The sequence below is a fragment of the Orcinus orca genome, chromosome 15 (genome assembly GCF_937001465.1).
Source record: "Orcinus orca chromosome 15, mOrcOrc1.1, whole genome shotgun sequence".
Lineage (NCBI taxonomy): Eukaryota > Metazoa > Chordata > Mammalia > Artiodactyla > Delphinidae > Orcinus > Orcinus orca.
Genome location: NC_064573.1, coordinates 4628169 through 4700257, shown reverse-complemented (window position 1 = coordinate 4700257; position 72089 = coordinate 4628169).

Sequence of the window (72089 nt, the reverse complement as noted above, 5' to 3'; positions counted from 1 at the left end):
TGATGGAATTGCTACCGTATGCCTAACTTTAGTAGGGAAGGCGCACAAATACTATTTTCTTAAGGGTTATTAATTTTTCTGGAGGGTAGCTGATGCTTTTCAACACCCAAAAAATGAATGATAAAGTACCTTTGACGCCCTTCCTGAGATCTGTCCCTTTGTCCTGTGATACATGGATTCGCAAGACAGAAGCCCCAGGAAATTCACAAGCACTGACTGGGGAGTAGATGTTGTTGCCATCAGCAAGGAGAGAATAAAAGATACAAATAGGAATGTCAAAACCCTAAGAAACAGGGCTTTACCAGGTTCATTATGCTGCCTGACCAAGGGCTTCTGTCTAAAAATTAATTTGATATTGATAACAGGGTTCAAACAGGAAAGCATTTTCAGAAGTGACAGGTTATTTTTTTAACCACAGCCAGGTTCATGCATATAGAATACCAGAGGTCTCTGTGGTCTAATGCCCACAATTATCTTCCCAGAAAGACTTGAATACTCTTTTTTTTATTTTTCAAAATGAAAAAACTTTCTTGCTGGACATATAAATTGAACACCATCATGAGAAAATTTTCAAGCGATACATAAAAGTTGAAATACGTACAAGTCACCTAAAAGACCACCATTCTAAAAGGACCACTGTTAACATATGGCGAACGTATTTCATACATCTCCCTATAAACTCACATCTGCACACATACACACATGCACAAATAGAATTATATCCTATACGATGATTTTATTTGTATGGCTTCCCTCCATAACTCAGTTGTTTGTATTTTCTAAAAACGATAAAATATGCTTTGCAAATTTTTTCTGTCATCATTCGCCTATTTTCATTTTATACGTGGTACCTTTCCTTTACAGCTTCCGGATTTCTGTCTTTCTTAGAAATGTGTCCTCAATTCCTAGTCATCTAAATTATCTCTTAAGATTTAAGTGTTTTTATTTTTAAGTTTTGAAATCATCTGAAATTTTGGGTTTGTATATGAGGTAAGAGTTTAATTTTATTTCCATTGGTGCTAGCAACATTTATTAAGGAAATATATAACAATTGTTTTGAAATGCTAACTTTGTCACATATTAAATTCCCATATATCTGCAATCTATTTATGGTTCTCTGTAACTTACATTCTATTTGGATCCGTGTAGCATATTTTAAAATCTGGCATTATTTTCTTGTTTATTTTCAGATATTTATCTTCCATTGGGAGCTTTTATCTAATTAAAAATGTGGCTCTCATTAGGGTTTAATTACCTGTACATATTAGTTTTAGAGGAATTGATTAATAATGTTCAGTAATTAAAAATTTCCATCCATGGTCAAGGTATATGTTTGTGCTTGTTCAAAACGCTTTGTTCACCCCTCAAAAAAATTTTTATAATTATTTTTCATGTTGATTCCTTATTAAAGCAATTCTTAGATATTTCATAGCTTTTGTTATTATCATGAATTAAAATTTTCACGTTACCATGTTTAGCTGGTAATCGCTAATAGTTAAGAAACTACTGATTTTTGTGTTAATCTTAACATTTGTTTCTTTAACTCAAGCTTTCTGAGTTATAAAATTAAAATTAAATTTTATAAAATTAAATCTTTTATAAAATTTCCTTTTATAAAATTAAATCTCTGGCCAAATGAAATATTTTGCTTTTTCTTTCCATTATTCAAGAAGCAGGAGTGTCCAAAATGGACCCTGCTCCTCATTCTGGGGTCTCTCCCTTCTCTCAGCAAGAGTGGCTTCACTAGAACTCAGTTTGGAAACTTTCTGGGGCTGAGATCACTGTAAGGCCCATGGGCACCAAGGTCCACACCTTCACCAGAATCCTCAGGGGCAAGCCAACTGGCTTTCTCAGAAACTGCTGGGAATACTTATCAGTTCCCACCCAGACTGCTTGGTTTCAAATGGCCTTTGTATTCTTCCACTAACAAAGCTACTTTCTCAGGTTCACCCTCTGGGAAAACAGTTCCACAGAGGAGGAGATTCCCTCTACTGGAATGGAACTCATGCCATGTCCGGGAGATGCCTCAGGCCCATCACAGCTCTCCATGATGAGAAACTGGGGGACTGCATGCATCTCTCTCTTACAAACTCTGGACTTTGAATTTTCCCTTTTATTAGTAAAACCTATTCCTTAACTAATGCCATGAGACCTGTGGAATTCATCCTCACCTCCTCCAGGACAGCAGGCAGTCCAGAAGGGGTCCTACTGTGAGGATGTTTTATTTTCCAACCTGTATAGCATTCTTTCATTGTTTTTCTCCTGTGAAATTCAGTAGAATCTTTCAAACAATTATGTTTGCATTTATTTACTCATTTTCAATTATTCATTGAAAAATAAATAATTTTGTCTCTGATTAGAAATCACCCTGTGATTTTACATTTTAGTTATTGACAATTATTATTGATTGGAAAGAGGTCTCAATATATGTAAGTAGTTTCTATTTATTTGTATCTTACTCAGTATTTTTATTGTATCAATACAATAAAATTAAAGATTTTCTTTATTGTATTATATCAAATACTTTTGATGCCTCCTGATGTGACATATTGGTTTTTCTCCTCCAGTTTTTGATGTACTTTTTAAAAGTTTTTTAAAAATTTATTTATTATTTATTTGGTTGCACCAGGTCTTAGATGTGGCAGGCGGGTTCCTTAGTTGTGGCTCACTGGCTCTTTAGTTGTGGCATATGAACTCTTAGTTGCGGCATATGAACTCTTAATTGCAGCATATGAACTCTTAGTTGCGGCATGCGTGTGGGATCTACTTCCCTGACCAAGGATTGAACCCAGGCTCCCTGCATTGGGAGTGGGAAGTCTTAATCACTGTACCACCAGATGTACTATGTTGATATATTTCCCGATATCGAACTTTCCTTGCGTTCCTTGAATAAGCCCAACTTGGTCAATATATTATTCTATGTATTCATATTTTACTTAAAATTTTCATATCTTTATTCATAAATAAAATTGATCTAGATTGTTTTTTTGTAATATCTCTACATGTTTTGGTATTTAATTTTTACAGCCTTCAAAAACAAATCTGAAATCTTTCCATCTTTATATTAATCTGGGTTAGTGTCAGGGACTTTGGAATTATCTTTTCTTCAAGTGTCATATAGAACTTGGATATGAAACTATCAATTCTTGGGACTTTCATAATAGTAGATTTTAATCCCATTTCTAATATCTTCTAAAATCTATTTGAATTCCTTATCTCTTCAAGTTGATATTTATTGTTTGCTATAAAATCATCAATTGTTTACTATAAAATCATCAATTTCCTCCAGGTTTCCAAATTGTTGCCAAGGAATGCACATAGCTTTCTCCTATAATTATTTTTATTTCTTCTGTTTCTCCTTCTTTCTTTTTTTTTGTCTTCTCGCTCCTTCTTTCTTAATCTTGTATAATTTTTATCTTTTTCCTTAGAGGGCTTATGTATTTTATTTGGCTTTTCAAAAAATAAGATACTTTTCATTTATCTTTAGTACAATTTTTCTCATATATTTCAACTTTTGTTTTTGCTCATTCTGCTTTCTACTTTCTTTTGTTAACTTTGTTCTATTATAATTTCTCAGATGAGCGTAAATTCCTATGTTCTTAGCCTATACTCTTTATTAATCAAGATATGTAGGGTTAATACTTTCACTGTAACTCATATATTTTTGTGTGACATGTTCTTTCCATTTTTTTCTAGATTTCCCCATTGATCTCATGTTATCTGAGTGTATTTTATAGTTTTATTATTGATTTATAGTTTTATTTGATTATTATCAGGGATCGTGTCCTGTAAAGTATCTTGGTTGCTTTGTAAGGCTTTCCTTATGGTCAGTGCATGACCAGTTTTTTAATGCTTCCCCAGATATAAGGAAGAAAAAAAAATGTATATTCTTAATCCAAAGATTTAAATTATACATTCAAATTTGTTTCTTATTTTATTCAGTTCCTCTGTCCTTATTTATTTTTTACTTACTAAACCTGATTCTGAAAGAAGCACATTAAAATCTTCCACTATTTAAACAAGTTTTTGTGGCGTTTCAAAAAAGTTTTGTTTATTATTTAATTATTATACTGATGAGTGTGTATAAGTTCAGGAATTTCTTTTTAATTAATGAGTATTTTATCATTGTAAAATGTCCCTCTTTGCTATGTTTAGTCCTTTTATCTTTAAATTGCACCTTGTCTCATATTAATATAGTCACTCTTACTTTCTTTCTGTTTCCAATTTTTTCCTAGAATTATTTTCCCGTTCTTTTATTTCTAATTTTGGCTTTATTCCTTCCGTCTTACATTTCTTTTACTTTCCGGTTTTCTCTTTTTCTTTTTCTTCTGTCACTGGTTTGATCATGCAAATACTCGTGTCCTAATTACCTATCATTAATTTTAAAAGTTTTCCTGTCTTTTGCCACTTTCCGACTAGTAACCTCTCATACAACTCATCATCAAACACACACTTGTTTTGTATCACACAAAAACCAGCCATCAGACATTTCTCTGCACCTAACATTCCGCTCTCCCATCTTCTTCTGTTCTTTCCCCTACCGTTGTATTGGATAAAATCTTTGGAATGCTTTTACTTCATCTTCTCCTAAATGAGAACTTTCAAATACTCCTTCTCATTCCTACCCCATCACTCCCAACAGTAACTCCTAGACTTTAACGATACAATTTAATATTTTTCATGCTTTTCTTTCTCAACTGTCATTAGATTTTAAAAATCAGATTGTTTCTTCTATTTCAGAATCCTTATTTAACACATCAGGACCCAGTTACCCTCTGTAATCCGTTTAGTTTAACTAACTGGATATGACCACTGCAGGATTTGTTGCTCACTTCTGCTATTCCTTCTCCTTTTAATCCTCTCCCACATGCAAGTCTCTGTAGTGATTCATTTATTGTACAGTTACAGTCTATTTCGGAGTATTGTCTGCATATGGGGTTTGTGGATGATACAATCTCTGGATCCTGAATATTTGTACATTTCTTCCGCCCTGGCAGGTGATACCTTTGCTGCGTATAGGCTTCTTGGAATGGGAGCTTTTTCTTGGAAATTTTTACATTTTATCTGATAAGCTTCCAGAGCTGCAGATGAGCAGTTTCTCAACTTTCTTTTTTCCCTTGTAAGTAACCCGTTCATTCTGCCTTAAAATGTGACTATTTTGTCTTTATCCTTGGGAATCAAAATTTAACCAGAATACGTCCAGGCGTGTCCTCTTCATCAGTCTCGGCTGAACCAGTAACACATTTCACTCTGCAGACTAAGGTCCTACTTCAGCTCAGGGGAATATTCTGCTTTATTTGTTTAATTATTGCATTTCCTCCAGAAGGTCCTTTCACAACTGATGTTACTTGCGTGTTACATTTCCAGGATCTGTCCTCTTCATCTCTCTCTGTAATTTTTGTTCTGAGTTTTGAGATCTCTCTTTCTCTTAATCTTCCCGCACTAATTCTATTCTCAACAGTTTTTCTTTAATAATCGTGTTTTAGCTCTGAAAGTCTTTGTGCTGTCATAAATCTCCTTGTATGTTCTAATTATTTTTGTAATTTCATTTGTCATCTATCCCTTTTTTCCCTGTTTGTTTGTCATTTTGTTTGTTTTTGCCCACTTGCTGGGGTTCAGATAAAGCTGTTGAGAAGTTCAGACCAGAGCAATCACTCCTGTAATTGTGTGTGTGTGTGTGTGTGCCCATGTGCACGCGCACAGAAATCCCTGTCTTCTCCTGTCAGCTGGAAGTATTCCAGCAGGCAAGCTGTAGTCCTTGTCTGAAGTACCAAGAGGAAGACTCTCTCTTCCCTGGCGTCCTTAGCAGGCGCCATCCTAGAGAAGGATCAATAAAGAGATTTAGTCCACACGCTCAGCAATCTCTCTAGAGCTTCTAGCACATGGGAAAGCTCTAGCCATCTTCCGGGAAGTTCACAGGGCTTCAAAAGCCAAAGTTTTCCGTGACCCATCAAATCCCCATTCCAGTGATCTCCTTTTGTTTTAATCTCCAGACCCAGTAAAACTGAGTCCCACTAAAACCAAGTTTCCCTGCTGAGTTTATGATTAATCTCTCTAAAACTTTAATTTCCTTTCTTGTCCCACCCCTGTTACCCTTAATATTGAGGAGTATCAAAGAAAAGGGCAATAGAAACCTAACAGGACCCCATGGAGCCCTCTGGGTAGAAAAATGCCTCTGTGCCCCCCATTTCCTTTTTGTAAAAAAAAAAAAAAAAAAAAAGGCTTTATTCTGCTAGGCCTTCCCTGAGTTCTCAAGAGGAGACTCGAGCTAATTAGGGAAGTGAAGTGAGGGAATTCAGGAACAAAGGGAAAGCAGTCAAGCAGTAAAAGTAATGACACCTTAGACAATAGTTCAGCAATAAAACAGAGTCCTAGTTCCTCTTCAGGAAATACACATAACCGCCTGACACAGATCTTTGAGTTGTTCTGTGGAAACTAAGACCCCCACCCTGGTGGGCGATGGTGACTATATGCTGAACACAAGCACACAGACTGGCTGGGACCAGAAGGTTGATGATTAAGATTCTCGAAACATCACACTGTTACCTCACCACCAACCAATGAGAAGAAAGTTCATGAGCTGCAAACCTTACCCCAAATGTTGCCTTTAAAAACCATTCCCTGGGCTTCCCTGGTGGCGCAGTGGTTGAGAGTCCGCCTGCCGATGCAGGGGACGCGGGTTCGTGCCCCGGTCCGGGAAGATCCCACATGCCGCGGAGCGGCTGGACCCATGAGCCATGGCCGCTAAGCCTGCACTTCCGGAGCCTGTGCTCCGCAACGGGAGAGGCCATAACAGTGAGAGGCCCGCGTACCGCAAAACAAACAAACAAAACATTCCCTGAAAGCTATCTGGGAGTTTGGGTCTTTTGAGCGCAAGCTGCCCATTCTTCCTGCTTCGCATCGTGCAATAAACACTGTACTTTCCCTCATCACCACCCCAGTGTCAGTAGATTGGCTTTGCTGTGAGGCAGGCAAGACGACCCAAGTTTGGCTTGATGACGCCCAAATGGGGATGCCTGGTCCTTGGCAGCGCCTGAGCCTCCCTCACATCTGCTGGGCCACCACTTCTGAGAGCTCCAGCTCCTATTTGACTTGGAAAAGGTCGTCAGTAGTGAGTAGTTGAGAAAGAAGGACATTAGAGATATATTGAAACTTCCATCTTCCCAGAATCCACAAGGTACATACTTCTACAAATACTGTGTACTCCACAGTCAGAGACAGATAGGGAACTTAGAGCAAAAACACAAGAAGTCCCAGAAATGTAGTATGTAAATGTTGAACTAAAAGGAGAATATTTCAAAAGAGAGGGTAAAGGTAAAGATGAACACTTTATGATTTGCCCAAAGCAATCAGGAGGAAATGTTTGAAGAACAAAAACAAAATTCTGTACACTTTGCATTATTTCACATTTGTTTAGGTTCCAAGAAACCATTTTTTTTTCAAAACATTTTAAATCTCTGAATGTGGCAGAGCTATTTTCTCTCATGCCTCAATTTGGTAGCCTATTTTATTCAGTAATTTTTATACTGCAGGTGGTTTCTAATTTAGACCTACAAAGTCACTTAATTTCCTGAAAGGTTAAAACTTGGCTAATAATTGCTAGCACAACACTTCTAAGTTATCTATTTGTAAGAAGGCAGAAAAATCAGGAATATTGTCAAAGTGCTTGTTTTTGCTTAAAGACCTCATTTCACCTTTTAATTCCATCCATAATGTCTACGTGTTTTTTATGAGACAGAAGAGACCACATTTACCTGGAACTGGCTAACATCGTTTGAATTTCATCTGGAATCGAAAGAGAAGTCATTTGTCATGAAGAATAAGTGAAAATTTAATCAATTTGAGATTCCTCACGTTTTTTAAGGTTTGAGCTGATACCTTTCCTGTACATCTATGGAATAAAATGCTAGACATACTGGCTGAAAATTGTATTTTATGACTTTGAATCAAACATTCAGGTCCAGAAGACAACAGTTTGCAAATGTGACCTGTCTCAGCTTCCATTATTATGATGATGAGGACAGCTGCCTTTCAGCCCCAAGCAATCAAATGGCCAGGAAGCTTTTCTCATATGTTCACTTAAATGTGAAAAAAACCTGAGAACATGTTCATTGTTCTCAACTGAACAGGGTTCTCTTTTGACTAGAAAAGAAATCCAAGGGCATTCAGTGGAAGCTCCAGCAGAACATTGTGGCTTCCTGAACTTATAATGCAGCAATAGAGTCCAAGTAGGAGGAAATGCGCCCAGTCAAGTAAAGAGTTGAGGAGGTCAAGATTATAATTTAACGAGAAACATCAGTGGCTTGACCAGTGTGATGGGGGTCCTGACCAACAGTGAAGGCGAGCGGGCAGCTGGTTGAGAACCAAAGCCCAAGAAGAAAGAGCTGACCAGGCAGTCAACAGGGTGAGCACCATGGACAGCTCCACCCAGCCTTCCCTTCAAGCCTACTGTCTTGGCCAGCCCACATCTTTACCAGCAAAGCCACGGAGAACTCTTTCTGACGCCTCTCAGGAACAAGTAAGTGTTGGTCCACAATAAAGGACCTACTCCTGGTCCACAAGGAGTTCTCAGTTAACAAGCTGGGGGGGCTAATTTTCAAGCCCAGGGGTCGATGCTAGAAATTCTTCCTTGTTCCCTTGGTCAGTGCCCAGCTTTCTCAGGTCTCTGTCCACGTTTGGAGCCCGGTCGTGGGTCTTTGTGGGAGGCTCCTGCCCTTTATTTAAACAACAAAGGTGATTATCCAAATAAGGAATGCACAGAAAATTCTGATAAATTACGGAAAGTATAGGAAAGTACAGGAATCACAATTGTGAACAATAGATGAAAGAAAGTCAGGAAGAAAAAAACAAATCAAAGCCCTTTTCCTCCATCAAAATAAGGTCTCTAAGGCAAAGGGGTGCTCTCTTCTTATTCATCAGGATACAGGGCCTTCTTAATGTCAGGTGTTTGTATAAAGAAGCAATAGACTGAGGCTTCCCTGGTGGCGCAGTGGTTAAGAATCCGCCTGCCAAGGCAGGGGACACTGGTTCAAGCCCTGGTCCGGGAAGATCCCACATGCCATGAAGCAACTAAGTCCGTGCGCCACAACTACTGAGCCTATGCTCTACAGCCCGTGAGCCACAGCTACTGAGCCCACGAGCCACAACTACTGGCGCTCGCATGCCTAGAGCCCATGCTCCGCAACAAGAGAAGCCACTGCAATGAGAAGCCCGTGCACCACAAAGAAGAGTAGCCCCCGCTCGCCGCAACTAGAGAAAGCCCGCACGCAGCAACGAAGCCCCAGTACAGCCAAAAATATATAAATAATTAAAAAACAATACAAAAAAGCAACAGACTTCAATCTCTAGGAGAGACAACAGCATTAGGAAACCCAGGTGGCTGCTCTGGGGGGTGCCAGACCCTTTCAACACGCCCACCCCCACCCTCATCTGCTGCAATCCCAGGGCGAAATCATGCAGCACAATAGCCAGCATGCAGGAGCTAGTGCCACTGGCGTTCTCGTCCTAAGCCCCTTATTCTGTGTGCCGTGGTAAGCGTTCATCACTTCCCGGATAGAACCATACTATAGGTGTCTGTGTACGGGACTGCCTCTGTTTGAATAACCCTTTCTCCAGCTCCTTGCCACATGTTCTTGGCTGACTTATCAGCTCAGAAGTCACTTCTCCCAGGAAGTCTGTCCCTCTTATATGTTCCATGCTTAAACACAGGGTAGCATTTATTATACACAGGGTGTAATTGCTCCTTTAATGGTCAATCTCACCCACTAGACTATCCAACTCCTTGAAAGTAAAAACTATACCTTGTTCACTGCTCTCTTCAGAGCCCCTTCCATTGTACCTGGCCAGTAGGTGTTTATATTTATTGAAGGAATGGACCTTTCTGTCCACCAAGTATAGGTTTCCTTTCTAATATAATCAAAATTTCATTGCTTTTCAGACTCTGTCAGTGGTCTACAGGCAGAAAACTCCAATGAATTTGGCTTAAAGTTAAAGTAGGAATTTGGGGTGTGACTATGATATTTGGATGCCATCATAAGGAGGATTTCTCCAACTATAGCACATTCTATTACTGTAAAAATCCCTATCCCGAATCCATTTCTTCCTACCACATTGCCTCTTTTAAGTGTTCTCACATGGTCTTTGGAAATATCATGTACCTTAAGCAAAGCCAAGAAAGCTCTGAAAAATCTTTAAATATAACGGATCTTTCAAGAAGCACTGAGTTTGGAAAGGTGATGTTTTGTGTACCTAAGTTTTTTTAATTAAAAAAAAACTTCTTTCATTTCAGATTTATTATAACACAAATTATTGTCCTCAATTGCAGGGTATTTGGTAGCTGAAGCACACTATTAGATTAAACGGCTCGGCAAGACCTTCCATGATGTACCGCATGACCTCACGTATGCCAGGATTTATTTCAATCTTTAACCCGCTTTTAGGGGTAGATAGCATTTTTGAGAAACTCTATGACACACGCATCACAAATCCCTGGATCATCTGTTATTTGCCTCTTCAGCCTCAACACCATACTCAGAGCCTAATAAACTGTCTGGGATTTGTCGACACACAGGTATTAAAAAGAGAAAACCAAATGACATGGTGCAGGTGATGAATTCTGCTGGGGAGTTTCTGTGCATTACAAGTGGGGACACCTAGGAAAGCCAACAGTTGAGAGGAGAAAGAAGAGGAGACACAGCAAGTGATTTTATTTTTATTAAATGGCCTAAGTGTAGATAGTTGCAGTCATTATAGGCTTAATTTAGAATTATCCTTACCATAAACACAAGTCCAAAATGAGGCAGAATGGCATGAATAATAAGCTTAAAATTATACTCATAAAATCTTGATACTGAAGTTTATACAAGTATAAATCAAAGGACCTTTTTTTCTCAAATTCGCTGAGAAAAAGAGCCTCGGTATTAAAATACATTTGCTGGCTGAAAATAAACTCTTTCACTTGTAAAAACAATAATTGGCCTTTGTGAGGGTTCTGTAATCCTTAGAATCTCATTAAGTAATAACAGCTAGTCTTGTCTGACCTCCCTTTATTTTGGTACTTTGCAGACAAAGACAATGCATTAATAATGAGAGAATTTAAACCCAAATGCACCCCTACTTGACATATACTTTTGGAGATATCTCAAAGGAACATCCAAGAAGGGAAGAGAAAGGAAGAGAAGAAAAGAAAAGGAAACAGAAAAAGAAATCAAAGGATTTTCATCCTTAAGTAACTAAAAAGAAATGTCTAATCCAGAATTTTAAAATGTCTAAACTAGACTTTTAAAATACATTAAATGGCCAAAAGGCACATGAAAAAGCTGCTCAACACTGCTGATCATTAGAGAAATGTAAATCAAAACTACAACGAGGTATCACCTCACGCTGGTCGGAAGGGCCATCATCAAAAAGTCTACAAACAGTAAACGCTGGAGAGGGTGTGGAGGAAAGGGAGCCTCCGGCACTGCTGGTGGGAATGCGAATTGGTGCAGCCACTACGGAGAACAGTATGGAGGGTCCTTAAAAAACTACAAATAGAGCTACCATATGACCCAGCAATCCCACTCCTGGGCATATACCCTGAGAAAACCATAATTCAAAAAGATACATGCACCCCAATGTTCACTGCAGCACTATTTACAATAGCCAAGACATGGAAACAACCTAAATGTCCACTGACAGATGAATGGATAAAGAAGATGTAGTGTTTATGTGTATATAGAGATATATATATATATATACATACACACATACACACACACACACACACACAATGGAATATTACTCAGCCATAAAAGAAGAAAATAATGCCATTTGCAGCAACATGGATGGACCTAGAGATTATCATACTAAGTGAAGTAAGCCAGACAGAGAAAGAGAAATATCATATGACATCGCTTATATGTGGAACCTAAAACAAACAAACAAAACAAATGAACTTATTTCCAAAACAGAAAGAGGCTCACAGACATAGAAAACAAACTTGTGGTTACCAAATAGAAAAGGGGGGTGAGGGGAGGGATAAATTAGGAGGTTAGGATTAACATATACCCACTACTATATATAAAGCAGATAATTAACAAGGACCTACTGGATAGCACAAAGAACTATACTCAATATTTTGTAATAACCTATAAGGGAAGAGAATCTGAAGAATATATATATAACTGAATCACTATGCTGTATACCTGAAACTAAGACAATATTGTAAATCAGCTATACTTCAATAAAAAATAAAAAACAAAAATAAAATATTTTTTAAAAAAAGATACATTCAAAATAGCTCTGCCACCGTCATTACCAAGTCTCCATAATCACCATATTTAAATTATGGATTTAAATAGGTTCAGGCAAGTCAAGAAAGGGGCTACTTTATTCCTAAATAATATTCCACCACCAATATAAATGAGGTAATATATATATAAGCTGAATATATGGTGCTTGGAGTAAATACTCAACAAACGCTCAGTATTAACTGGTGCTTGGAAAATACTACGTGAATAAGTAAATAAAATGAAGAACCAAGTATTGCGTGACGTTCAAGTATTACAGCTTGCATACACTCATTTTGTGTAAAATAGAAACTATTTTAAAAAGGGAGAAATGTTCCTTAAAAATGTGTGTGTACTTTACATCAGAAAATATATATTCATCTACATAAGATTCATCCTATTTCACAAGGATCTGAAACAACTTACATTTTAAAGACAGTACAAACTGTTTAGGAAAAAAGAAAACACAGAGCAAAGGCCAGTGAAAAGATACTCATAATTACTTGCACTGTGTAAAGCCAAAGCCTAATTATAGTCAGAGTGTAAATCAAGGTAGCTACTACCTATATTGATAGGAACCATACTTTATAGAGAACATTCTATAGCTAGTTAGTGATAGGTCGCTATGATGGGTCACTCTTTTATATCCACAAAATATTTTACATACACACACACACACACACATGCACACACATACACAAATGGGGAGCATATGAGATTTACTGGGGAAGCAGTCTTATAACAGTGAAGAGTAGCCCAAAAAACGAGACAAAAAAATGCATCCGTAGCATCACAGATAACAGAAAACCTAGGCAATGAATGGTGGGGTGGGTGCCCAGTGCAAATAAAGTTGCATGCCCAAATCTTTAAAAGTCAGATCAGGATGACAAAATCAATCTTTTTATTAAAAATGTTTTTCAGAGCCATTTATTCTTACACATGTAATTTTTTATTGCAGTATAGTTGAAATACAATATTATATTAGCTTCAGGTGTACAACACAGTGATTTGACATTTATGTACATTATTAGATATCATCCCATAAAATCCAGTAATCATGTCACCATAGAAAGTTATTGCAATATTATTAACTGTATTACCTATACTGCACATTACATCTGCATAATTTACTCATTTTATAACTGGAAGTTTGTACTTCTTAATTCCCTTTGCCTATTTTTCCCAATTCCCCCATCCCCCTCCCCTCTGGCAACCACCAGTTTGTCCTCTGTACCTATGAGTCTGTATCTGCTTCGTTTTGTTTGTTCGCTTTGCTTTTTAGACTCCACATATAAGTGAGATCATACAATATTTGTTGTTCTCTGGCTTATTTCACTCAGCATAATAGCCCCTAGGTCCATCCCTGTTATCACAAATGGCAAGATTTTATTCTATTTTATGGCTGAGTAATATTCCATTATATGTATACCACTTTTTCATTATCCATTCATCTGTTGATGGGCACTCAGGTTGCTTACATATCTTGGCAATTGTAAATAATGCTGCAATGAACATAGGGATGCACATGTTTTAACAAATTAGTGTTTTAATTTTCTTCAGATAAATACCCTAAAGTGGAATTAAAGGATCATACAGTAGTTCTATTTTTAACTTTTTGAGGAACCTCCATACACAGTGGCTGCACCAATTTACACTTCTACCAACAGTGCACGAGGGTTTCCTTTTTCCCACATCCTCACCACACCTGTTATTTGTTGTCTTTTTGGTGACAGACATTCTGACAGGTATGAGGTGATATCTCATTGTGGTTTTGATTTGCATTTCCCTGATGATTAATGGTGTTGAGCATCTTTTCACATGTCTTTTGGCCATCTGCATGTCTTCTTTGGATAAATGGCTATTCAGGTTTTCTGCCCATTTTTTAATGCAATTATTTGCTTTTATTGAGTTGTGTGAGTTCTTTATATATTTTGGCTATTAACCCCTTAGGGAATATATCATTTATACATGTCTTCTTCTATCAGTAGGTTGCCGTTTCATTTTGTTGATGGTTTCCTTCACTTTGCTAAAGCTTTTTAGACTGATATAGTCCCATTTGTTTATTTTTGCTTCTGTTGGCCTAGCCTGAGGAGACAGATCCAGAAAAACATTGCAAAGACTGATGTCAAAGAGCATACTGCTTATGTTTTCTTCTAGGATTTTTATCGTTTCAGGCCTTACACTTAAGTCTTTAATCCATTTTGAAATTATTTTTGTGTATGGTATAAGAAAGTGGTCCAGTTTCATTCTTTTACATGTAGCTGTTCTGTTTTCCCAACACCATTTATTGAAGAGACTATCTTTTCCTCACTGTATATTCTTGGCTCCTTTGTCATAAATTAATTGACATGGTTTATCTCTGAGAATGGGTTTATTTCTGAGTGTTCCACTGATCTATTTTTGTTCCTGTACCATAGAGTTTTGATTACTGTACCTTTGTAGTATAGTTTGAAATCAGGGAGCATGACACCTCCAACTTTGTTCTTCTTCCTTAAAATTGCTTCGGCTATTCAGGGTCTTTTGTGGTTCCATACAAATTTTAGAATCATTTACACCAGTTCTGTGAAAAATGCCATTGGTATTTTGATAAAGATTGCATTAAATCTGTATGTTGCTTTGGGTAGTACGGACATTTTAACACTATTAATTCTTCCAATCCATGAGCACGGCATATCTTTCTATTTGTTTGTGTTGTCTTCAATTTTGGTCATCAATGTCTTAGAGTTTTCCGAGTACAAGTCTTTTACCTCCTTGGTTAAATCTATCCCTAGGTATTTTATTCTTTTTGATGCAGTGTAAGTGGGATTGTTTTCTTAATTTCTCATTCTGATAGCTTGTTATTAGTATACAGAAGCACCACAGATTTCTGTATATCAACTTTATATACTGCAGCAGGGCTGACTATAAATTTATATTCGACTTTATATATTTTTGACTGTGTGGATGGTTGGTGCCCCTGACCCCCACATCGTTCAAGAGTTTACCGTATCTACATAATCAATCATCAGATGTTCTCTATCATGAGGAAATCTGTGAGTAATTCCATGTTTATTTGTTTGTTTATTTAATGTTAACCAAGTTGATAAGTCAATCATCACAATGGACAAATAAGTAAATTTAAATAACTTACCTAACACCTTTTTCTAGTGTTTAGAAACTTCCAACTAAAGAGGAATTACTGGTCTAAAATATAATCATAATCCTTGGCAGTTACCTGAAGTCACATTTGTGTCATTCGTTTTTTTCCCTAGCTTTTCAGATCGTTTCAGATGACATCAGATACACCTTGGCCAATGAAATAGTCCATTAAATTCTCAGAATTCCTGGGAGGCAAGATTTAGTTCACTAAGTTCCTTTCTGAGGTATAAATAGATGTGTAACTAAAATATAGTCTGTGAGAACAAGAGAGACAAACTCCTGTTTACATATCTGGTTATTCAGGTAAACAATCAGTAAGAACCTCTAAATAATTTAATTTAATGCCTACTAAAGAGCTGTGTTATTATATAAGCTGCAGAGGCCCAAGACTATTTGTTTTAGTTTCTTTGTACACATGGTACCATGTAATGAGAAAAGTAAATATAAGTGGCTTAACAATGACTGTTGTATAAGAATGGTACATCCTGGGTCTGGGAGTAACACTTCGTTTAGTGCTCCAATTCCCCATTTATCATAGACATGTTGTGGGTTGTTTTGTTTTTTAATGCTCTACAAGAACACACAGGGAGGAAATTTCTGGAATAGCAGCATAAGAAGGACCACATACCTTTCCCCAACAGAACAATTATAACTGGTGAAATTTATTTTTGAAAAAAACAACCATTTAAAATCTCTGCACATTTTCCTCAGGGCATACAGAAAATAGAAAAGACATCCATTCAAGAAAATCTACTAAATCTCAGTAAAACAGCCAGAGTCTGCATTTGAGCTAAAACCCAACTCAGCAAGATGGAAACAACTGCTGGCCGGTGCTGCCGGCACCACAGGGCTCCCTCCCCACAACTCATCCAGGGCTGTGAAATCCGGCAGAGACCCCCCGAAATACATGGAGCAAAGACTGACAGAATCGAAGGGAGAAATAAACAATTCAATCATAGTCACTGGAGACTTCAACACCCCAGTATTACATGGAACAGTGGATAGAATAGCTAGGTAGAAGCTCATCAAGGAAACTGAAGACTGAAGCACTGTAAACCAAGTAGACGTAACACATCTGTAAAACACTGTACCCAACAATTCCCGAACACACTCCTGTCTCCAGAGCACATGGAGCTTTACCTAGGATGGACCCAATCCTAGGCCACAAAACAATCTCCCCCAAACTCAAAGGGCTGAAATCATGCAAACTATGTTCTCTGACCACACTGGAATGAAATTAGAAATGAATAAGAGAAATTTTGGAAATTCACAAATACGTGACAATTAAAACACTCTTTGGGGTGATGAAAATGTTCAAAAATTGATTGTGGTGATTGTACAACTCTGTGAATATAGTGGAAACCATTGAATTGTATATTTTAGATGGATAAATTGTACAGTATGTGAATTAGACTTCAAAAAAGCTGCTTATAAAAAAAGAACATATGTTTCAGTACACACAAACACACCCAGTGCCTACAGCAATTTAAATAAATATGTGAAAGGGAAATCTTACGAAATAAAAAACTGGAAAAAATTATTTGCTTGAAAATATTCTTTTAGTTCGTAAGCTCCTTTGTGCATTCAAAATAATTCTATTCACATAATATTTCAAAATATTTCTCTGACCCATGCACGTGTCCTGAATGTGTTCCAAGGCATTTTGTTCAGATTAAATAAACCTTACATAAGACTTGTTCTCATCCAAGTTCATTTCATTTATACATTTCAATGACCTTTTCCCATAGCAAGATAACAAAAAAGCCTCTAGAAACATCTGCAATTCAGAGGGCCCCAGTACCTTGAAAAGAATGAAGAAATTATTCTGAAGTTGCATAGTCAAGACTTTCTCTACATCTGAGAAACTTAATCGCAGATTAAGCCCGTTACTATTTAGTTATGGTGGTAATGACACAGCAAATTAAAGCATCATTCTTCCTTTTTCTCCTATCAGTGTTTTTAAGATTATCATAAAATTTAAGCAGAAATCTATGCACAAATAAAATCTCAACAGCAACATCTAATCTCTTCCAGAGAAGGGCTGGAAGCTGTTTTATACCAAGCTGTTTCCATTTAAAATCTTTTAAAAGATCAGTCACAACAGGCAGAGAGCGAAGAACCATATCACAGCCGCCCTTTACTGAACACTTTCTGCCAGGCCAGGCACTAGGCTCAGCATTTTTTCATGCATTATCTCATTTAACCCGCAGGGCAACTTCACAAAGTATGTATTATCAACACCCTTATTTCCCAGATGAAGGAACTGAAAGTCAGAGGTTAGCCAGAGTGCTCAAGGCCACTACTTTGACCATCTTTCTGCAGGGCAGGCAGCCCATCTTTGTACAGATGCACCAGGTGTTGAAATGCTGGAATAGTTTTGTACTCTTTAGTAAGTGGCCACTTCCCAAGCCCTCTCTTATCCTGTGCTCCCGGCCCCCGTTCCCATTGTCCCAGCCAGCCTGGCACGTTTCCAGGGCCCTGCTAACTTCCCACAACTGAGAACAAATGACTTGGCCCCGCCTCCATCTCTACCTTCTGATGCGTTGTCCCCATGCCCCTGCCTTACTAGTGGCTAAATATTTTAATACGACCCCTGCCTGTCAGCCTCCAGAGATCCTGGGAGAACACAGCTGATGACTGAGCCAAAACTGACTTCAGTCCAAGTCTGTTTCCTCTGCATGTGGTCTTCCTCACAGGTCAGTGATGCTCACTGCTATTGGAGCAGGATCCCAGCTCTCATCACTGCCCGACACAAACCCAGTGAGCCGTTGAGCGCGAGAGCATCCTCCCCTTCCGCAGCATTTAGACCTGCACGAGCCCAGCCAAGTAAGGAGAGGAAATCAGAACAAAAGCATCAGGAAAACCACTGCCCACTAAGGGGTCTCCTATACGATTGTTCTCAGCATTGCCATATTACCAGGCTCTCAGAAAGCTCTTCACTTTCAACTAAGCAAGGGAGACCTTACTTATCATCTTACAAAAATCATGTAAAATAGGTTAACTTTGCCCTCTTGGAAAGGTGAAAGGCCGAATACTGTGAGGGATAGCAGCATTCCCAGGTCTGGCAAACTGTGAGAAACGAATCCTGAGCGTTCAGTGTGGAAATCATGCTGCCTTATTTATTTATTTATTCATTCATTCATTCATTCATTCATTTATGGCTGCCTTGGGTCTTCGTTGCTGCACGTGGGCTTTCTCTAGTTGCGGCGAGCGGGGGCTACTCTTCGTTGCAGTGCACAGGCTTCTCATTGCGGTGGCTTCTCTTGTTGCAGAGTACAGGCTCTAGGCACACAGGCTTCAGTAGTTGTGGCACATGGGCTCAGTAGTTGTGGTTCGCGGGCTCTAGAGCGCAGGCTCAGTAGTTGTGGTGCACGGCCTTAGTTGCTCCGTGGCTTGTGGTATCTTCCCGGACCAGGGATCGAACCCGTGTCCCCTGCTTTGGCAGGCGGATTCCCAACAACTGTGCCACCAGGGAAGTCCCCATGCCGCCTTTCTGATTTGAACTGCAAGAGGAAAGTGAAGTCATAGTTGCCTCAAATATTTCAGTTCAGGAAATGTTTTGCTTGAAGTAAGTAACAGAGGAAAAAAAAGAGGAATTTTCTTTGGTTAATTTAGTTATAATTATTCTATTGTCTACTCACTTTCCCTCTAGTTAATACATGAGTGTCAGAAGAAAGAGGGTGCACATAAAAAATCTGTTAGAACTAATAAACAAATTCAGTGAAGTTTCAGGATATGAAATTAACATACAATAATCAGTTGCATTTCTTTACACCATCAGTGATCTATCTGTAAAGGAAATCAAGAAAACAATACTATTTACAAGAGTATGAAAAAGAATAAAATACTTAGGAATAAATTTAACCAAGGAAGTGAAAAATCTGTATAAATTTTATCTGTAAATTGTACAACCATCATGGAAGACAGTGTGGAAGTTCCTCAAAAAACTAAAAACGGAAATATCAATCCCTCTTTGGGGGATATACCCAAATGAAATGAAATTAGCACCTCAAAGAAATATCTGCACTCCCATGTTCATTGCAGCATTGTTCACAATTGCCAAGACACGGAAATGATCTAAGAGTCCACTGACAAATGAACGTAGAGTGGAGTAGTATTCCACTTTAAAAAGGAGATTCTCCCCTACGTCACAACACGTATAAACTTGGAGGAATCACGTTAATTGAAATGAGTCAGATACGTAAAGGTAAAAACTGCATAATCTTAGCCAAATACTTAGAAGCAGAGAGTAGAAAGGTGATTACCAGCGGCGGGAGGTGGGGGAAATGGGGAGGCGTTGGTCAAAGGGTAGGAAGTTGCAGGTATGTAGGGTAAGTCTAGAGATCTAATGTACAGCACGGTGACTACAGTTACACTTAATAATATGGATTGAATACTGGAAATCTGCTAAGAGAGTAGATGGCAGGTACTCTCACCACACACTCAAAAGGTAATATGAGGAGATATGCCAATTGCTTGGCTGTAGTAATCACTTTACTATGTATATGTATATCAAATCAGCATGTTATACATCTGAAATATACACAATCCTTATTTTTAAAATAAAATGAAATAAAAGGGAAGATGTACAGTAAATATAACAGAGAATTAAGGTTGAAAATAAGCAAATATAAGAGACTGGAAGGTCGTTCACACACACACACATGCCAAAAAATATATCATAGTCATTAAAATATGCTACTTAACTGGAAATGGTTTAATATGACTCTGCTCTATGGCAACACCATGCATTGGACAGGCACATGGGACTGTTTTCCTTGTAGAGCAGAGGATTCTGAGGCTGAAAAGGGCAGTGAGTTGCTCAAGAACCTGCGACCAGCAGTGGTGGTGCAGGGACCAGTGGTGCTCCCCACGGGGTCTGCTGGGAGGGAACAGGGAGGGGATCCATGATCTCTAAGAGCCCTCCCTCCCTTCCCCGCTACTGTCACCTCTACAGCTGTCCTGTAAGGGTCTTCACTGGGACGGACTCAGCTTTCCAAACCTCTCTGTCCAGAGTTCTGCCCATTCGTCGCACTACCGGAGCCTCCAGGATGCACCCCCCCCCGCCCCCTTCTCATCTGGAAGTTTAAACTCTAAATGTCAAGAATGGGTATTTCAGACTCCGTCCCAAATGCCCCGAGAAACTGACATTTATCAGGGCTGGCTTTGAGCGTTTCCTCTTCGCTGTTGAGATCTGCAGTCTCGCCGTGTGCCATCTCATTCATCAGAGCTCTGCATCTCCCCTCCACTAACACGTGGAACCAGGGTCTGTCTGGGGTTTCACTGCCCTGCACTGACACTTAGGAAGAAACAACCCAGCGGATTTGCACAATGAGTGCGGGAGCTGGTACGGGACCACAATGGCCGTGTGCACGTTCAGATCTTACTCAGCAGAGGTGCCGAGGTAAATCGGCCATCAACCTTTGTGTTTGATCTCCGAAAAGCATTTGAAGATTAATTTAAACATCAAACGTAGATCACATGAATAGAATGCCTTCCAACTTCTGCCAACTATTATGATTTTTTTTTTAATTGAATCAGGTGCTTCAACTGAATTCACATCTAGGATTAACTCACCTTCCCTTCCTCAAATTCTTTAAATCTCTGTTAGAAAACTCTAAGCTGTTTAAACCTTTAAATCAAAACAGCGTTGACTTTTAAACACCTGAAGCTAAAGTAAGCTCTGAAGAATTTAGAAAAACTCTGGCAGCACATAGCTTAGGCTTAGCCGTCACTGGATCTTCCCAGTTTTTCATTAAATTATCAATTTGCTTTTCCTCCGGAGTCTCTGTAATACATTTCCTGGATAAAAGCCTAAATCTTAAATTCAGATTTATTGAAGCTTGTACACATCTCCAGCAAATACACAAACACGAACACACAGAGAAGCCCATAATCGTGTTCTAAGTCTTAGCTCACGGTTTTAATGAAGAGTTTTGGCCTTGACTCTACTCTATCTGTATACACTTTTAATGCTTTTAAGTGTATTCTATACCTGGGCACACATTCAAGGATGAGCAATAAATACTGCTTTAACTTTAGTCTCAGTCATCTGGGTCAAAATAAGATTATGAAATAATTTCTAAGAATTTAATGTTTCTTTCCTCAGGTAATCTCTTTGGTATAATTAGATTATTGAATCTTGTATTTTAATCTCCTTTTATTCCTAGGCATCTGGACTAAACTATTTCTTTGATAACACAGAAATTATTCCATTGCTCTGTTCTCAAAGGCAGGACTGCATTAAGCGTCTGTCTGTATTCAAATGCCTAAAACAGTGCTTGGCTGACAGCTGGTGTTCAATAAGTAAATGTTTGTAAAATGAATAACAATTTTATTTAAAGGACTGGTCTTTGGGGGAAGGAAATAAGAAGCTCATTCAACAAAAACTGTATAATAGAAGAGCTTCAAATCATTTTTCTGATGCATATGAGAAACTACATCTTCAACAGAAAACATTTAGATATGAAACACATGCCAATTTACCTAGCTTGCATATTTGGTATATATCCAGTGGTGGGTTTTTTTTTGCGAATTGGATATTTTATCTCAAGCTTCAACATTTCCAAACTTCAAGCCAAAACAAGTAAGTGGAGACTGAAAATCTGGGAGCATATGAAAGCACTGAGTTTGTAGTGTGGATGTGAGATGGCTGAAAAGGAGACTGCATTTTCCAAAATGAAAATATAATCCCCAGAAAACAATAGCAATGTTAATTTTTGAAAGTGAAGTCTGTCTTTACACAATCTGGCTTTCGTGGGGGTTTTTTTTCCACAAATGACAACATTTTATTATAGAAAAAGCATCCCAAATATAGGATTTCGTAAACACTGGTAGGTGGACAAGTGCAGCCTTAAAAGTAAATACAAAGGAAAGAGGAAAAACCTACAAGCATTTTGCCTTTAGGAGAAAATGTAATGTTCTCCTGCAGAGGTGATCCCACCCAGAGCACGAATGTGGCTCTATCCCCCATAAAGGCATCAGGGTTGCTTTCTGAACTATGCCCAGTTTAACAATTTCAAAATGACGGCAAGAAGCGGCACTGAATAAATCACTGAGACTGATTCTTAGCTGTCTATCGACTCTTACTCGATAAAGGCTCCCCGTCACACTTTGACAATTTAAAGCCTGTGCTCTGTTTTTACTTACAGAAGGACCTACTGGAACACTATCCATCCTTCCTGGGCTTATTCCACAGTATTTTCATAGACCTGTATACATTAGGTATCACACGGAATTTAGTTCAAAATAATATTGGCTATTGCATATCGTGCAATAAATCTAGCTACTTTCTAGCTTCCTTACCATTTTTTTTTACTGTCTTTCTTTTAATACCTTTTTCCACTTTGGAGAAACCATTAAGTAATCTCATCAGACACATTTTAACACTATCTCCTTGCCGGCTCCCAATTCCTTAATGCCAAATGTTTCCTAATCAACAATACGTGATATGATGCAGACACAAACTCAGATCCTAAACCTCAAACTCAGGTTTATCTTGGCTGAGATATAGATACCTCTGAATAAGACAGTCTGGGTAAAACCATTTTCTTATGAAAATGTTTCTGTATAAACAGCCTGGCTTACTTATTTAGGCACTTAGGAAAAAAACACCAAACCTGGGTTCCACCTTTTTAAGAAATACCTCTTGCCCAGCTGGCCAGAAGGGAATGACTGCAACCCAGCTCTTGCCCCTGCAAGAACTGCGAGGTCCTGCCACCGAGGAATGTCCTGGCTCCAGGAACAGAGCAGCCGTGGCTGAGAGGAGCCACCAAATCACAGCGACGCTGTGCTCTGGGCTGGGAAGGCGTGGGGTACACAAGAAACGTTCTCTCCACCAGAGGGAACCTGTGGGCCCAGTTTTTCCCTCCGTCACTGCCACCTGGCAACACTGGCAGATTTACCTGCACAGATTTCCAGCTCACTTAAACCCCAAGGGTTGGGGCCAAAAGCACATTAACCCAATTTGGGGGAAAAAAAGACCTAGTCTTGGAAAGCCTGAAGAAATTAATTATTTACATAGAACAAAGTGTTAAGTACATGCCACACTTTCATACCTAGCTTTTTACCTAAGCAAGGACTAATTAGTTTTAAGAGTGTTAGCTGAGACATATCTACCCTTAAATGTTATATAAGCTATATAGGAAGTCTATATAACAGAAATTATATATACTTATTATAGACTACACAAAAGTTAATTCAAATTCCCTTTGTGATGGCATGGAAGTCAACTGCAAAGTGTAAAGGAAGTACCATTAAACAATGATCTGGGCTGGTTGTGGGTATGAATGTAGTACCAGTAAGGTCAAAGCCAAACCTGACCTCAAATAGCCAATTCTTTTCTCAGACATAAAACCACCGCCGGCTACAAAATAATGCTAACCCTAAACATTAACCCTGGCCATCAGCCTTACAGATGGATGCCAATGACAATCAGAATACCTCTGTGGCTGGGGGATGGCTCAGCTTAACCCCTCACTACTAATTTTTCTGAGTAAGGAACAGAGCGTTGATGTCCCCTGTGACACTGGCCCTGGTCACATGCACAGAGAATACACGCCTTAAGAACACTCTTTACATGGGACTGAGTGAACTGATGAGAATGATTATAATTTTTGTGACTTTCTGTGTGAATAAAAAAAAAAAATACCACAAGGACTCAGAGGCAAAAAATATACAAATCACTTTTCACTGCAAAGTAAAGGAGCTGTTGCAGTGGAGGATTCCTGGACTGAATGTCAATATTATGACATAGTATGAGTGTGTTTCGTGTTTGGTAATTGCAGTCGTTGTTGCTTTTGTTGTGGCCATCCATTTACAATGCTTGGTGTCAGTCTATTTATCTCTTGTAAAAATAAAATACAGTGTGTGTGTGTGAAAAAAAAATGATAATTTTAATGCCATGGAGGCGTTGGCTAATGCTATACTGGTAATCATATCGCAGTACATAAATTTCCCAAATCAAAACAGTATTCATCTTAAAGTTACAAAATGCTGTATGTTGATTATATCGCAATAAAAATAAAATAAATTCAAAACTAAAAAAAAAAAAAAGAACATTCTAAAAGAACATTCTTATTCTTCATGGCTTTCGTGTTTTAATGTTTATCCAAGATAAGGTCTATGCACACACAACCTGGTGTGCACGGTGGTTTGTTCCACCAGTGGAACTTTGGGGAACACTGGCTTGACACTGGACATCTTATGCTGATGTTCCTGGAACAAGCATTCCACCCAGAGGCCACAGCACACACACACAGTGGTGTGGCCCTGCTCAGTGCTAGGTTGCCATGACTGAGCGTGCACTGCAGGAGTATTTTCAAAAGTAGCTATTTATTGTCAATTATGGCATGAAATTGCTGACGATCACTGAAGGTCTAATTTATTCATTTAAATGTGAGATTGGCCAATTCTTGTCCCGCCATTTCACATTGCTGAGCTCAGGTCCTGGAAGGAGGTGAGGAATCTTTCATTTCACTCTTAAATGATTTCTTGGTCATCCAAGTAAAAGATGATGTGCTCTAGGCGATGGCAGCTGGTCCTCTCAAGGAGACAGGCCTAAACAGGCATGTCCCAATGCCTTAAAATGTCCAGCCTGGTCCCCTCGCTGCATCCCAGCCCTCCCCAAGTAGAAAAGACAAGGAATGGTGGATGCTGTCAATTAACTCCCAGATCCCGAGGGCAGCCGTCAACCTCAGACCACACACCACACCGACCAACCAGGCGTAGCCCCACAGAAGTTAGTCAGTCACCTACCATCCTCCGCAGAGAACGCTATCCAGAGTCTGTAGCATAAGATCACTGACACTGGGCAGGCGCGACCTCCTAGCACAGCACCTGGCCTGAAAGACATGCTCAATAAATGGCATTTACTATTTAACCCTTCACTTGTGTCCCTTATGGAAGTGAAACAATATCGTATTTGCGTTTGAGAAAGAAGAAAGATTCGAAAGCGTCCACACACCTTAGGAGAAGGACGTGCCCTTCACTTCACTGGAGTCTTTGAGAGGAGCGTTATGATGAAGTGGGGGGCAGGGCCTGAAACGCTGACTGGCCACAGCCAGAGTGACATCTGCCCTGGGGGAAGGGTCATGGCCAGCTTTGCTCCTACCTCCTCAAGAATCCTAAGTCATTTCTGGAGGGCAGACTTGACAGCTGCAGGGACCTGGGTGACCGAATGAGAGCACGGCCACCCTAAGAAGGTGACAGTGAGTCCACTGCTGCAGAGAAGCTTCACAGGGGCAGGACCTTGGCCCCTGATGGGCGGGTGACACTCATGCCATATCCCTCAATGGGGTTCTGCTGCTCCACACTAGGACTTCCACCCCGAGCTGTCCCCGCCAAGGGATCACCTGTAAGAGTCGCGTTTCCCAAAGTGCATTCTGACTTCACGATGTGCTCCTCTAAAGAGAGTCACTTGGTCCCATTATTTGAAAACAGCCCCCTTGGAGCTCTAGAATAGATGTGAAGGATCTTGAAAGCTCAGCAATAAAGGCATTTGTTTTCCTTTGTTCAACAGAGCACGTTCCAAGTGTCTTTTAAATCCTAACACCCATCAGCATCCCATCTCCCTTTCAGAAATATCTCAGGAGGCTGCGGAATGAACACAATGGGGCCCTCTGATGGGAAAAAAAATTACATCTTTATTTTCACTCACCACTAATTAAAATTTAGCGTTTCCTTCTATTATGAACGCAGGCAACCTACTGAAGTGAGGGGTACCAGTGCCTTTACCACCAAGAGAAAAATAAAATCACACTTTCACTTTACGTACAATTGTTGCAAATACCATTCACGTTCATCACTACTTCTAAGTCACCTTAGTCACCAATGCATGGCCAGGTGTCAATTAATTCATCAATAAAGCACATATGTTAGTATATCACAAATTTATTTTCTAATAGTTAGATAGTGCATGCTAATATAATCCGTTTCCTTTGTAAATTTAGTGTTTTGTACATTTAAAAACATTATTCTAAGGAGGGGTCCATGCACTTCACCAGGAAGCCAAAGAGACCCAGGGCACAGAAAAGGTGAAGAACCCTGTTTCACGGGTCTTCGAACGAGATGGCAAGGCAGATAGGTCATGATATACTATTTTCTTAAAAGTCAAAGGCTACATCAGAACCACCCATGCAAACACGAGACCAGCACGAGGCCAGTAAACAGGGACACTGACGTCTGTAAAGAGCCAGGAGGACCCTGCGAGGAGGTGAGCGAGGGGCAGGGCGTGGCATCAGGACTGGCTAAGGGGCCACCCCACTCCTCTGCCCTCACTGCCAAGAGCGCCCAGGAGGTCTCAAGGTCCAGAGCTGGACCTCCGTAGGCTACCATCTCCTGCAGAGAAAAGAAAATGTGCAAAATGTAGAAAGGACAGGAGCCCTTCCTAGACTGCATTTTTTCTATGACTAATTCTAAATCTAAAAGGACAAGGAAACCGCCAAGGCTCATCTGAGAGCAAATGTTGGAAAGACGTGATCACTTCACTCACACCAGGGAATATGGGAGGCAGCCGAGCCGCTGGCTGGCATGAGGGCCCCTCCTGCGGCTTGCGGGGCAAATGCAAATTTCCGGCACCAGTGAATTAGTTGCAAGTTCTCCTACAGCCCTGGAAGGGTTAAACTGCATTGTGACTTTGTTTCTGAAGATGAAATGGTCATGAATGCGACTGAAACACAGGATGAAGGTCATCAAAACGCCATGTTACCACACGACAAATAATTGTAGAATAAATATTTGTTGAGAAGTAATTGTTAGGCAAATCTTGCTTAAGGTAGAGAAGACAAGCCTGGCAATAAATACAGTCATTGATTGATTACATCCACCGAAAGAAGGGAAGAGCACGCCTCACCCCAAAATAATGGTTTTCCTTTTGAAAAGGGATATTTTAAAATCACCAGTGTCTGGTCCGCCAGCACAGAAAAGCTGAATTAGACTGATGGCAGGACTCGCATGTTTCTTAAAGTTCCCAGGAGATGTTACAGTGCCTCCAGGGCATCACACCTTAGATTCGCTGTTAGCTCAACCCGCCAGCTGCCTGAGAGGTTCTCAGTTCAGAGGCCCCAAGAGGGCCAGGATGCCAAACAAGCTAACCGGCCCATCAGTTTCGGTGCTAGCACTGAACCCAGCAGTCTGTTAGCAGCTATGATGTCTTTACTAGTACCAACATGCAAACTCACTTTTCCCACATTAACCGACCTGTACACATGTGCTTCCCAGAGCTGTAATACTGCACCCCATACTAAACCCCAGCCTGTATGTCACGTTAGCAACATTTCCATTCTGCCTGACCCTTGCTGATTGCAAAAAAAAAAAAAAATCCTCGTCTGAGAAACCTGGGGGAGGGGAAGGTCGAAAAGAGTGTGAGCTTCAGAGTCCAGAGAAACAGGATTCAAAGTATGGATTTCCATTTAACTGTGTACCTTTGAACCAATTACTTAACTTCTCAGAGCTGATTTCTTTATTTATAAAACAGGGATGATGAAAACTACAATATTGGATTTTGAAGATTAAATGGAAGAATGTGAATAACTTACTGGAATATAGTACATAAGTAAACTGGGAGAGTTTTTCCCTTGTAAGAAGCTCTCTCTCTCCCCTATTTATTTTCATTATAATTGAAGCCAGTTTCAATGTAGTTTGTATTTGCTGAAAATTGAAAATATCTCATTCTAAAATTTTAAAGTTATACACAACAGGGACCAACTCCACTGTTCTCCAGGAAAAGAAACTGAGATCCACAGACGCTGTCTGAGGTCCCCCAGCCGGGTAATGTTCCTTTACTCAGCAACACTCAAGCAACAGTCCTAAATGGACTTTGATCTTGATTTATTTATCCTTTATTTTGCTAGGTCATCACAGAGATCTCAAGTATAATAGGACATGGTTTCACAACATAATTACTCAAGTTAGGAGGAAAAATAAAAACGAAAGCAGCATTTGAAAAACCACAGTTTCATACTCCTTGTCATTTGGTATATTTCATTTTCCCTAATTATATGCACTTAGTGACTTAGAGCAAAATAATTCCCTTAACAGATAGACCTTTTTCTCTAACTATATCTGTGTGTAATGAGAATAGAATAAAAATAAAAGTTCTCTTCCAATTTACTCTATTTTTATCAAGTGCTAATTGAGAAGGATATAATTTGCATATTTTAGAAGGCTGTTAAATGAATTAGCTGATGAGTAAGTACTTTTGAATTTAAAAACTAAATAATGTTAATAGGAAGGAGAAAGCACTTCAACCGTTCTCCATTTCATACCATCAACCAAAGAGGGGACAATAAAGAATAATATGAAGACTGTGTGTTAGAAACAGGAGTAACAGTAGTGTCACGAAAAGTTCCTAATATTTGTATGCTCGTTGCTTATAGAAATTATGCTGATGACTAAATCAGCGGTGCTTATGTGGGAAATAGTCAATGACTGAATTGCTTTACCTTCAGAGAGAATTTTGCTCAAGTTATCTGTTGCTGCGTACAAACTATCCCAAATCTAGGCAGTGCCTCTCTGACCCACAGGATCTGGGGCAACTGGGGGTGGAGGGTCCCCTTCCAAGACGGTGCCTTAGTGTTCCTCAGTGTGTGGTCTCTCCTCCCTCTCCCTCCCGCCCTCCTTCCCTCTCTGACTCTCTCATAAACACACATCTTCCAGAATCCTGCCACACCCCTTGGACGCTCACAGTGTGGCAGCCTCAGGGCCATCAGATTTCTTACATGTTGGCTGAGAGCTCCAAGAGCTCCAGGGTCCATGCTCCTCTAGGCCTGGGCTCAGAAGCTGGCCTGGCATCCTTTGCCATATACTTTCGGTTAAAGGGATCCCAGAGCCCACCCAGACTTCAGGGGACGTAGACCCTCTCACGAGTCAAAGCACTTGGGGCCGTATTTAATCCACCACAAATCTTTAAGGGAGTGGCTCTCAACCAAAGCCAATTTGTCCCCTAGGGGAAAGTTAGTGACGTCAGGAGACATTTTTGGTTATCACATGGGGGGAGGCGGGCGCTAATGGAATCTAGTGGACAGAGGCCAAGAAGGTTACTAAACACCCTGAAACTCACAAGGATGGTCCCCCAACAACTAAGAACCATCTGGCCCCGAATGGCAGTGGCGCCAAGGTTGAGGGGCATCGCTTTAAGGGTTTTTTTCACACTAGAAGCGAGGAGTTATTTCACTCTCTCCCCAGATGCCCCTTGGAGCTACAGGTTGGGTTTCAGAACAGTGAGAGAATCCATAACAAAGACAGCATTATTCAATGATTTTAATTCAACAGAAACACTGAATTTCTGGTATGTGCCGCATGCAATGGGTAAACCAGAGGTTGATACGACCTGGTGCCTGACCTCAGGAAAGGCATAATCCGGTGGTGAAGAGGCGAGAAGAGCTGCACAACAGGTGTGTAAATCATCATCTGTGATACCAAGAAGATGAAAGGAATCCCCGATGAAAGGTAAGTTCCATGAATTCAGGGACTTTGCCTTATTTTCTGCTCTATCTCCAACACCTAGATCAGTTCCAGACACCTTACAGTGGATCAGTCAACATTTGTTGAGTGAATAAATGGAACTGAGCTCCTATATAAGGGATAGAATTAGAGAAAATGCCCAGAGGGGCTCCTTGTTGGAAAGGCCAAGGGCACGGAGTGTCACCCTGTCCGGGAGGGTCTCCAGGGTGCCACATGACCTTTCCATCTTGGTGCCCCCTAAAGGCAGAATCAAAACATTTTAGGGTCTGGTGGATAAACGGGCACAGACAAGAGCTAGGGTTCCCAGCGGGAAGCTGGGAACAGAGGCTGGGGATCCCTGCTGTGAGGCTTCCTGGCTTTCCTTTGTCTGTCTTTGTGTGATTACTTGGTTATTCCTCCACAGTGGTAAGCAGTTTAACTCTCAAAAAGGGGCAGCAAGGAAGGGAGGATATGATAAAATCTCCTCCTGAGTAACCAGATGATGAAGCAGAGGGGAAGAAAAGAGAGGCCAGGAGTCCAGAAGATCATCCAAACTGGGGTTCCCAAACTGGATGGGAAGCAGCCTCAAATCAGACGGGAGGCTGAGATGCTGAGGCCTCGAACAAGGGGGCGACAAAGCCCAGTTTGAGTCGTTTGCCTTGAGGAAGGGCCAGCATCTTTCCTCTACATTGGAGCAGAGGCCGTGTGCCTCTTGCTGGTCAGATGGATGACTCAAGGCAGGAAGTGGGGGCAGATCTTTCAATAAATAGGGAAGGACTGATTTTTCAATAAATCAGGAACCAGTGTGGGGAAACTTTGATTCTTTCTTATGTTAGGTTGTTTAAAATTTTCATCATAAAAAGTAAAACCATACAATTCCTAGAAGAAAATATAGGTAAATATTTCCCTAACTCCGTGGAAAAGTGTTTTTTAATTCTGACACAAAAGGCAGAAACTATAAAGAAAAAGACTGAAAGCTTAAATACCTAAAACATATTCAAAAGTAAAAGCATAACCCCTGTGCATAAAATCCATACAGTTAAAAATCAAAGTGCAAACTGGAAAAAAATCTACCGAAGATATACTATGCAAATGATCACTGTGTTTAATGTATTTTTTTAAATTCTTAGAAATAAATAATATAGAGGACCAGCCTGATAAAAAACATATGTAAAGAATAGACTAATTATAAAAGAATCTCCAATGAATTTATGAAAAAATGTTCTTCACTAATAAAAAGTACAAACCAAAACCAATAAAATGTTATAATTATCCATCAAATTGGCAAAAATGTAAAAAGAAAATACAGAATACAAATTGTTAGATTCTTCTGAGAGCAATTTAGCAAAGCCATTAATAATATACAACCCTTTGGCCCCCAAATTCCACTTCTAGAAATCTGTCCTAAGCAGATTATTGCTTAGTAAACAATGAGCATGGACAGGGGATATTTATCATGCTGTTTATAGAAAAAAAATTTATAGGCAACCTAAATGTCCAACAATTAGCAATTAGTTGAGTAAATTATAAACAACGTAAGTCGTGTATTGATAATAATATTTTTATTTATAATGATCACATAAATGTCCATGCACTGGCAGGGAGAGATGTTTATGATCTATTAATTGAGAAGAACAGAGTACAGAAAAGTGTTTGTAACATGATCCAGTTTTGTTTCTGAATTGATGGTTGGAAAGAGAGCTATAAAGCCCTGAAATGTCCAGAAACTTAGTGGTTTTCTCTGATTGGTGGGTGAGATTCTGAGTGAATTTTGTTGATTTATCTGAATTTTCTCCAATGAACACGATTTGTGTAATTCAAGTGCCTACAAGAAAAAAGAATTTTTTTTTATTTTAGTGCAAGAGTCCAGCAGGTGTATTTTAAGATTCTAAGCACAGGTGGAAAGCAGATGGCAGATAAAAACGTGGCTATCTATGCCTGGGGTTTCCTGTGTAGGGGAGGAAAAACCTTTTTCTCTCTTCCTAGGTTCTCAACTGGGATCCTGCTACATAGACAGATTAACAAGAGAAAACAAACTGATGTTTATTAACATGTATATCTCATGTACAGGTAAGAGAAACTCTGGGAAGAGTAACTCAAAGACGTGGCTAGAACTTGGGCTTCAGGACCTTCTCAGCTAAATCAAAAGAAGGATGTGGGGAGGTGAGTGCTGGGAAGGTGGCCAGGAAACTATGGTAAATGAGGTAAGGTTTGTTATGCACATTTAAGCCAGTGTCTTCTGCCTGGACCAGGGTCTCTTAGGGTTTAGAGACATCCTTCTTTTTCTGGTACAGAATGGGAAACACCCTTACAAGTGGAGATTTCCTTTATAAATATAAATTTCCCTTATAAAAGGGTAACTTACACTCTGTTTTCAGAGCTTCTCCTGTCTGCTGTTTCTTTAAAAGTCAGTTCAAAATAATCCTTAAACCAAAGAGGCATATTTGGGGTGGTGTATTCTGGTCTCCTACAGCTATTAGTCCTTTAATAAGCCAAGATTAAGGCTCATTGTAAGATATCCACATCAAGTCGGGTTCCCAACCACAGAAAGACTTTATTATAGATGAGCACTGACATTGACAACTTTCAGTATTAACTGAGCTAAAACCATGTTAATTCAAGACAAACATTTGTTTCTTGAAAATCTAAGGCATTAGCCTATCTTAATTTTTATACGCACAATGTTGTTATATGCACAGAGAAGTTGTCAGTCATTTTAAAAAGAAGGTAAAACATTACCAAGTTTTATATTTTGTCTTTAGATTGTACTTCGTTGATTTTTTTAATTTGAAACATTATGCTCCAATTTATTTGTCATCACTTTTGGTGTCCTCTTGAAAATTCAACAGGGATCACGCTAACCTCTTTTCCTTTGCAAAGAGCTTAATAAAAACTAGATAAAATTCACATTTTAATAGCAGTAATGTCTTAGCATTAGAAAATGACTGTCTTTCTAAGTCTGCAAATAATCCTTTTGGGTATTTTTTCGCCTTTATTTCTAAATAGACCCAATATTTGAGAAGTCATTTAACCACTGCCTCAAAAAACTTAAAATCTCCATTAAATAATGAAAATGAGTGTTGTTTTGTATAATTCTCCCCTCCCCTTTGAAGACGATGCTACCAGACAGGGGGCTGGATTGGGAGGTTGGGAAACAGCAAAGCTCCCGCAAGGGATCCAACTCCCTCCCCACCCCAAATCCTTACCTCTTCCTGTTTTATGTCTGTTCAGTTAGAAAAATGGGGAAAAACAATTTCCCTCTCCTTCCCGCCTCATAAGGATTAACCGGATAATCGGTCAACAGCAGGAATTGAGAATACTGAGCTCTGTAGAGTCCACTTTCATATTAAATGAACAAATTGAATTAAAAGTGTAATTTCACGTTTAGAGAAGGCTCGAGCCCCTGGGGTGACACCAGTGCAGGTCAGTGGGAGAAGACCCCTCTGCAGTCCCTACCCCTCGAGTGGACTGGAAAAATAAAGCCAGGTGCCGTCCCAAAGGAGACGTTTTAACTCGAAGCCATGCCTAATAATAGGTCATGTTTTATTTTTTAAACACCTGTGACCTTATGGGTACCAGAGATGCCAACACCACTTAAAACCAGCAAACATTATGATGAAAGTCCAAGCTAAGAGGAACTAAGGAATATGAATGTTTAAAAAAAAAAAAAGCTAACTTCCTACAACGTGAAATGAAAAATATCTATTAAGTCCCTGCCGGCACTAGTTTAGGCCATAGTTCCTGCCTTCAAGGAGCTTGCAGTTTTGTCAAACTTAAGTAGTTTCAACAGAGAGAAAGAGATGGAGAGAGAGAGAAATCTAATATCTGTACCAGATATCTGTACCCCCCGTTATCTCTCCAGTTCTCCAGATCTACCAAAAAAAAAAAAAAAAAGCAAGATAAAAAGTTCTAACCCCCTAAACTGAAGAGCTGCCTTCCTATATATTTTACCTTTTCCTGCAAGGAACAACTTTCTGGTAATGTACTCTGACCAACCAGGCAGGAGAATAAGTGGATTTGAAATGCTCACACTCACTCACACACACACACACACACACACACACACGCACACACACACACATTCTGTAGGCACTACACAAAAGGCCAAAAGGGAAATAAGCTATCTGGGTTTAATGTATGTTTTCTTTTTTTTCTTAGCTGTTTTATTAATGCCCTGTGACTTGTTAAATGCAAATATATGAAAGGAAGGTGCTCATAGCAGAGGAAGTGTTTAGTTCAAAACAACTATGACCTCAATTTACCATTTATTGCGTTTGAATAAACAGAAAAGCCAGCTAACCCTTTTGAATTTTAATACACTTTAATGGCCTCTTTATATTCTTCCAAAGTGCCTTCATACTCACATAACAGAATAAACTAACCACCTGATTCAAATTCTTTCACTGCCTAGTTAGCTGTGGAATGAGTTAGCTGGCCAGCTGGAGAGAGTAAAACAGCTGTTGTAAATCCAAACGCATTTTTATAGGAAAAGATACAAACTTCACACTGGATAGTTTATTGTGCTGTTTATTGCACACCTGGGGACTGAGTTTCATGAAACGCCCACCCTGGTTGGAAATGGAATAAAATGGCCATGAATCAGCCTGGGTGAAAGAGGCATGTCATCTGTATCTAGTTATTGTAAAATTAGTTCAATCCAAATAATGAGCTAAGAGGTGGGCTGAAATGGAGCCACTCCTTAATCAAGCAGGACCAATTCCCCGATGCAGAACAGCTGAAAGCCTCTGAATTTCCCCCATTACCCAGGAAGCTGCTGGGAAGCAGCAAGGCTGGTAGTTGGGGCTGGCCAACATCACCAGCCCTACATCTAGTGGCCGAATGGAAATCTGAGTTTGCCTCCAATAACAGAAAGAATATTGGAGAATGTCTAAAAGGGATCACAGCAGCATTTCCTGAAAACACTCCTTACACTTTTGGAGATTATTTTAAGAACGTGCTGAGAGCTAGCGGCTGTCTCTCTAGCGGTTCAAGGGCGTCCCGAAGGAGGCCACGACCCAAGTTAAGCTCCGGCACGAAAGGCAGTAACTTCGGAGGGTCCGAGAATCCCCTCTGCCCTCGTTCGGGGCGTGCGCGGTGCAGAAACTCATTAAAAATAGTGCTGGTGGTCCCGAAATGCATCTCTTTGTATCTTCTGAATAATCTTCACAATAACCATGCAGTGGGTGTTATTAACCCCAGTTCAAAATCGTGGAAACTGAGACTGAGGGAGAGTGGATCGTATTTGCCCAGGACACACAGCTAGTAAACGGCAGAAAACAGCCTCGACCACAGAACCTGGGATCAGGCGTCACCCTCCTCACTGTGGCTCCCACAGTGGATGAAGGAGCATGACTTCAATGAATGTGAAAGCAGCTCTTTTGCCCTTTTCCTGTTTGCCCATTTCTATACCCCTCTAACCTTAAAAGAACCTAATTTTAGGAATGTGATCACTAAGCAATTGAAACTACCTCGTGACTTACGCTCTCCTGAATGCACGCCATGCCTTGTCTAACCTGTTGATTCTTTTCCTAGATAAAAAGAAGGGGGCTTCCCTGGTGGCGCAGTGGTTGAGAGTCCGCCTGCCGATGCAGGGGACACGGGTTCGTGCCCCGGTCCGGGAAGATCCCACGTGCCGCGGAGCGGCTGGGCCCGTGAGCCATGGCCGCTGAGCCTGCGCGTCTGGAGCCTGTGCTCCGCAACGGGAGAGGCCACAACAGTGAGAGGCCCGCGTACCACAAAAAAAAAAAAAAAAAAAAAAGAAGGAAGACTAGCTCTCTACCTGCAATAGCCCCCCCTAAGCAATCCTGCAGGCAGATCACTTGGGCAGGATAACATGTGAAGAGAGCCAGCCAGTCTGCACGCAGTGGAGACGCAGAACACAACCTCCTGCCTCGAGGATTCGCTGAGATTCTTCCCCCTCCATTTTTCTCTTTAAAAACCGTCCTGGCTGAGCAGCATCTTTGGAGTTAGTCTCTGGACACGAGTCCACCATCTCCCCAGATTGCTGGCTTTTCTGATTAAAGCACCTTTCTTTCCTACTGACACTTGCCTCTAGAATTATTGGCATATGAGCAGTGAGCAGCCAATCCTGGGTTGGTTACAAATCCAGCTAACAAAATAATGGACCAGAGCACACGGGGCCTTAGACCTCTGAGCCCACTGAGGCTGAGACCGTCCGCGTCTCAGGCTGGGGTCTCGGGATGCCAGGACCCTACACGGCCAACGGGAACGCGATGCCGGGCATCAAACCTAATCCCCAGTGAAATCTTTTACAGCATCATTTTAATACCTGCCCTCGATCTCTGGGCCATAAATTTAACAGGGAGTGGGAAGAAAGATACAGTTTTCATGAGCATTTTGGGACAAAGAAATACTCGATTATCAGTTATTTGGAACAAATAACCAAATCCATTATTCACATTTTATTTACACATCCCCTGTCACGGTCCAGAGATAACTGAAGGCAACTGTCCAGATTTTCTATTTCAACCCCTGGATAGATTTTTGTTAGTTTTGTTTTTATTCACCAGTTTGGCACCCTCTGCAGCCTCAATTTACAGCATGATTTTATGCTTGCTCCTTCGGTTTGTATTGTGCAAACCTACCACCTGACAATGAAACGGGTACGTAAGTAATTTACAGGTGCAAGGTGCCAAGAGGCTGTACGCGTCAGGGCTGAGGAGTGGAAGGGCAAGAACTGATCATCACAGCCTGGCAAGTGGGTACGTTCAGACGTGGGAGGACGTGTGCACACACATGTGTGAGCGTATGCCTGGGCACGTGCACGCTTTAATTAGGCTCCTTCAGTCTGCAGGGACAAGAGACACAAGTTTGCATTGGGTGATGGAATTTACTGGAAAAATACGTGGAGAAATAAGGACGCACAGGCAATCCCTCCACAGGTGCACAAGGAGGCCCCTGGGGAAAGAAAACCCCATTCAGGACATGGCGTTTGTCGCCCACACTGCTCGCTCCCAGCTTACTGTGTCTGTGGTGTCTCCACTTCGAGGCTCCTCCACTGTCCCGTCCCCCCTCCCCTTGACCCGATCAGTCACCCCCATTCGGGGGCTCTCCAGCCAGGCTGCTCCTGAGTCTCAGGCTGACCTGTGTCCTGTTGGGTCCAAGAGAGGGAGGTCACCATTTAAACGGTGATGATCCTGGAATGAAGAACCGTCCCCCAGGGCTCCCCACCAGGCTCTCCTGAGACGCAGGGGTTTGTTATTAGGACACTGGGACCACATCTGAGAGCCACTAAGGGTCAAGGCAAGCCTCTCTCTTGGAGCGGTAATGGCACCTCTGTGGTCTCCTGGTTAAAGGTCTCTGTCATCTCTGGCCTAAAGTCTAGAGGAGTCAGTCTGGTTGGCTTATCGGGCCGAGCTCCACTCACCAGGCCGCTCCAGGAACTGCCAGGGGACAACTGGATCAGGAACGCGGGGGACTGTGTCGTCAGCCAGGCCCTGCCCTGCCCCGCGAGGCTGCGACCACCTGCCCCGGAAGCCTCTCTTCTGTAGGCTCCAGGCTGGAGGAGCCATGGTGAGAGCAGCTCATCTAATAACCACATGATTAGCAAACGACCCAGCATTCACCCCTAGGCACGGACCGGACCACGGAGAACTGCCAACAGGGACTCAGAGCCCCGCATGCCACTGATTGTTGCAGAATTATTCACAACAGCCAAACGGTGGAAACAACCCAAGTGTCCATCGCACACGAACGGGTAAACAAAACGTGCTCTATCCATACAACGGAATGTTCTTCAGTCACAAAAAAGGAACGAAGGACTGAAAAATGCTACAAGATGGATGACCCTTGAAACAATATGCTAAGTGACAGAAACCAGGCAGGAGGGTCCTATTACAGGATTCCACTTGTAGGAAAAACTAGAATTGGCAAATTCACAGAGACAGACGTGGACTCAGGTTACCAGGGGCTGGGGGAGGGGGTGGGAGTCACTGCTTCATGGTTAGAGGTTCTGTTTGCAGTGTGAAAAACACTTTTGGGAAACAGCTAGAGGTAATGTGTCGACGTAACTAATGCCACTGCATTGTAAATTTTAAATGGTTACAATGGTGAAATTTATGTTTTATTATTTTATCACAATACAATGGGGAGGGGAGGACCTGCAGGGGTGGGGAAATGGAGGGCCAACAGCCATCACTGCTGGGATGTTGCCACATCACGGGCAGACACAGACATTTGCAGAGACGCCCGGTGGTCCCCAGGGGTCCCCAGATGGCCCTCGCTCTCCCTGTCTGGCCCATCTTCCTGCCTGAGGGCCCTGCTGACAGCAGAGCTCTGGGCAGTCACTAAGCAGAGGCCCCCAGGGGTCAAGGCTCTCACGGAGCTGCAGAAGTTTCTGCAGAGCCCCCATTTGGGCTCCACACTGGCAGCCAGCCCCGCATGCCCTCCTGCACTTTCCCACCAGCTCTGGCTGGTCCGCATGCAGCAACACAAACATGGGCGGGTGATTGTTTCTCCACCCCTTCCAGACCTCCCCCTCCCAGCCCCTCTGCAGCTGGGGAGGCTCCTGCACCCACACTTCATCCCTTATTCCCAGAACACTTGAGGGGCTCCTGGCTGGTAGAAGGACCCCACTCCTGGTCCCACTGAGGGCTTCCCTTCATGAAGAGCAGCCCGCCTCTTCCTCTCGGACCAGGGAGCTGTGGATGGGGTCATTTCAACCACTGTCTGGGGAGCGCGGCACAGCTGAGAAAGAACTTTCCATGTGCGTCTCATCTCCACCACTGACAGGGGTGTCTGATTAATCTGATAGGAGGAAACAGAGGCTCAGAGGTCAGGCGGCCTCCACGGGAAGAGAATCACCAAGTGGTGGCGGGGAGGCTGGGCCTGCCTCTCCTCCCCTGGGGCATCCCCTCGTTTCTCCGGGGCACGGGGCTCAGCAGTGCTCCCGGCGACCGAGCGAGGGGCCCACGCGGCCACTCCGGCTCACTCTTGCCCGAATTTCCAGGCTCAGGCTCCTTGGCGTGCCGAATACACACAAGCCCCCGGGAAGCCCGGGAAGCTGGGACATGTTTTACAAGCGATGATTATGGAGCTCATTAGTGTTATCCTATCTGTCTTTCACTGTTGTTACTGATTTTCAGACTCGCCCATCACAGAGCATCTGGGCACATGTCCAAGACAGCTGTATGCTTAATGGAACCGGAGCATCCCCACCCTGTGCTCACACACGTTTGTCCCTGAATAATAAATCGCGCAAATGTCAGGGTGGCCACAGGGCCCTGGAATCACGGGCAGTGAAAGTGGCTAAACTCCAGTGGGTCCCTCCAACTTTAGAAGTTCACTGTCAGTCAGACACATTCCTCTAATGTAACTTCAACGCCGGAACCACAGCGGCTGGGAAGCGCCTCACCTCCGAATCACCGAGACTGACGGGCGCACGACCTGTGAACGTTCTCACTGTGATGAGACTACCTGGTGCGTTCACCCCAGTCCCAAGGTCTCCTGAGAACAAAGTTGCTGTTCAATCTGCGAGGCCCTCGAGCGAGGCTCTTCATCGTGCCCCGTGTGTCTCCCAAGGGGACACAGAGCTCTTGACGGCAGCAGCTTGAAAGCACGTCCGGTTTCTGTCCCCACATAGTGACAGATTTCCCACTCTCCCCAGGGAACTACAGTAGGATATCAATCCACCTCTTCCAAGGGTGTAAATTTCACTCACAGTCTAAAACTTTGGACCAGAATCCTGTCTTAACTGGCGGCCGCTCTGCCCACACCCAGGGAACATTTGCCAATGCCTGGAGACGTCTGGGGATGTCATAAATGGATGCGGTTGCTACTGGCAACAGGTTAAGTGAGGCCTGGGATGCTGCTCACCATCCTGCCGTGCCCTGGACCAGCCACACAATGAAACATCCAGCCAAGTGTCAACAGGGCCGCATGAGGGAATTCCTACCCCACACTTATTGTTCTAAAGACTTTCAAAGGGTTAAAATAATGACAATTTACTCCATGTTTGGGGCTGCTATAACAAAATACGAAGACTGGGTGGCTTGTAAACAACAAAAATGTATTTCTCACACTTCTAAGGCTGGAGTCCTACATCAAGGTGCCAGCAGATTCGTGTGGGGGAGAGAGCCCGCTTCCTGGTTCACAGACACCGTCTTCTTGCTGTGCCCTCAGGCAGAAGAAAGAAGAAAGGAGCTCTCTGGTGCTTCTTTTATAAGGGCACTAATCCCATTCATGAGGGCTCCACCCTCATGACTTAATCACCTCCCAAAGTCCCCAGCTCCAAATACCATCGCATTGTGGGGGGTAGGACTTCAGTCTACGAGTTCTGGGGGGACACAAACATTCAAGCCTTAGTACAAATTACAAGTTGAACATTTTTACTTCTACCATCAAACCAATCTGTTTATCAGCACAGATATAATCTCCAATATATTTAAAGATGTTGAGCCTGTATTTGCCATGCACGTTTTTAATTTACATCAGGGTTTTTAAGTACTGCCTTCCTCATTTGAACTAGGAATCTATTTACTATATGTGTGCTAGTTCATTCCCAGAGGGGCACGTGATAGACAGAATATACCTTTTCTCCCCCAAAGAGAACCTAGTTCCCTACCGTTAGGAGTGTGGAACCAGATCTGCCCATGGAAAATGACATAAAGTGAGAACTTCTGTGTTCACCTGGGGCAGACAGAGCTATTGGCACATGGCAATCATCACGGGCTAAAGTGAGGCTTCTCAGAGGTGGTCCGACTTGACCTGGACCTTCAAGGAAATGTCAGGGCTGGGAAGGCAAGGGGGGAACAACGCTGAACAATGCAGGGCACAGAGGCTTTGCTAAGCAAACTTAACTCAGAGCCCGGATCAAGAAAACAGTGAGGTGCAGATTCATACTGTGAGCACCAGGACCTAAATTTGGAAAGTGAGTTGGCAAGCAGATTACAACGTGCCATGAGTACCAGGCTTAGGCTACTACAGAAGTACTGGGGGCAACATACTTATAAAATGAAAGTACTTTCCTCTGGATGAAGTGAGACTGGAGATCAGGAGGATGGTGAGGAGATACCACAATACCTTAGGAGTGATGAAAAGGGCCTTGATTAGGGTGAGATTTTGAGTCCGAGAGGAGAATAAACAGTAGTTGTGCTTGTGTTACAATTAAGAAACGAGAGGTCAACAAAAATGGAAAAGGGAACAGGAGAGGGATGAAGGGTTGTGATAAGTTCTTTGGGGGGCGGAGGAGGGCGGACAGAGGATGCTGTTTCCAATTTTTTGAACCTTCCATCATCCCTCCACCCTGCGAAACCGGGTGTTGCTCCCATCCATTTCCACTTTATCGAAACTACTCTGATGACAGAAGACACACGCCCTCGTAACTGGCCAAGCCAGCCGCTGAATTTTCAACCATTATCCTACTTGATGTATCTATAGTCTTGTTAGCTACTTGAGCGTCCCAAACCGCCATCCAGACCCACCATGCAACTATCCCCCAACCCCTGGCCTCACCTCCTCCTCAGGGTCTTGCTGGCAACTTAAGCTTCACAAACCCAAATCTGACCTTATTTCCTTTCCTCAAAGAAAAATGAAAGAAAAACATAAGAAACAGACCCTCCCTGTCCCCCACCTCTGCAGATGCCATTATTCTCTACTCGGACCCCGAACGGGGGATCCATCCTCCTTCGCTCCTGAAACCCTGTCATTCACGAAAAAGTGTCGACCGCATTTCAGATACAAGCTGGCCCAGCCTCTCTCCCACAGCCCCCGCTCAGTCCAGACCCTCAGCTGCAGACTGACACCCCCAATCTTCCCAAGTCCGGCAGGATCTCCGTCCGCATCATACAAGGGGTATGAGTTTAGCACAAGGAACTGACCACTGGCACCAGCTGTGAAGCATCTGCTGGCCCCAGGTCTGAGGACACGGGCCTGAACTTGGCCCTGAGCCGGGCACAGCCTGGTCGCCGTCCTGCCCCCAATGACTTTCTTCCTCCAAGGCTGCGTCCCATCTCCTGCAGCCCTCGCGGGTCTCCTAACACCTGCCAACCCCTAACTCCCTGCCTAAGCACCTGCTCCCTCTGCCTGGCCACCTCTCTCCAGGAAAGCCCTGATCTCCCCAAATGCCTGTTTCCTGGGGCTCCCCCCGCCAGCTCCAGGGGAGCTGTGCATCCCTTCTTGCAGTCTCCCTCGGGCAACGCTCGCAAATATGTTGTCACATTTACACGGTGTTTTGCAACTTCTGCGTGGGGTTGTCTGTATTTGCAAAAGTCCCCTACGCCCTCTTTGAATCCTTAGGATGAGCGAGGCCAAGGGGTTAGCCTCCCGTGTGGAGTCTGTTCTGAATCCTGGCTGCACGATGCAGCACCTGGGACCTGTCTTGAACACACGCCTGCCTGGGCATCACCCGCAGAGACTCCGGTTCAGCTGGTGGGCTATGCAAGGGACCCGGCTCTACGAGGTCCCTGGAGCTCCCCCGGCGAGGATGCACAGCTCGAGCCGAGGACCAGGTGAGCAGCAACGAAGACGCACTCTTGGCAGAGCTTTTCCCGCTGAAGACGCGGAAAATGCGAGTGCCGGGGAGCGGCAGGAAGACACCCGCACTCAGGGGCTGCACCGAAGGCTAGTTCACGGCCCACGTGACTTGGCAGGGAGCTGGATGCAAGATAGCTGGAGATTCCGTTAGGTGTCTGAGGGGCTGGAATCTGCCTGGATGTGCTCCAACCAGATGGAAAAATTGTAGGTGAGAAGATTCTATGCCGTGGGGAAGGAGAGGCGTGTGGAAGGCCACCTTCATTCTCCTTACACGGAACCCTTCTCCCAGGATCCACATGCAGGAAGGTATAGTTTGTATTATGCAGGTCCCACACCTAAAACCCAAGAGGAAACGTTCCCCCTGCCCCACCCCGGGTCTGCAAGGTGCTCTGAAGGAGTCTTGGGTGCTTTAGGTCAAGCTCATCACCAACAGAGTGAAAGAGGCGCCGGCCCTCAGAGCCACTCACGTATGAGGCCCCCTTCAGCTGGCTGAGTGTCCCGCTCTCTGTGCCAGGGGCCCTCACTTTGTCCTTCTGTCCTCGGGATTTATTCCCGCTGATTCTCTCTGCCTCTGCTTTCGGCAAAGCAAATGGATCCGCGTGCACGTAAACAGCGATTTCTGCTCTCCAGTGGTGGGAACGCTCTGGGCCCCAGCTCAGTATCCGCACAGAGGACCAACAGCTCAGCGGGGCTGCCCTTCCACAGCCCCGCCGTCCACAGAGCAACCAGCCACGGAGGCGTCTGAAATCCTCAGCCGTGGAAAATGTGTGTGTGAGGAGAGGATGACACTTGGGAGAGAACAAAATAGCAAAACACGTAGGAAGTTGTGAGAGAAGGATTATTTAATCCTCTTCCAAAATGCTGGCTGGGCTCCAAGAGCAGCAGGCAGAAGACCAGTTTAGAAAAGTGAAAACTAATCTGAATAATGATGAGAGTGCCAGTGTCAGCAACTAGCCCAGCAAACTCATTTATAGCCTCATAAGTGAGGGAATAATTGAATCTTCCTGTGAAAATGAACGTGCTGCACAAAAGGAGGGCAAATTGGATTTCTGTCCCCAAGTCATAGAGCAGCAACTCCTAGTTATGCCATACGCAGCAGATAAACAATTATATAATCAAAGGAAAAGATCTCTTTCCTTTGAAGGCTCACAAAAGCCATTTCATTCCACTCTGTATGTCAGATTCCATTTTAACTAGCTCCAGGTTGTGCGGTCTGCACCCAGTTTTTTCCTAAGTCCTAAAATAATGCTGCATCTGAGGTCAGATTCCGAAATATATATTCTTTTATCAAAAGCAAAAATAGGGGGCTTCCCTGGTGGCTCAGTGGTTAAGAATCTGCCTGCCAATACAGGGGACACGGGTTTGAGCCCTGGTCCGGGAAGATCCCACATGTCACGGAGCAACTAAGCCTGTGCACCACAACTACTGAGTCTGCGCTCTAGAGCCTGCGAGCCACAACTACTCAAGCCCGCGCACCTAGAGCCCATGTTCTGCAAAAAGAGAAGCCACCGCAATGAGAAGCCCACGCACCCTAACGAAGAGCAGCCCCCGCTCGCCGCAACTAGAGAAAGCCCACGCACAGCAACGAAGACCAAATGTAGCCAAAAATAAATAAATAAAATTTATATTAAAAAAAAATAACAAGTGGCCTTCCTTAAAACTGGCTATGGGTAGTGAGACCCTGTGTTCATCCTTGAAGGAAGAAGCCCGGGTGCTTGTGCCTGGGATGCACACCTCTGGCAGAAGCACGACCCCGTCCACTTCTGCCTTGTTTGCAAATGGCACAAACACAGGGAAAACAGTGACTCAGATCTGCCTCCTTCGCTGGGAGACAGTCGAGAGCCTTTCCTAAGATTAACAGGAAAGCAGGTGAGTTTGAACTTGAAATGCACCCGCGGCTGGACCAGCGAGGGGTCCCGACGGGCAGCGGCCAGCGTGAGCCGGTGGAATCGGACTAGTCTCACTGTCAGAGTAAATCTCCCCTCCCCTCCTCGACTGCTTAGAACAAAAATATTGTTTTAGAACTGAAATACCTCACTTGTCTCAGCACCCCCGGAATCAACTGACAGGTGCTATGTAAATAAACTACACAGAGGTTATTCGTGACCAGAAAAAAAGACTCAAAAATCATCATACTGAAAGAAAATCACAGGGTAAGTGTTTCTAGGTATGGCCGCTAGTCTACAAGTCAATTTTCTATGAAGTGGGACTTTGCTCCCAGGGTCAACACCCTGGCAGTGACAATCCCCATGCTCGCTGGATAGCAGACGGCGGTCCAAGTGCCTGGCGCGGGAAGCTGCTTTACGCCTCACGGCGCCACCAAGGGGCAGGGACTCTTCTTTGCTGCACTTGGTGGGCAGTGGCCGAGGCACAGAGAGGTCACTTACTTCAGTCAGGATCACACAGCTGGAGAGCCAGGCAGCCCAGGGCCAGAGCCCACGCGCTTAGCTGCCACGCTACGGGGACATGTTTTAGACCCTCCCGAGCCAGAAACTACACTAGACATTTCAATACACACTTCAAAGGTGGACACTTATCACCCCAATTTACAGACGAGGAAAATGAGGGGCAACGGGGTGAGGCTGATCCCGAGTGTGACGCCAGGGCATTTAGCCCCGTGTGTGGATGGGAGGCGCCGAGGCGAACCTCCGGTTGCAAAAGAGCTTCAAAGGTGTTCACACACCTCAGTGTGTGCACCAAGGTGGCCGCTGCTCCAACACGTGAACTGTTTGGGGCGCCCTCAATCCTTGACTTGTCAGTCGTCCCCCAGTACAAGTTCCTGCCACACTGCAACTTTCTCAGAAATCTAAAGTTCCACATCTACTTCAAAACTCGGCCCATTTACACATTCCCTGGGACAGCAGTTGTAGATGCACGCATGTGGGTACACATGTTATACATGCCTACACACACACACACACACACACACACATACCAGGATGCACACACACAAATGCATGTACCTACACCGGGCACACAGTCTAATCACTGGCCCACTTTAGAAACTTCACTTAGCTTTCGTAAGAACAGAAAGTAAGAACTGGTCTTTCGAATCATGGCTGCCTGCTACAGAGGGTGGGAACCACTCGAAAGAAATCCCTTTTCTTTGGCGGAACACCGTGATGAGTGGGTCATTTGGATCTGGGAACAGGAACTGGAGAGAGCTGATTTTTTTTTTTTTTTTCTGCCTAAGAGAAGGATAAAGGTTGGAATTCTTGATAAGATGAAAGAAGAGAGAAGGGTCAAGGAGATGGAGGGCCAAGCAGTGTGCAATGTGACCTCCCAAATTCTTAGTCAACCCCACTTCACGCTTAGATGCTCCATGGGGGCTATTTTGGGGATGGGGAGCTATGGAAGGCTCTGGGGTCTACTTTGCAGTAGTGTGGGTCAGAAACTGCCCACGAGGAGTATCGGGAAGCTGACGAGGACACAGCTCATTGACCGCATGTCCTGTGGGGAGCTTGGGGCCCTCACAGGCCACAGAATTCATGAGCATTAAAGCCAGTGCTACCTGGAACTGGAGGAGAAGGAGGGGCCCAGGTTATTCCAGGTTGCATCTATGCAGAGGATGCACACGTTAGGCTCAGAAGCTTTGGGTATAAAACAAAGAGCATAGGCGATAGGACAGGTGCACGTGGTAGAGAGCAGTCTTCTGATGGTGAAAGCCTTTCCTCTGCTCACCGCCCCAGGAAGGAAGGCAGGTAGAGACTGTGCCCTTTTCTACTAAGTACTGGGACCTAGAAGGCCTGGATGATTAATATTCACCTTTGATCCCCAACAAAGCAGCTAACAGGTGTTAGATATTAAACCCATCTTCAAGTCAATAAAGGAATTGCCAAGCAAACCTTTCAAGCCTTGAAGAGAGTCCATCCACAGACAGGTCATCCATTCCAGGCTGTGCAGCCCAGGAAGAGCAATGGAACCACTGTGATGCAGAACTGAAGGATTAGAAGGGCTTCTGTCACCTCTGTGACCTGGAGACCAGCTGGTGCTACTGGCTAGTGGACCTCCCTCCCCCAGTGAGCCCCACTCCAGACCATCAGCCACAGGGAGGCCTTTGTGGACCCCTCAATGTGAAGGAAAATCCTATTTACAAAAGCCTTCACCATCTGGCCTCCAGTCTACCCCCTACCTCACCTCCTGCCACTCTATCCCACACCCCAAAGCCCCTCCACTGAACCCCTTTCCACAGGCCTCGCTCCCCACCACCCCGTTTACCCATATGAGTCCCACTTCAATGTTCTTCTCTACTTATTGGCCTGCCAAATGCATTATTATTCTATTATCCTTCCAGATCCAGATGTCAGCTCCTCCATGAGCTTTGCCCTCCCACACTTTTTCAGGTAATCATTTAATAACCTCTGTCTGCTGGATGACCATAATAATTTGTTAAAACTTCCACTAGACTTCCTGCTACTGGTCTGAATGCATGTGTATATTCAGATGCTACATAAATAGATGATTAGATAGATAGGTAGAGAGACAGGTAGGTAGATAGATATTGACTGGTATACACTGATGAACATACAGAGATTAATATAGAGATTAAAACATTTCTATATAAATGTATATATTTATGTATAAATGCATCTAGACAGGAACTAATATTTCTCCACCCTGTATCTGCGGTGCTAACTATGGTACCTAGTATATATTGGGTGTTTGAAAATGTTTAGTAACAGAATGGATGGATGGGAGGATAGATGGAAAGAAGGGAGGGAGGGAGGGTCGATGGACAGATGGATGGATGGATGGATAGATGGGGTTCAGGTTACAGCTGCACTCCTGGGAAAAGAGGGCATAAAATCAAGGAGGAAAGTCTGGGAGGGAGTTTCTTGTCTTGAATTGCAGTTTAGCACCATGATTAAAAATTCAGGAGAGTCAGGCTGTGGAGACAGACGGACTGGGCTTAACTATCTGTCCACGTTTACTAGCTGCTTATCTCCTCCATGCTTCAGTTTCCTCGTCTGAACCACGTGGGTAATAATAGCATCTCCCTCCTAGGGATTAAATGAGCCAATGCACACCAGGCAGTGAGCTCTGCACCACGCTCCACACCAGGTGAAGACACCTACTCGACAGTAGATTCCATACCAGGTGATACCATTTAACACCATGACTAAAAATTCGGAGATGCAAAGAAGATGGTCCCCTGACCTTGCAGAGCTTGGTCTGGTGGGGAAGAAACAAGATGACATAAGTACATAATTGTATCGAATACCATAAAGATAGACTCAGAACACCGCAAGAGCCCCCAGCGGGTGACCCACCCTAGGCTGAGGGTCAGAGAAGGTCTCCCTGAGGAGGTGACACACGCGCCGAGACTTGACAGTTGAGAAGGCGATCACCAGGGTGAGAAGGGAGAAAGCTTTCCCTGCGGGGTCAGAACTAGATCAGGGTGACACTAGGAGGATGACACTTCGGGACCCTACGGTAACCTCCACAGCCCTGGGCGAAGTAGGCAAGGGGCAGGCAGGCCGTGTTGAGGAGTTTCTTTCCCGTAAATGAATAACGGGAAACACCTCAACAGTTTTAAGCAAGGTGTGACTGTTTCTCTGCACACAGTGGAAGAGATGGAGAAAAAATGACCTACGTGGCCCAGCGGGAAAATGAGACTCCTCTGCAGAGAGATGCTAGAGAAGTGTTGCCAAAAACCAAAGGATTCTGAATGGAGCTTATGTTTCGTTTAAAACCACCTAACGAAGAGAAAAATACGAAGGGGTTCCCTGTGCCATCCGTCACTCTTTGGTGCTTCAAGCTTGGCTTCCATGTCTGTCTGAAGGTCAACGTAATGTATAAGGCCTGCCCATCACAATACCTACACTTATCAACTTAACGAGCTGCATCGTGTCCAATTTAGTTTAACTGCTATGAATCATTAACTGCTATGCATCATTTTTCTTTTAGGAGCTTCTTGTTTCTGTTATTCCAATCAAATGTATCATCTCTTGCTTACTTTGGAGGTGATCCTGTCTACCAGAATGTCACTGGCTACCACTTTCAGGATTTTTATTAATAAATGCTCGCTGTGCTTATTATTTCTTTACTCAGGCACGTTTCATTAACCCCCCAGGTATCATCAGCCTTTGCTCCACTTCCTAGCACTGCTGTTTGCTCTACTGTGGGTGAAAGTCATCTATTTATTTGTTTTCTCCATTCGCCACCTGGGAGCAGGCTGAAGGGTGGATGCCTGGATGAAAAAAATACCTTCTACACCACTATGGTTTCCATTTTTCTGCCATTTTCTCGTCCTCCCTTCATTCATCATTTATTATGCCTTTCAAAATATCCGTGTTCGTTGACCCCAGCAGAGAACTAACTTCATAAACTTTAATCGTATTTTCTAAAGCTTCCTCCTCACATACTTCCCCTGAAATCTCTCCCCACACTGATTCTCCATCAAGCAACCTCCTCCACAGACATTTTCAGGACAAATGAACACACACGGCCCCTTTTTTTTTTTTTTTTTTTTTTGCGTAGACAGAGCACAGATCCCTAAATAGAAGTAAGAAAATATACTCACTGAAGAACATCAAAACCAAGATACATAACTTATAATGTCAGGCTGGCCACAAAATTGAGAAGTAATTTGGCCATAAACAGAAATGATGAATATCTTTTCCAAATGGAAAGGCCCAGACAGCGACGCTATAAAAATCACATTACTATTGTTACATATTCATGTGACTAGAAATTCATCAGCAAACAGACGTGTGAGAGGCCATAGATTCTGTACATATGGAGACCATATGCCTCAGGTTTTCTGGGAAAGAAATATTATGTCCTGTGTACCCATACGTACAGTCATCCTGGCTGGGGCGTGTGTTCCAAATTTTGGCTGAGAAAATATGGCCCCCATAGCTTCTATGGCTGTAAACCCCAAGCAGTGTAAGGAGTGGTGTGTGTAGCCAGGGAGGCCCTGGACACACGCGACTCTGGGGTGCAAGTATAGAGTCTCTCGTAATTATCACATGACATGGAAGAGCCAACAGTATATATTTTTTTAAACTTTTCAACTACAGCAGCACAGAGGAGAGACAACTAGAAGCCGCCACAGGCATTCTTCAGAAAAATGTTTTGTAACAAGCATCTCCAAATACATTTGCATCGGAGGGGAGTCTTGCCTTGGCATTGTGGAATTAGCCGTCGAAGAACAGAAATAACCAGAGAATTAGAAACGAAGTTACGGAAGAGCTTCAAGGCTGAACACTGAGCGACTGCAGGCACGGGCAGCAGGACGTCACAGGCTGGCCGTTCTGATGACCTAGGCCAGTGGCCAGGAGTGACCTTGGCCAAAGGACAAGAAGAAGAGCAGGCATTTCCCTGGTTCCTCCAGAGAGGAAAGGACAGCATGTTAATATCAGGATTGCGCTGTAGGCTTATCTGACTACGATTTATTTGATATCATGTAGGGTTGTGTCTAAATTAATCATTTGCTCAAGTACAGATGATTCTTTTCAGCTAATACCTTCATCAGAAATAACAGTTAAGATTCAGCCTCTGGAAGCAGATTCTGTGGCTTTTAGACCCAACGTCATCAGTGACAAAGTGTTACTTACGGCTTTAAGTTTTAGTTTTCTCGTCTGTAAAGTGGAAAATAATTGCTGCAGCAATTAATTTTGGCCTTTGCCTTCCGCTCCTGGGAGGTGATCTCGAAGCCCTTGGCGTGGTCTGCCTGCATTTTGCAGGTGTCATTAGACAAGCACATGAGCACTGAAGGAAAAGCACAGCTGCACGAATTTGTAGCTAGATGCAAAGAAATGTTACTGATGAAGTCTACGCATTTAGAGGAACAAAAAAAAAGTTTCCTAATTTAAAGACTAAACTTTGAACAACTGCAGGTTGAAAGTCTGGCAATTCTGAAATCAGAATACCAGTCACAAGGGACGTGTAAAAAGGAACCCCAGGGCTTCCCTGGTGGTGCAGTGGTTGAGAGTCCGCCTGCTGATGCAGGGGACGCGGGTTCGTGCCCCGGTCCGGGAAGATCCCACATGCCGCGGAGCGGCTGGGCCCGTGAGCCATGGCCGCTGAGCCTGCACGTCCGGAGCCTGTGCTCCGCAACGGGAGAGGCCACAACAGTGAGAGGCCCGTGTACTGCAGGAAAAAAAAAAAAAAAAGGAACCCCATAGTTAAACACGTTTGAGAAGCGCCCCTTGTATTTCATCCTCTTGGAGGGCGATTATGCACAGGGAGTCCAGCGCTCAGGCGCGCCTGCGCTCCTAGCCCAGGCACCTCCGTTCCGAGACTCCTCACTGGGGCCTTCAACAGCGACCCTCCTCAGGCACCTCTGGGAGACCTCCTACTAGCGGGAGGGGAGAGGGAGCCATGAAGATGCTTTCTCCACAATGACTCCAACATCAGGACCTTCCCCTCCCAGCCCCTCCCCTCCCCAGCAGCCCTAGGTCCATAAGACTGCCAGAGCCTCCTGCTGCGGCTCCCTCTGCAATGGGAGGGGCTCCCTCTGCAACGGGAGGACCCCCACATCTGTGGTGGTCCACCTGGATCTCGAGCAGTGCGGTGCTTCATGAAGGAAAATGGGATGGGGGTCGTGCTTTCTCTGGCTTAGCCTCTTGCTTGCATCACGGCAGTGAGAGATTTAAAGTCTCGGCTGTTAACTTTCATTTTGGCTCCTGGTCCTAATCTGCTGCTCCAATACCCGGCAGCTCAGCTCCCCCCGGCTCAGCTGAACCCGACAATGCATATTAGAACATGAAAGGCCCCAAGAATATACTACAAACCTCTTTGATCATGGAGCACTTCTGTTATATGACATTCACCAATAATACTCTTTGTGAAGTACAGAATTTCAATATAAACTCTGAGATAAGAAAATGCCACATAACTTGCTGCAGACCAGCACAGGCCGCATAGAGACACTGGGAGCAATGAACAAAAATACACGTCAGAAAATCGAAGCTGCCTAAAACATCACTGGCTGTGTAGTTTACAAGTAATTTAATTTGAAAGGATGGTTTTTACCACCAGGACCACATTGAAGTTAACTGTCCTTGTATATTACTCTAATCGCCTCCATTCTGGAGAGCACCGTGAAAGAAACAGTTAATCACCGAGTATGGACTCATGCTTGCTCAAAATACTTGAGTGGCTTGTATGAAGTCCTGAATCAAAGAACTCCTCAGATTCGGGAGTCGACCCAACCAGTTCTAGAGCAGAGTCACAAGCAGCACGATTGGTAATCGGATTGGATCAACCAGGTCAGCTGCCCCTTTGCAGAATGCAGGGTCGATGGGGGACGAGCTGTCTCCTTTAACCACACAGAGAAGCCCTAAGAGGGGACACAGCCGGCAGCAGGAGCGCTGACGCTCCATCCAGTGTCTGTGGACTGAGTCTCCAGCACTTGTTACTGTACCAGGAGCTGGAAGTGTCTTAAGTGTAAGTTTCAGGCCCTCTTATCAAAGAATGTGAAGTCCTCATGGGGATACAAAGCTTTCCACATGAGTTGTCAAAATACATGGACAGGAAGCAGTGCAAAGAGCCCCGCGACGTCAGTTCGGTTCAAGGAGACAGATGTCATCACGAGCTGGAACCTGTTTCTAAAGCAGTTTTGTGCCTCCAAGTGTGTGGAGAACAAGAGCCCGAGAGATGGGGCAGGAAGGACGTGTGTTTAGCCCTGAGGCTCTCTCTAAGGCGACATCCCAGCATGACGTCACAGGACGTGGTGCAGAGGAGAATCATCCACTTTCAGGAAAGATCCAGAGGCCAGGTCCCCGTACCACAGAGCTGGGAGTAATTAGAAAAGGTGCAAAAGCGGCTGAAAAGGTGTCTCTTATGACAGCAGAAGAGATTTAGTACCAACCACATAAAAGGCGAGATAAAGTTTATTGAGAGCGTTAAATTCATGGTGAGAACAAGAAAGGAGCTGGGACAAGAGCTCTGAACAAAGGAAGTGCAGCGGGGCGTCTGCACTCAGGGCTGGGAGAGGGGCACCAAAGCTCCCCTTGCCAGGTCGCAATATGAAGAGACCAGCGATTCCTAAAGGATTACACGGTGCGCCAAGAACCAGTGTCTTAAAGCATCTTAAATTGTCAGATGAACAACCCACGAACTTTGGTCTCGAGGACGTGCTGAGGGTCCGCCATGGACAAGGTGTGACGGGTGCTGGCACAGGGGACAGGATGCACGCAGCACAGTGTTTTTTAAAAACCCTCCTGCTATCGTCTCAGTTGAATCGGTAATTCCTCTAAGTTAATAAAATTCCTCAGGGCCCAATGTTCCCGTTGATCGCAGACCCAAGAGTGTTCTCCAAAGCACCCTCTACAGTTGGGTTTACGGTGCAGATGCAAACACTCCAGGGAAAGGAGAAAATAAAATGTGCTCAGCCAGCAAGCCAGGAGTGATGCTTAGCCCCGGCTGTCAGTCCTCAAAATGCTGCGGGAAGCTGGCATTTTCCTTCCCCGGCCCCTTTCTACCGCAGTCATTGCCTTGTCTACCTCCTTCCCTGGAATCTGGGGGCTATGACTGTAACAAGAGCTACAAAGGGCTTGAAATCCTCCGAGGAACTGTACATAGTTAAGGAAACTATGAAGACACTGCTCCTCATTCTCGTCATCCTCCACCTTCACAGCCGCATCTGCAGATTTTTTTTTTTTTTTGCGGTACGCGGGCCTCTCACTGCTGTGGCCTCTCCCGTTGTGGAGCACAGGCTCCGGACACGCAGGCTCAGCGGCCACGACTCACGGGCCCAGCCGCTCCGCGGCATGTGGGATCTTCCTGGACCGGGGCACGAACCCGTGTCCCCTGCATCGGCAGGCGGACTCTCAACCACTGCGCCACCAGGGAAGCCCCAAAGTAGCTTTTAATAACCCTGCCCTACGATTCCCAGGAGTGCAGGCACCGCCCTGTATTCCCTGAGATGCTGGAAGGGGAAGGGCCACACAGATGATATTTTCAGAAATGAGAGTCTGCTCTTCTCTAGACCTTTGACATAGAGCCATTCCTCGGGGAGCAGGTAGGGGTCCCAGACCGAGGACTCAGCTGAGGATTACAGGGGGCCCGGGGCTGCACTTCCCAGCGCTCGCAGGGGCGGGGGGAGTCCCCCTTGCAGTCTCTGTGGGTCTGACCACCCTGCTCACTGTGCCCCTGTGCAGAGCACACTTCTGTTCTCTGCAGGAGCTGAAGGATAACCAGGAGGTTCTTAGGACAGCGTCCAGGTCACCAGGGAATAGGACGAGGCAGTGGGGGAGGACAGCCCAGTGAATACATCACTATGTGGTCCTCCTTCCGACACATCAGCACCATTAAGTGTGTCAAAACCGAGACGCCCTCCCCCTGCCTGTGCGTGCGCAGTAGGGTAGGAATTTCCCCGTCAGCCTGAAGGACTCGTGCCTCTTGGCAGGAGCTCTGAGAACTGAGACGGCTGCACTAGATGGGACACCTCTAGGGAGGGTGTCAGGAACCGCAGGGCGCCCTTAGACCAGCCCAGGAGTCCTGAGAACTGAGACGGCTGCACTAGATGGGACACCTCTAGGTAGGATGTCAGGAACCACAGGGCGCCCTTAGACCAGCCCATGGGTGACCCCTTCTGGCCCATGCGGCCACCCCGAGTCAATCAACTACGGCCACTGGAGCAGTGGATTTGCCATATAACAAAGCAATTACAAAAATAGCCAAAAAAATATTAAGAAATCAGCTGCTACTAAAAAGGCGGGTATGTGTGTGGTGGGTTCTGAAGCTGGACGCTCTCAACCTTGGCTCCCCAGCAAACTGAGTTTCCAGAATGTAATGTGCCACGCAGCCTGCAAGGAGACTAACTGCCACACAGAGAGCGTGGTCCCTGCCCTCAAGGGGTCCTGCACCCCTGATTTCACCAACCGAATAATTTTCCATTTATTAATGAGATGAGATGGCTATAAATTCACATTCATCCACATTCCTAACTGGTAAATGTACCAACAGCTTGCTTATTAAAATAATCTGTCTCTATCTGTGTCGGATGCATTAAAAATATAATTAATCTCCCCAGTATTATTTCTCAGAATTTGTCCTAAGAAAGGACATATCATTTCTACCAAGATACAATTTCTTGCTCCCTAAATGCCCCTCCCTATTCTTCTATATGGACTCATTCTCCAAGGCCCAGATCAAATCCCACCTCTTCTCTGAAGCCTTCTCAGACCAGCCCAGGTGGTCGTTTCTCTGAACTCTGATAACATGACTTCTTGGGTAATTTAGTAGTCGTCTTTTCCTGGGATTATATCTTACCACGTCTATGGGAGTATAAAATTCTTCATGTCAAACAGCATCAGATATATCCATCCACAGTACCTAGCTTAATATCTTATCAAGAGTGGTTATTATGGGCTGAATGTTTGTATACCTCCCGCCCTGCCCTCCAAATCCATATGTCGAAGCCCTAACCCCTAATATGATAGTATTAGGAGAGATAATTAGGTTTAGGTGAGGTCACGAGGGTGGCGTCCCCATGACGAGATTAGTGCCCTTATAAGAAGAGAGCAAAAGCTTCTGTTCCACAACTCCCTCTACCCACCCACCCCCGACAACCTCACCCCAGAGCCATGTGAGCACTCAGCAAGAAGGTAGCCGCCTGCAGGCCAGGAAGAGGGTCCTCACCAGAACCTAGCCATGCTGGCACCTGATCAACTTCCAGCCTCTCAAACAGTGAGAAATAAACTCCTGGTGCTTGACCACAGTCTATGGTATTTTGTTACAGCAGCCCGAGCAGACTAGAGCAGTAGTGCTCAAAAAACAGTTCATTGTTAGATTCATTCAGAGGACTCTAGGGCTATTTGCAATTGTATAATATTATGAGCAACGACAGGATGGAGCTAGAAAGACTGTAGTTCAGTCTTAGCTCCCAGTTTACCAGCAGTGTGACCTTGGGCAGCTTAGCCCCTTTATCCTGTATCCATAGAAAGGAAATGATTATGTCTATTTAAAGGGTACTTTGGAAGGTTACAAAGATACTAGCATTTTTGAAGATGCTAACAGCTACCTACTCAATATTTATTCTCTCCTTTCTTACTGGCAAAACCCCACTTTTGTTCAACATAACTAGACACTCGGTTAGAATACTTCATAGACTCAGTTCTAGCCAACAAGACATGGGCAGAGGTTCACTGGGTGTTTCTGATTTTTTTTTTTTCCTGAAATAGACACTTCTCATTTCTTCTTCCTCCATCTTTCCTTTCCCCTTCCTCCTTCTCTTTGTCTTGTCGTCTTCTCTTCCTGCCTCGGATGTAGGTGTGAGATCAAAGAAAGTGCACCTACTTCATAACCATGGGGGCCCAGGGCAGGCTGCCCCAGAATCTGCCTCCATGGCACATTGATTATTTCAAATTAAAGTTACTTGAAAAGCAGCCAGTACAAGAGAGACAGCTTGACCTGCCTTTGTCCCCCCTGAGACCAGGAAATAAATCTCCCGGTGAAGGTGTCTCCCTGTACCAGGAGGCTAAGAAGAGCCATCCCTGTCACCAGAGACAGGGACTTCAGGGCCAAGAAGCCTGTGTAAACAAACCTTGTTACTCTTTACTAACCACCACCCAAGCCCAAACATTGCTTCAATTCCTTACCAATTAAGCACCCAGACCTAAGCTGCTTTGTCCCATCAACTCCGCACCAATGTACTGTGTCTTTATGTAAAAAGACCTAAAAGCTGCCTGTTGTCGGTTAGTCTCCAGGCATCACGTTCATGATCGCCCACGGGTACCAAATTAAATGGGTTTTTCTCCTGTTCATCTGTCTCACGTCCACTGAATTCTTAAGAATTTAGGAGGGTGGAGAAAAATTTTTTTCTCACCAACAGAGGAAAGTTACCATTAATTGAGCAAGTGTTACAGAGAGCCTGGCGGGCACAGGGCATGGTTCTTGAGGCCTCGGGGAGCCCAGGAGACAAACATGGGGCTGAGGTTCTGGAGGTGAGAGGAGGCAATAAACAAACATAATTCATGAGTCAGAAAGTATTCCAGATCCAGATAAATGCCGTGGGGGAGAGAGCAGGGGACAAAGTTTGGACGTGGGGTGGGGGGAGGTATCAACCATCAGCAACATGATGAGGGGACACCGCCAGGAGCAAACTCTTACTTGGTTAATCTGTGTGCCCTTCCATTGCACGGAGCCCAAGGAAACACCTACCTCGGACCACCATGAAGGTTTTCAGCACAGTGCCTGCGTGTGCCACACCTGGAAAGCAGGTGCTTAACAAATGTCTGGTTGTGGTGGTCTTTAATATCGTCAACACTGCTGTTCCAGAAAAGCAGCACTGTGGTTCTCAGCAACGGAAAATCACTTCGTAAAAATGTGGGTCTGGGCTTCCCTGGTGGCGCAGTGGTTGAGAGTCCGCCTGCCGATGCAGGGGACACGGGTTCGTGCCCTGGTCCGGGAAGATCCCACATGCCGCGGAGTGGCTGGGCCCGTGAGCCATGGCCGCTGAGCCTGCGCGTCCGGAGCCTGTGCTCCACAACGGGAGAGGCCACAGCATACCCCTCAAATGTGAGGGGTCTGAGATTTTGCCCTTCTTGGAAGCAGTAAGCTAACCTGTCACTCTCTCCTGGAAGCTGGCAGAAGACACGAGACTCCCGGGTCAGAGACAAAGGGCTTCACTGCTCATGGCAACAGCCAGCACTTCGTGTTCTCCTCAGTTCCCCAGAACCTCACGTCTCACGCAGGTGACACGGCAGGCCTAAGATAAATGCCTGCGTCTAGCGTGGCTGCATTACAGGAAAGAAACCCAGGGCCCAGCGCTTTTTGAACAAGGAATAAACACCTCAACAAGCAGCAAACAAGCCAGTTCCCACCCCTGGGGAGCATATGGTGGCATCTCCAGAAATGGAGCCAGACAAGCCTTGCAGCCCCGCACACTCGGCAGGACTGTGCAGGGACTCTGGGCCAACCACCTCCCCTGGCACTCTCACAAACGTAAATTATATTATCACGTTAGATATTCTAGAAACCACTAGATACCAAGGCATATCCAGCCAAACCGCAATTATGGGATTTGTTTATGGAACTAAGCTTGGAAATGTTAAGATATTGGCAAAAGATTCACACGTCTTCAAGAGGCTGTCAGTCATCACCGATCACCTTGCCGCTCACTGACGTCGAGGACCAGCTCCACTCCTGACTGAATTATCTGCACCATCACCAACTTGTATGGTGGCCAAATGCTTGCCTTTCAGAAAAGACAGAGGCGCTTTTGCTGATTCAGGACGTACTAACCGCTTATGAGGTGCAACTTGCTCCCAGTTGTTTATTAAGATTTCTGAGAAAAGGACACGGTGCCAAAGGCTTTCACAGCCAGTATAAAACATCAGTGAGGCTCAGAAATAAAACACGCTGCCAGCCTTCAAACCTAGAGCCAAGCCCAGAGAGTTCACAGTGCTGAATCATAAGGTAAATCCTGTGATACTTTTTCTAATATTTGGCCCCATTAAAACATACAGTATTTTCAAGAAATATTTCCTAAGCCCTATGGAAAAGGCTGAATGGTTCCCAGAAGTGGGGATAAATGAGCTGGGATAAAGCATTGTCTTCCACTCTTGGACATACTTTGTACATGAAAACTAAATTATCTTATGAATAATCAGCCCATATAAACATGTAAAGAGTGTATGGCGACATACAAAATTTTTTCAAAAGCATTTGGAGCAAGATTTAAAGAAATACTATCATGGAAATAAAGTAGTGGCTGAGTAGAACACATATAACAAAGGAATGGGCGCTGGCTAAGAAGCCGGAGGCCACAGGACAGGCAGTGGGGGAGATGGCCCGCCAGGAACAGAAGCTGAGGCTTTCAGTCCTCAGGCAGGTAGCTGGGAAGGAAACATCGGAGCGGTGGGAACCCCACCACCACAAGCTGAGCTGGGAATCTCCACCTTCAGGGAGAGCCTCACTCCTCTTCTAAAGGGCTTCCATCTGACTAGGTTTCCCACTGAGCTTCGTCTCCCTTTTGATTAACTCAATGCTAACTAGTCAAAGACTGTAACACATCTGCAAGGGCCCTTCACAGCAGCACCGAATGAGTAACTGGAAGAAGGTGAGTGTGTTCTACAAACAGCTGCCACCTCCCGTGTAGCCCACACTCACTGAAAATACACCGGAGCACCTGGAGGTGCTGCTCAGCCCAGCCAAGCTGACACATCACACCCTCGTCCCAGCGTGGAAGACACAGGTTCAAATCCCAGCTCTGCACTACACGTGTGAATTTGGGAGGTACTTGGGCTCAGTCACTTTGTCCCTAAGCTGGGACGATGACATAAGTCTTTCAGGGTTGTTTGTGAGGATTAGAGCTATTTTATGAAAGTCCTCAGCTCAGTGTATGGTAACAGAGGAAGGGTCCCAAAGCATCATTAATATCATGTGTGTGCACACCTGGGCACACCTGCCTGTGTTTCTGAAAAAGTATCTCCCTTAACTTCTAACTAGTTTTTTCTCCATCATCCGAGATAACTCTTTGACCTCCAAGAATTAGCATGCCTAGAGCACTTCGTAAAGGTGCTTAAACCTTGACATGAAAGCCTTCCAGATACATTTCCCTGACACTGCATTACACCTATGTTCTGCTATCCATCTAGTACCTGATCCACTGCATAAAGTTCTCTCCATTTAGTTTTTGCTGAAAGTTGCATCCCTATTCAGCCCCTACCTCCAAAGAGAAATTCAGCTCTTGCAGCCTTTCACTTACAGGACCCGAGAAGAAAATTCCTGGCAAATCGGGAGTTCTTCTAAGATTCACCCTCCAATCAGGATATGTTTGCCTGAGCAAGCAACTTAACAAAATGGGATATTTGTATCCACTGCTTCCTTTGCTACTTTTGGAAAGAATGATTCTCAATGTAAAATTTAAAAGTTATACCATGTATTAATGGTGACCCTGTTCTCTGAACAAAAATCTATGTTCACAATTGGACAACAATTTGTAATTTTGTACTTTTTCACAGTAAAATTTGTTAAATGTATGAAATTAAATCATAATCATTTAAAAATAAAATAGAATGAAATCACTAACTGAAAACTTTAGGATTTCACAAGCTGCTTTTAACAAAACACAACATATTTATACAGGAGCTGTCTGATAGTTTGAACATACAAATTGCTTCGAATATAACAGATAACAGCAGAGAAGCAAACTCAGCACAGATATAAAAGTTGAATGTTCTATAGAGAACTATAGGACATAATCTATGGCCTCAGGGAACTTAATAGGACAAATATACAAACAAAACAGTTAAATGAGGATGAAAAAAATGTTTAAAAAGAGGAAGGATGGGGCTTCCCTGGTGGCGCAGTGGTTGACAGTCCGCCTGCCGATGCAGGGGACGCGGGTTTGTGCCCCAGTCCGGGAAGATCCCACAGGCCGCGGAGCGGCTGGGCCCATGAGCCATGGCCGCTGAGCCTGCGCGTCCGGAGCCTGTGCTCCACAACGGGAGAGGCCACAGCAGTGAGAGGCCCGCGTACCGAAAAAAATTTAAAAAAGAGGAAGGATGGAAAGATGTCAGGGCTGTGTAACTGGCCTAGTCAGTAGTTACTGAAATATTAATCGTAATGTCGATTGGGTCTTTTTGGTTCCAGAATTTCTTCTTAATGTTCTATGGAAATACTTTTTCATGGAAACTTTACAAGGATAACAAGACCTTTAGTGAGAAAAAAATGTCATACTATTGACTATTCCATTCAAAATACAGGCAGCACTTATGTTTTAGTATTTATATACGTACCTTTCTAATATTTCTCAGCTAATAACACTTAGATTTATTTTTGAAACGTTGTACCCAGTGTAAAAACCCAAAACAGAAAGCCTTGAAAACAGAGGAGAAAATCTTTATAACCGTGGGATAAGCCAAAATTTCTTAGGATACAAAAAGTACTAACCATGAAAGAAAAAAAAAAATGATTAAGTGATGTAATTCAATCTTAAACTTCTGCTTTTTAAAAGACACCGTTCTGGGACTTCCCTGGTGGTCCAGTGGTTAAGACTCCATGCTTCCAATGCAGTTTGATCCCTGGTCAGGGAACTAAGATCCCACATGCCGCACAGAGTGTCCAAAAAACAAAAAATTAAATAAACAAATAAAAGATACCATTCCTTCTAAAGGAAATAAAAAGACAAGATTCAGAATGGAGGAAATATTCTGGTAAAGGACTTGTATCTAGAATATACAGAAAACTCCAACAGCTCAATAATAAAAAGAGAAGCAACCCAATTTTTCAAAATGGCAAAGCCTTAAACAGATATCTTACCAAAATTAAAGATACAAGATGGCTAATAAAAGAATAGCCCACTCATCATCAAGAAAATGCAATTGAAACCACACAATGAGATACCACTGCCGTGCACTACACTGACTAAAATTTTTAAAAATCTAGTGCTAGGGCTTCCCTGGTGGCGCAGTGGTTAAGAATCTGCCAGCTAATGCAGGGGACACAGGTTCGACCCCTGGTCCGGGAAGATCCCACATGCCACGGAGCAACTAAGCCCGTGCACCACAACTACTGAGCCTGCGCTCTAGAGCCCGCAAGCCGCAACTACTGAGCCCAGGTGCCACAACTACTGAAGCCTGCTCACCTAGAGCCCATGTTCCGCAACAAGAGAAGCCACCGCAATGAGAAGCCTGCGCACCACAATGAAGAGTAGCCCCCGCTCGCCACAACTAGAGAAAGCCCGCGTGCAGCAACAAAGACTGAACACAGCCAAAAATAAATAAATAAAATAAATTAATTTTAAAAAATAATTTAAAAAAAGGACTTGTATATGAATGTTCACAGTAGTTTTATTCATCATAGCCCCAAACTGATAACCCAAATGTCCATCAACATGTGAATGGATAAACAAATTGTATTTTCATACAATGGCATACTACTCAGTGATCAGAAACAAAAAAATATATTTCTGATACATGCAACAGAGATGAATCTTGCAGACTTCGTGAAGGAAAGTCATACACAAGAGAGTACATACTATGTGATTCGATTTATATGAAGCTTTAGAATTGGACAAACTAAGCTACTGTGATAAAGGTCTAAACATAAGTTGCTTATGGGTGGGCTGAAAAGAAACATGAGGAAACTTTCTGGAGTAAGAGAAACGTTTTAGATGTTGATAGGGTGGTGTCAGAATCTCTCAAACTTACACTTAAAACTCTGTGTATTTTATTATGTACACATTATACTTTAATAAAATAAAAATTGCTGTAGCATTTTGGTATTTTGAAGGTTTGGTTAATAATCGTTAACTTGCCCACAGCTTGACTTAAAATTAAAAAATCACACAGAAAATACATTTCCAAGCCCCAGATAAGTGACTTTACTGGTATTTATAGGTTGCTTTCCTGTCCTCCTAACTGCATTCTTTTGTTCTGGCTGCTACTCGTAGAAGTAGAAAAATTTATTAATGTCAAATTTATGGAGGCCAAGTCTATATTAGTATGATGCGTCAATTATTCATAGATCACATATTATATACAATGTGGCTATGTAGAATTTCTCCTTATGAAATAATGTCAGTCGGACATGTCACTTTTATAATAGTGCACGTGATTTCCTTTAATTTATGTAAAGCTGTGAGTAGACAGCCATGCTGCATGCATAGCAAGTAAGTGTGTAACCAACCAAGTGTGCAAGAAAGGTGATAGTGTATACAGACTAGTCCTTCTGCCTTGCGGTAATTAGGCACAAGTGAAAATTCACTCTAGTGTTTACTTAAAGTTTTCTCTTACACTTTCAGTTTCTCAGAATGCAGAGTCTACAACATCATCAACTTTCTCTGACAACCCATACCTGCAATCACTGCCTAAAAGGCAGAGAGAAACTCGCCTCTCACACACATTGCACGACCTCGAATCCCACCCTCACACGTGGGCAGTACTCCTGTGACGTGTTAAACGTCAGGAGGTGTTAAACTGCATTATTTTTGCAAGTATTAGTATTAATGTGAATCATGAACTCTATGTACTCGGGAGAGTTTATTATTCTTACAATGTGGATTACATATGCTACAATTTCATTGAGAATTTTTATGTCTTTCCATGCATAGTGGACCTGGGATTTTCCTCTGGTAGAAGTTAGTATTTTTCCTGATCATGTTTCAGGGTCTGAAGTAAAAGAAAAATGAATTTCACCAAATCTCCTCAGGCTACAGATGTAATAAGGTGACATTATCATTAATATCCAGAATTATCAAACCCATGGCCCCTACCAATATAACTTCCTCCATCAAAGTCTTACAGTTATTTCTGGGAGGCTTCAGGAAGTAACTGTGCATTCTAAGGAGCAAGTCTCTGAGCGCCTCACTCATATCTGCTTAGAGAAAAGCCACCGGAGGATGACGCCCCCCCCCCACTAGGAATACAGCTTCCAGATGCTTCCACGAGAATTCTGCACACCTTTCCCCCAGCACCTCCCACGCCGCACAGTCATCCAGCTGCTCCTCACAGAACTGGGGAGAATGTCCCCTCCCCACTGAGCTGGTGTCCTTCCTCACCCGGGGCCAAGCTACTCACCGCACAGAGCCCCCTATGATGGCAGCCCCCCAGCTTCAGGGGGCAGCCCCTCCTTCCACAAGGGCTCCATAAGACAGAGTGAGCCGGTTTCTGGACCTGACTCCCGCATGGTGGCCTGTATCTACCAAAGAAGAGAGAGACTTAAGTCTTTACAGAGGCTCCAGCACACAAGACAGCAGGAGTAGGAGTTCTCAGCTGGGAGCTCCACCAAACTCCCTGGTCCACGCAATTCTGTGTAAGGTGAGATCATGGACTTTTGGTCACTGTGATCTTTCTTTTGACCAAGAAGGGGGACAGTTAAATGTCCCTTTAAGTAGGACTCGAACCTCAGCTGCGAGGCCCAGTGCACGGCCCCCCTTGGCCAGGGCAGTTAGTTCACCCTCCTCCTTACGCCCCAACCCGAGGCACAGCCGGGAGTCAGCTGGGTAGATAGGTAGGTAGACCTCTCATGCCGATGTCCTTCCTGTAGAGGATAAAGTAGAACGGGAACCTGGCATCATGGGTGTCATACCAGCTCGTGACCTGCTGGCTTCCAGGAGGAGTCTGCCTGTTGCCACATGTCCAAGCATTATCAACTCATGCGAACGTTAACATGCCCTTGAAGAGGGGACCCAGCCACAGTGGGCCACGCATACACAGAGAGCAGCTCTGTGGGCTAAGCTCTCCAGATGTGCCAGGCCTGGACCTGGGCCCCTCAGCGCCTCTTGCCCTGGCCCCACTGGGCAGGCACCGTGGAAGTGGAGCCCTGCGCGCTGCTCTTCCCGGCTCCTGGGTCTGCTGAGCTCAGCCACGGGTCCTGTAGCTCCACTGCCTCCTGTGTTTTCCAGCCTTGGATGGTAGTAGCTTCCTGCCATCACTAATTTCTGGGAAGCCGTCATAGCACCCTCATTCCCTGGGTAACAAATTCATCCCATTACGTCCCCTGTGATGTAAATACTTGAAATGGTATCTTGGTTGGAAACTGCATTTCTTGAAGTGGTTTCCTGGTTACACCTTCCCCCACTCCTTTTTGGTGCGGTAAAAAATGACATGTGTAATTACCAGCTTTTCTGAAGTATTTTAAGTGATTGTTTTAATGATAATTAAATATTTGACCTAGAAAAGCTCTCCAGTGAATCTGTCAGATCTGTATCCTTATTTGTTATTCTTATAACTTGCGTTGCTAACCCGTGAAGATCTGCATTTCCTGTTACATCAATTTTAAAAGACTTTATTTCTTATGATGCCACATATCTGTCTATTAATTAGCCCGCTGATGAGAACAACACTCTTCCTTTCTTGTATTAATTATTAGGCTCCTTCCTTATTCATAATTCTATTCATTTGCTCTTTTATTATTTAGTTTCATAAAACCACATCAATTTCATTAAGTTTTTCCTAAAATAAGTGGATTTCGTTCATCAGTTCTGTTTACTTCTTGCTGTTCACTTCTGCTCTTATTTCTTAACCTGATTTAATTTTCTTTGTTTTTACCTTTTAACAAATGCAAGTACGTGAGATAACATATTTTTCTAAGTGCTGTTTTGGTGGCATTCCTTCGGTGTTGACGTGTGATGTTTATACTTTTATGATATTAAATACTCTATTACTGTGGTTTTGACCTCTTACGTGATGGATACTGTTTGAATTTTTGTTGCCGTTGCTCCATTGAATGGAGTACCCTTAAATTTCATCATATGCGTTCCTAATCCTTCTTCACATAATGAACTTTGCCTTTTGTTAATGTTTTAATCCATCCTCCTTCTCAGAGGTTTAATCTGTTCAAGTGTCTGTTGTTCCATTGGAGTACCCTTAAATTTCATCATATGCGTTCCTAATCCTTCTTCACGTAATGAACTTTGCCTCTTGTTAATGTTTTAACCCATCCTCCTTCTCAGAGGGTTAATCTGTTCAAGTGTCAGCGGAATCTTGGCTGCAGAGATTGCTTGGCAAGTGTTCGAGCACATTAGACATATTCTCTCAACAGGCAGAGGGAAGAGTCCGTTTGGTCAGACACCGCACTCCTCAACTCTGTCTTAGAAACAGTATCAAAAGTTACTGCCATTTGACTACTTCAGTTTTTTCTACATTCTTCTTGTTCTTAGGCCTTCAGATCTTCAGCCTTTTTGTTTTACTTTACTTGATGATTGTGTCCTTGGAGCTCACTGGGGTCCACTCAGTAATGAACCTCTTTGAAACGCCCCTGTTTCCAGGTCGTTTTTAACCCAATGTCCATTGTTATCCTCCTAGGTATGTTTCATTCCTCCTCTCATTACATGTTTATTTAACAACTCTGACATGCCAGGTGCTGTTCTAGGCACTGCAGATAAAGCAGTAAGCAAGGCAAATTCCCTTCCATCACAGAGCTGACATTTCAGAGGGGCAGCTGGACCACCCAGCATGTCCACAAGTGTAAAGTGCTCGAGGAAGAACAAACTAGCGTGGGGCGTTTACCCGTTACAGGGACATCAGGAGAGCTCTGGGACAGGATGGGCTTTGAGAAAAGGTCTGAATGAAGGAAAGGCTTGCACAGCTGGTCTGAGTCTCCTCTGGAATCTGTCCTTCGGCCAAACCCCTTCGCTGGCTTTTCCTGGCCAGTCTGTTCCTCTTCTGCTGCATCACCACCATCTGTGGTTTACTTGCCAGGTGCCTTCCACGTTGCCCACCCACCCCTTTCTCTGCACGTCATGTCCACCCTTCACCTCCTGTGGCATCTTCAGAGTCTCTCTGCGATGTAGAGCACCACACCTACTTTCAATAGCAGCACCTATACACGTTTGCAGTTAGTGTTTCTTCTCAATAAGTTAGTATTTCTTTTCCAAGGGACAGTTGGCATGAGCTCCTCAAGGGTATCACATTCAGGGCAGCGCTGCAAAGCCAACCACTGAGTTTCCCACCCTGGAGCTTGCCCTTAGCAGCTACAATAATTGCTACACTCCTTGCAGTATCCCACCCTTGCTCTCCCTCTTCCCTTCCCTTCCTAGACAATGCAGCCAAAAAGGCATTAGGTGAGGCCAAGGGAAGCACACAGCTCCCCTGGGGGAGGGGACGGGGAAGGAGGGGAGCCCCAGAGGCTCAGAGTGTGTGCTGGAGCTCAGACAGACGGAGGCCGAGGTGGGCGGAGCGCACAGGGTGTCAGGGCCCCAGGGTTGGGGCGTGTCTGCAGAGGTGGCTGGCGGCTCAGAGGGTTGGAGCCTGAGCAGGGAGAAGGCTTCCATGCTGGAGGGTGTGCGGTGGTGATGGAAGGGTGGTTACGCACACCAAGAACGCCCAAATAGGTAAAGATGTTCAGGATTAAGGCAGGACGGATTTCTCATCGTCAGAGAAGAGAGTTACAGATATGGAAAGGAAGAAAACTAGAATAAACCCTGTGGTGTTGGAGTAGAATTGGATGTACCAGTGCAAACTGTGGACAGAAAGACAGGCAAACACACAACTAAATACAGGTATAAATGTGCGTGAGTTGCCATGCACGGATCCTGTGCTCTGCCCTCCGAGAGAGCCTCGGAGCAGTGCTGCCCCAACAGCAATGAACACACCTAGTGCCCAGCACTTGGTTCCCCACTAAAAGGAGCGGGCACTGAAGGTGGAAAATGGCTAACCCTACAGCTGGAGCAGGAAAAGTGCAGGATACGCCTGGAACATCTTGCCACGTTAGAAAGGAGGTGCTCAAAGAAGGATGACGGAAGATTACCAGGAGGACACGGAGGGAGACGGAAGGGGCCCCCCAGCCAGATCTGGGACAACACGGGCATCAGGACAAATGGTACGAATGAATTGTAGCTCCTTGAATAAAATGGGAAATCCTTACGTCAGACTCACCTAGTAAAATATGTGAATAAATTGAAGTTTGGTGAGGAAGGGGTTATTTGATTAATCTAACATATCAAAGGAAAAGAGCAGCTTTCCCGGGAGAAGCCTGGCAGACACCACCTCCATCGTCCAGCAACGCAAGGGAACGCCGGCAGCAACGGGGCAGGATGAAATCGAAGGCCACCCGATCAGGTGCAGACAGAACACAACACCACCCCGGGGGTTCCTGCCCAAACCGGGCATCGGAGTCTAATCAGGACGGACATCAGTCAACCCCACATTGAGGAATATTCTGCAAAATAACTGGCCCGTGATCTTCCAAAGTGTTAAGGTCACTAAAAGCAAAGAAAGACTGAAATATTAGCCCCGCTTGAAGGAGACTAAAGACACATGACAACACCTGCAACATGTGACTCTGGACTGGATTGTTTTCCCGTAAGGGGCATTGTTGGGACAATGGCGCAGTAATAACATGTAGACATTAATTTCCTCGTTTTGAGGATTGCATAATACAGGAAACACACCCCAAAGTATTCAGGGGTGACGGTACATCAGGTTGGCAACCGATTCTCAAATGGGTCAGGAAAATAAAAGGTCTTTGTACTGTATTTCCAACTTCTTAAGAAGTTTAAGATTGTTCCACATTTTTTAACCAAAATAAAAAATAAAACAAGAATAAATTGTATTGCTTTTCAAAATGTGCCTATTGTTTCTGAAACACACTTTTCTCTATCTACCCCTTTTCTCTGCCACCATCCCAGAATTGCTTTTGTCCCCTCCTCCGGATTGTAATGTATTTTCAAGTTATTCTATCCTCTTGGAAACTGAAGTAATATTTCTTGTCAATCTATATGCCTCAGCCCAAGATCTCCGGAAGATTGTTCTTCCTCTGAGAGAGAAGGAAAGAAGAGTCCTGACTACCAAAAGAGAGTTTCTCCTGCTCAACACAAAACATCCTGCAGATAAAGTGTCAAGGCTGCTGAAAAGCTGTTTGAAAAGAAATTAGAAACTGTCTTTTTCTTACTGTACCCTTTTGCTAACCCCCTCCTCCATCCGGATGGCAGACATGCTGGGTACAATATTCCACTTGTCACTACGGTTTGTAGAAATCCAGAGGGATACCACAATAAGCAATGTGTCTTATTGATCACACTGAAGATATTTATGACAGCATGACCCCTTAGTGTTAAGTTTTACTCCATTCATGCTAAAATAAACAAGTTTGTCTTATTTCCAGGCATCTAAAACTCCTCTGCAATAAAGTTCTATTTACTTGAGCTGCATAAATAATCTAAAATAAAAATAAGGCAGGAAAGACCAGTAGACCGAGTTTTTCATTTCAGGTAGAAGTCCTGTTTCATTATTTAGAATGTGCTACGCCTGCCTTGTGCTAGTTGACTACTGTAGATGTTCCCATGAAATACATTTCATGCTTTCAATATTCCACCCGGGTAGATCATTCATACACAGTTCACGGCCATATAAAAATGAGGCTATTAGAAAAGCATTCTTTTTTAAAAAGAACATTTATTTACTTAATTACTTGGCTACGCCGGGTCTTAGTTGTGGCTCACAGGACCTTCGTTGCAGCATGCAGGATCTTTAGTTGCCGTATGCGGGCTCGTAGTTGCGGCATGTGAGATCTAGCTCCCTGACCAGGATGGGAACCCGGGTCCCCTGCATTGGGAGCCCAGAGTCTGAACCACTGGACCACCAGGGAAGTTCCAGAAAAGCATTCTTAATTAGTGCATCACTTATGTGGCAGGATTGGGGCTAACGAGCTAACAACTGATAAATACTCCCCTCTTGTTTCAATCCTTTCCTCTCTGTTACCTGACCCCTGACATGGTCAGGGACAAACTTTTTCATGGCCACAGAAGTCACTGTTTTTTCCCGCACAGGCCTAAGATATATATTTGCAAGAAAAGGAATTAAAATGTTTTCTCAGTATTGAACACAAAAAACAAACCAAAAGGTAAGTAGTGCCCTTCTGAATATTAAGGTTTTGGAATTGAACGTATGTTGTGTCAACTTCTGAAGAAAAATCGACTTCCTCCACTTCACATTATGCACATTGTAAGGGAAAATATTCTGAATGCCGGAAAGTGGCTACCATCCTCAGATGACCAGTGATCTAACGTTATAATTTAATGCACTAAATGTTTTGAACATAATCGATGTTGTCTTTATGTGTACAAGGTGTACTGAATACCTACTTCTCTATGCCAGGAACCATGCTAGGGAGTGGGAGAAAGAAGACAGATAAGGGAGAATTCTGTCCTAATGACTTCACAGCCTAACAGCACTGGAGCCCAGAGGTTGGGGCAGACACGCTAAGAACGCTGACAGGTCCAGTGGGCATGCACAGAAGGAAAATTAGCCCTTGGAATGAGAAGTACTGCTGGGACCACGTCTTATAGGAGTTTATGAGGCAAACTGGGAAGGACAGAGAACGGAAGAGCATTACAGGCCCCAGGAGGCACGACTGCTGGTGCCTTTGGGAGCAGCGTACAGTTCAGAGTGGCCGACGGCTGAGTACGGGGCAAGTGCTGGGACATGAGACTGTGAGAGGGAAAAAGCCACATCTTCCAACCCCTCACTTGCCATGTTTAAAGAACACTGACTTCAGTAGGAAATATGGTCGTTTTTAAGATCTGAAACTGTAAAGAGTCTCGCAAGTGGGTACAAACCTCAGCCCACTGCGTTAAATCAGTCATCAAGGGTCTACACGAATCCCGTAACTTGTCACCAAAGATATGTTATCCATGCGACAACGGTCTGATCTGCTTTGCTCCAAACTGGTTTATTGTTATTCTGTAAGGAACTGACTGGCTTGGTGTAACATCAAAGGCTAACCAGCAATTGGACTGAAAAGATTTCATTCTTTTTGGTTCCTGCTGTCAGCCAGCCAGCAGAGAGCCTAAACAGAAAGTTAACATCACAAAATTTCACTCATCTAGTGAATCTGGGGGAAGCATTTAATACAGTTGAACAACACAGGGGTCACAGTCAAAAATCGATGTATAACTTTACAGTCGACCCTCCGTATCCCTGGTTCCCCATCCACTGGGGACCAGCCAAGTCATGCTGTAACAGTATTTATTGAAAAAAAATCAGGGTATAAGTGGACTCGTGTTGTTCAAGGGTCAACTGGAATATGAGTTCTTAAAAGCCCTGAATTTTTACTTATTAATGGCCTCAGGTACATAAGCCAGCCTAGTAAAGAGCAAGGCGGTGGATACACTGAGAAATCATGACGCCGCCTACATGAAGATATTCTGAAACTGGCACATGGCCCCATCTCTTTCCTCGTCCCGGCCAAGCTTCTCCAAGGACAGTCCTGTGTGTGGTCCTGGTTCCCTTCCTGACACTTGGTCCTCAGATCAGCTCCCACTGTTCTGAGGCTGCTCCACGCTCACCTGTCAACTCCCACTGGATTCTCATCCCCTCTAACCTCTCTCTGCTAGAGTGGCAGCCTGTATTTTCAACAGAGAGCTACCAGGGGCTTCCCTGGTGACACGCAGTGGTTAAAAATTCCGCCTGTCAATGCAGGGGACACGGGCTCGAGCCCTGGTCCAGAAAGATCCCACATGCCGCGGAGCAACTAAGCCCATGCGCCACAACTACTGAGCCTGTGCTCTAGAGCCCGCGAGCCACAACTACTGAGCCCGCATGCCATAACTACTGAAGCCCGTGCACCTGGAGCCTGTGCTCCACAACAAAGAGAAGTCACCACAATGAGAAGCCCACGCACCGCAACGAAGAGTAGCCCCTGCTCGCCGCAACTAGAGAAAGCCTGCGCAGCAACGAAGATCCAACGCGGCCATAAATAAATAAATAAATGAGAGCCACGAAAAGATCTCCCATTTCATGTTCTCTCCTTACAACAGGACCTTAGGACCCTGTCATGGCCACATCAAGAGGTGGGGTCTATGTGTCCCCCGCCTGAACTGGGAAGACTTTGTTCACCATCTGGACTAACAGTGCAACCAAGTGGCACTATGTGACTTCTGGGGCAGGGTTACGGAGAGCAGTACAGTGCTCTCGCGCTCGCTCTCTCTCTCTCTCTCTCTCTCTCCCTCTTTTCCTCCCTCCCTCCCCCAGGGCACTTGCCATGAGGAAGTCCAGGCCACAGGAAGAGGCCGTGATAAGACAGCCCCAGATGACATCCCAGTAGACAGTTGGCACTACCCACCAGACGTCTTTCCTTAAGGAGTGTCCACCCTTATGTGGGAAGACAAGAAAGAGAAATGTCATGATAAGACTGAGTGACGAACACCATGGTGAGGGCTAAACCGGAGAGTCCTAGCCCAGCCTGGGAGGGAGGGACAGGACGGAGGGGAGGAGGGGGTCCCAAGGGGCAGGGAGAGAAATCCCCCAGTGAACACTGTTTCCCTCCAGGGAAACGAATCCCTAAGCCGAGACCTGAAAGGTAAGCAGTGGAGGCGGGGTGGGGCGGGGGGAGTACACATCCAGGAACCTCCACAAGCGAACCTCCTTCTCCAGCCTCGCTTTCTCCTTATTCTCTCCAGGCCTCGAACTAGGCTGTACACACGACTAGATGTGTAATCGCGGTATTTGTTCACCAAGCAAGGACTAAGCATCCAGGGCCCGGGGTTACACTGACGGATCGGTCACTACCCTCAGAGAGGCCACCACCTAGTGAGAATTGAGGTCACTTCACCCAGAAATTCGTCTTCACTGTAAACATTTACTGAGTGGGAGGATACAAAGGTGTCTGTCTGGTGTGCGGGGCCATAACCCAAGAGTTTAAAAAGAGCAGGTCTGAGATGACAAAGAGTACATGTTTGGGAGAAGCTGAATTTGAGATATCTGTAATCATTTAACTGGAGATGTCCCACTTGAAAATAAGGGGTCAAGAAAGCAGTCCGGGCTGAAGATGGCAGTACAGCCTGGTGGTGGTACAGCCTGGTGGTGGTACAGTCCGGTGGCAGTATAGCCTGGTGATAGTATGGCAGAAGCCTTAAGCACCCACGGATGGGCACCAAACTGACCTGAGTTCAAATCCGAGCTCCACCTCCTCTCAGCTGTGTGACCTTGAGCAATACACTTATCCACTCCCAGCCTCAGTTTCCTCATCTGTAAAATGGGGATGACAGTAGGATCTACCTCAAAGAGCTTCTGGGAGAATAAAATATGACGGCACTCTTATTCTGGAGGCATGTCGTTTATCATTATGTATGGGATGACTCAAAAGAAACTTACTCCTTAGCATTTGGTAAGAAAAAGTAGTTTGTCTCCCTTACATTGGGGCATTCTTCATATCAGCTAAAGATAGTTATATAACCTAATCAGTTCCTTTCGATGTTGGCTTCTGGGAGACCGAGTTAAATGTAATATTCAGCCATGGAAACCAGGTACAGTACATTAGCACAGAGGGTATTTAGTTTCCTCTGCTTTCCTTATCGCTTTCATTTTCTAGTTGAATGGTTTTCCTCGAATATCACTTTATATCAAATTG